Genomic DNA, 55,219 nt, shown 5'->3' on the forward strand with positions numbered 1-55,219 from the left:
TTAGTAAGAAGAAGAAGATGTCGCAGGAGGAACTAAACGAGGCTAAGAAGGCAGTTTTCATTAGCGCCATGTATGAGGACATTACTCCTGTCAACTCGCCACCGCGTCCGTCAACAGAGTATGATCCAATCAGTGAAGATGAAGATTGGCCGTCCATTGGATCCGAGTTAGAAAATGAGCTTTTGAACTCAACAAATAACGCCGAAGTAAATGCGTTTTTAGAAGACATTTTAAATGGCAGTGAGGATGTGCATTCAAACCTCAACGAATCTAGAGACTCGGAAAAGAGCGTTGCGGAATCGATGCCAAATTCAACCACAGTGACGGAAACCATAATTCTAACCAGAAGTCTCTGTCGAGACTGTAGCTCTACTGGTTTATACTTGAAACAAAGGAAGAGAAAAGTAGCATTTGGGACTTGAGACTTTAAAACAGCAATAAATAGAAAAATGATCCTTGCTACTCATCAAAATCAAAAACCAATGCACAGAATTATGTATCTTAGTATAGTCTACTTGTGTGCCAAGTTATATGGAAATCGGACTAAAACTGTAGGAGGAGTAGTATTTTGAAAGAATTTCACAGAAATATATATTTTAAGTAACCATGGCAACACCGTTCATCGAAATCAAAAACTGATGCACAGAATTATGTATCTTAGTGTAGTCTACTTTTGTGCCAAGTTATATTGAAATCAGACTAAAATTGTAGGAGGAGTAGCATTTTGATAGAATTTCACAAAAATTTATATTTTTAGTAACCATGGCAACACCGTTCATCAAAATCAAAAACCAATGCACAGAATTATGTATCTTAGTATAGTCTACTTGTGTGCCAAGTTATATGGAAATCGGACTAAAACTGTAGGAGGAGTAGTATTTTGAAAGAATTTCACAGAAATATATATTTTAAGTAACCATAGCAACACCGTTCATCGAAATAAGAAACCGATGCACAGAATTATGTATCTTAGTATAGTCTACTTGTGTGCCAAGTTTATTATATTGAAATCAGACCAAATTTGTAGGAGAAGTAGCATTTTGAAAGCATTTCAGAGAAATTTCTATTTTTTAATAACCAGGGCAACACCGTTCATCGAAATCAAAAACTGATGCACAGAATTATGTATCCTCATGTAGTCTACTTGTGTGCCAAGTAATATTGAATTCAGACCAAAACTGTAGGAGGAGTAGCATTTTGATAGAATTTCTAAGAAAATTCTATTTTTAGTAACCATGGCAACACCGTTCAACGAAATCAAAAACCGATGCACAGAATTATGTATCCTAATGTAGTCTACTTGTGTGCCAGGTTATATTGAAATCGAACCAAAACTGTAGGAGGAGTAGCATTTTGAAAGAATTTCACAAAAATTTCTATTTTTAGTAACCATGGCAACACCGTTCATCGAAATCATAAACTGATGCACAGAATTATGTATCTTAGTGTAGTCTACTTGTGTGCCAAGTTATATTGAAATCAGACCAAAACTGTAGGAGGAGTAGCATTTTGAAAAATTGTTTACAGACAGACAGACAGACAGACGGACAGACAGACGGACGGACGACGGACGCATTACTATCGCATAAGCTCTTCTGGTCTCTGACCAGTAGAGCTAAAAATGACCAAGAAAACCACCTATCATAGTGACGGTAACTCGGAAATTGTTCGTGATACCGAAATCTCACATTCAGAAACTGTGAATCCTGATGAAGTGGACCTTGTGAGATTTGCGACTGACATTTTAAATGAAGTGCCAGAACACTTTCGTAATCAAAATGTGAGAATTGTCGAATTAAAGGATTAAATCTATTGTTACTGACTTCAATGTGAACTTATGCCTTACTGTGAATGTGTAATATGAATTTTATTGTCAATTATGTCTCTATTGTTGGTTTACATTATTCACAGATGTACAATCGGATTTGTTTTTATTAATGCTTTTTGTTTATTGATATTATTGTACATGTATTTGAAAATCTTTTATTACTTTTATTTGATTTATTATGTCAAGTTGAAGTACATGTAATGCTGATTTTATTGTTATCTATCATGTATGTTTTTCAGTTTCAATTTTTTCAGTGTTTCGCTTAGCTTTGTTTTTTTAGTTAGTTTTTTTTTATTATTTTTTTTTTTATTTGAACGGAGTCAAATATTAAGTGGGGGAGAGTTGTAGAGAATTTATATTAGTTGATTGTCAGATTTCGGATTGTTAGCTACTTATTATTAATCTCCCATTTAGCTGTATCACCTTATCTATTAGTAGGCATAGTCAGTTTATTGCCCTTTAATTACAGTGATAATTAGTTAATCACGGGTGGTCCTTGTATAATTTTATGTATTGCCTCCCCACTTAGAGGAGGCAGAATTTTCACTCCCCACATTGTGGAGGCTCAGTTTACTATATAAACTAGATACGATCTCGTTGCGAGCAACGAGTGGTCTTCCGTCCGTTTTAGGAAAAGAAACCCACGTAAAATCGAGCTGAAAAGAGATTCAAAATTTTGGTCACAAGGAGGATTGAAACCATGTCGCCAACGCGAATGCGCATTTTTTTTTACTTTTATATCCCCAACGCGCTAACCATTAAGCTATTGGGAATACTGCTCTAAATAGACTTGTGTATACCACGGTACTTTTGCAACAGTTCACCTGTCTAAGAATTATAAAAAGCATTCATAATTTCGCGCCAAACGCCAGGAGTAAATATTTGCGCCTTTTCTTTGGACTGATCTATTAGATAGGTATGATAGCATCAATTAAATTTTAAAAATAAAACATTCTTAGCGCCTTTATTTTATTTTGACGTTAAGAAAGTATATGTAACACATTATACACATTACATATCGTATCTAGCCCAGTTACACTAAAGCAGTGAAACGGAAATTAAGTTTTAAGATTGACACTCAATTGCAACGTACTACTGTAACGTGTCGGATCTGAGCGGTCAGTAAGTCCGTGCTCGAATTACCGAGTTTTACTGGGGATATGATTGAATGCAATATATACAGATAATAATATGACACCTGCCTGGTGTCTTTAAATCAAATGACCTAAGTGCTTTGTATAATTATATATCTTCAGTTAATACCGGCACCTGCCTGGTGCCATATGATAATTGCCTCACTATACTCGTACAACTGACTATATAAGTCAACATCATTCTATCTGCCTGGTGCCCCTTGATTTAGCCTTTAACATCTGCCTGGTGTATAACTGCTTACCAAGTTGCCTATATAACTTTAGCCAAGTGGCTACAATATACTTACACAGTATGATTTAACTTTGTAAGAGCTTCTCTGTCCTAATGACAGACCTATAGCTAATGCCACACAGCTACATTTTAACTAGTCACTGACTACGGCAACTTTGCACAATCCTATTTGATCGATAAACCAATTGGTTTCTGTGCCAAAGTGAAGACACAAGCCAGTTGGCTGTACTGCCCTCTTGTACTTCAACTTAATCAATGATCATTAGTTATCAGATATCATATTGATAAAATAAAACAGACTGTCTTTCTTTTGGCAACACTATTATTATTTTCTAACAGAACATCATTTATCAATAATACTTGTATAATTCTTTAGTCAATTGACCAATTAATTACAATATTTACATTGATTATCTATTATAATATAAACAAGTAACGGGAGGTAACTCCTCCAACCATTTCACTACTACGTGAGAGTCAAAGTAGTTTTTTACATTTCATGTATCCTTATGTCAGAATGGTTTAATCAAACGCTCAGCTGCCTCCATAAACCCCTACTCGCAAAATGGCGGATTTGACAGAGACAGCCGCCATTTTGGACCCGCTTCAGATTTTTGAATGCAAATATCTAGACTTAAGATTTATCAACATTCAAACAAATTAAATAGTAAGCATTATGAGGATGGCTTCTATTACCATACTAAATAAAAATGAAAAATACTGAAAAACAAAAAAGTTAGAAAATACGATTTTTTTCAGTTTGCAATTCGTAACGACCGGAAGTACTGACGACGCACGAAAAGGCGATTCTGCAACCCACAAAGTCATGATCTATCATCTCCAATAAGTCTCCAGTTCATATCCTTAGCCATTTTCGATAAAAGTGCGCGACAAAATCGCATTTTAAAATCAGGAAATTGTCCATAACTTGGCACCAGAAGCGAATTTTCCAAATTACTCTTCGGATGTAACAACTTCATATAATGACGCATATTTTGTGAAAGTTTCATGAAAAACCACTGAATAGTTTTCGAGAAATCGCCTGCACAAAATTTTGTCAAAAAAAATAATAATAATAAGAATAATAAGAAACAGTAGAATCACTATAAGGTCTTCCGTGAAGACGGAAGACCTTAATGAGCGCATTTGATCATTTAATTTAGGAGGAGATGCAGTAGATGAAGTAGATGAAGTTTAGATGCTGTAGTTTGTGTTTAGAGAGTTGAAGAAAAATTATTCTATAGGGATAGTTGAAGTTAGTGATGCTATAGGATTTTGATAGAATTGATTCAGAAAGGATTTAAACTGGATTACGGGATTTTAGGATTTTATATACTGTATTTTCATTTGGATTATTTTACTATTATTTCTACTGTGAAATGTGGACTATGTGTGTGTGTAAATATTGTGTGTAGACATGTAAATAAATTAGTGAACTTTAATACGGACTTATCATTCAGCACAGAACTGAGGAAAGTTGGAACTTAAAGAGAAAAACCGCTCGGACAATAAATATGTACATAGACACTCGGCAGTATAAGCCGACTTCCCTGCAGCTCGGCCTGCGCTACATTAGACAACTGATCTGAAAATATCAGGTACACTTATATAGTGTATACTAGTATTATAATAAACGTCTACTTGTACAAAATTAAGAGAGAAAATATTTCAAAGACTTTTCGTATAGACAAAAATATTATGGTTACAAAGCTGGAGATAAAAGATATAGACAGGGTAACTATAAAGTTTATTTGCATGGGTTTAATGGCCATACAACATGTATAACTATTGTTAATAACACCCCCTAATTTTTATCTATTTTAATTTAAACGTACTCTAGCCCCACACAGATAGAGATAGATATGTCAGGTATTTAAATCTGGTGACCTGGTATCCAGGTAAATATTTAGAATGAAGACAAGGAAGTAAATTGTGATGTACGGGATTAAAAGGGAAGCCATGTTGGATTTAGAGGTGAGACAAGATTATATTTTGTAAATTTAGTATGCTGCAAAACATTTCCAGATATCATCATTGATCTCAAGTCTAGTACACGTATAATACATTAGATAAATTGCATGAGAGGGCCACTTTAGATCATATTAACTACATGAACTGCTTTGACTGTTATCTAACATTTTTTCCTGATTTTTTTTTCAAACATAAGAAAAGTTTACATGCCATTTTAAAACTACAAATAGATCCTTCCTGTTATTTCTAAACCGACACTGTCCTACAATTTCTCTAACAGAACATAACTCATATTTTATTTATTTAAAATTGCTAACATTTCTGTAGTCAGTGACCGATGCCTCCATTTACTTTATACAGGGTCATCTAACCATTTGACAAACCACCAGTGATGGACCCCCTGGACAGAGCTCAAGTACTCCTCCTCTGTGACGTGTGTCAAAGAGCTGCATTACATAGTCATTGTGAACTTTGTCAGATTAAGGGGGATGTACAAGCCATATTGGATCTAGTCTGGTGTAAAATAAGAAATACCAAGAATGCGCTTAATACTCTACTAAACTAGCCCAAAGTTACTCAAAGTGCTAATGCACTAATTACCTACTGTTAGAGACCAAAATCAGTTAATAATTAAGTTTATTTTGTTTTAATTAGGAGGAAATTAATCATGTTAGAACTGCGCAGCTACAGCATTCACGAGATGAAAAATGCATTGAATATAGTGTTAGTTTGTTTCATTGATAATATGGCTACAACCATTTGTTTCGCTTTTTTCTTGTCATTATCCATAATTCTTGAAAATTTGATTTTTCATATGGGTGTCTTCCTGAGGCCATGTGTTTATTTCGTCCGCCATTCCTCTGTCACACAGAGTTCGAATAGCATTGATTTTAAAATAAATGCGATCATAATAACATCAAGACAAGAAATAACTAAGTAATAATCATTAGGTTATATTACTTACTACTTTTATTTGTTGCATTGCATCGTCTGATTAATGAAAAAAAAGCGATTTTAACCCCACTCCAGCAAATCGGGAAAAACTGTTCTGTTTACAGCTCGAGTTTCCTCGATAATATCATTCCACTGAGCACGTGGTTGGCATGTGCATATATCTGCTGTGGATAGATGCGTTTATTACCATGATTGTATTTAATTTTTCATGGAACAAGTCTTGATGATTTGTTGGTTTCTTTAAAACTCAAGAAAAAAGATAAAACATGTCCTAAACATATGTGATTACGGTGGGTCTTTTTCCTGTGGCGATAGAAGTTATTTTCAAATGGGGCACTGCAAGGAGGATGCTTAGCATTTAATTTGAAAATGTTAAACAATATGCGGTGCATGAAAAACAAATTGTAATTACACGTCTTACATTCGAAAAGTTGGTACATGTGTCTATTTTGTTTAGCAGTTAGAAAGAAAAATTAGGCAGTTATAGGATTTCCTTCAGGCACCTCACATAAATAGCTAGATTGTTTGCAACGAACCACACATTGTATGGAGTAACGTTTGGACATAAAAACGCATCATGTCTCATTATGTTGACAACATTGTTAGCTCTCGCTCATAGAACATACGAAGCTTGATAAAATATATTGAGTTGTTTGTTTGAAATTTAGAAGCAAGCACAATGTTTGCAAAGAAAAGTCCATTGCATAAGCTATGTCTATCAGGCAAAAAAATGAGAGGCTAACCCCCCCCCCCCCAAAAAAAAATCCTTTGTTTGTTTTTCAAAATAGTGCCAAAGATTCAAAAATTTTGCATTACTAAGTATGTGATGGAACATGTACTAGCCTTATAAGACAATTTGTTATAAAATATTTGGTTGCCCTCTCTCCCGATCTATTCAAGTCCTAGAAATGGCCCGACTCATTTTTTTTTACATCCCATTACATGTTTTTTTTTCTTCCGTCAACGAATATGTTTAAAATTTTAGGAATTTTTTTCTCACCTATAAATACGGACCCAATAATTTTTCCCTGAGTTGGAAGGACCACCAAACGTCATTTTAAAGATGGTATAAAATATTTATTAATGTTGATTTTTTTTCTTTACTCTGTAAAATTGTAATTTTGACAAAAAGGGCAAATAGAAAAAGTTTTTTTATTCATTAAATCTCCTAACCCACTCTGAATGATTTAATTCCTTTTCAAATGTTGCTCCGCTAAAATCAAAATTGTAAATGTTTATTTGACAGAGTATACGAGGGTAAATCAAAAAGTAAACGATACATCTTAGGTATTTGATAGTTATATTATTGTTGAAATATTCAAGTATTTTTCAAAGTGTAAATTGGAGGTCTTTGATAGCATATTGCTTAATTAAAAACACATCCCTTTTCAAACTTGCTAATATATCACTGGGCAATATAACAAGTATCATATTTAACCATCTGCTTTCCTTCACTAAAACGATCTATCCAATAATAGATTGAATTTGTAGGAAGTTATTTGTCTTAATAAACTATGAACAAATTCTTATATGCTACTTCAAAGGCATTTTTAAGATATACCATAAATATTTTAGTCGTTTCTTAAACGAGTTCCACTGAGGCAACCATTTTTCGTCACAAGTACCTGCATAATGACGTCATTATGAGCAAAACTTTATTCAGCATATGCTATTTTATAGAATTTGTGTTTGGCTATGTGTGCACCAAATTTGTTTCTTAAATCTGAATTGTGGTTTTGTAGATATAGAGATAGTTCGCGAACTTTTTGATCACCCCTTGTACTAGTAGGTACTAAATCAAGGTCATTCATATCGATTTTATGTGTTTAATTTCTTTGTGTTTCATTGGTGATAATTAAAATTTTGATATATATTATAAGTTACATGTATGTGTGGCAAACTTACAAACTTTTAATTCTTAACTTTGATGTTGCTCATTTTTCCTTACCTGGAATCAAAGAGTTTAAGATTTTTTCTTTGATATCAATAAGTACATTATTTAACAACTGTTCGATAATAATACTAAATAAGATACTTCGAGCCATACTATAACACATTTCCTCTTTTAAAAGTGTTCATACTATTTGAAATATTTTGCAACTGTAATTCTCTTGTACATTTAAAGATTGTTATGTCCCTCCATATTAAGAAGAGTTCTGGAAAACAAAAATTTTGTGCTAAAAATAGACCACGTGCTGCTATCCATGAACTACTTTCATGGTTCTTTACACTCTTTTTGAAGACAACGATACCTTGTTTTGAACTTGAAATTATCATTTAAAAGTGCAAAATTTAGACATTTTCTCAACAAATGGTTGTAGAGAGAACATTGATGCACAGTTTGCATATTTTTTTGGATTTTTTAAGGCTCTGCTGAATTCTGTAGCTGCGCAGTTCTAAGGAGCATATCAAAAGCATTTTTCTGCAAACGTATAGATTATATATGCACAACGTGCATTCAGTTATGAATATTTATTGTATTTTTATCATAAGGACTTAAAATTTGATCAAAATATCATGTATTTTAGCCATTTGAAGAAATGTTTACATTTTGTTCTCACAGCACTAAAGGTGGCCGTACATCCCCCTTAACCTGTGCAATGGCCTGTGTAGGGGAGCATCTCTCTGATTCATCTAAAAGACACAAAGTTGTACCATACAAACACAGAAAATCTACTCCTAACGTTAACTACCCAAAATGTCCAAACCACACCCAGAAACATTGTGAAGTTTATTGTGAGAAATGTGACATTCCTGTCTGTTCTACCTGCATCTCCTCTGATAAACATAATGCGCATAAGTTAACAGATATCTTAAAGAATCCCAGCTTTATTAAAGAAATTTTAAACAACGACTTGACAGAACTAGAAAAAGTAATATATCCTACCTATGAAGAAATTGTATCAGATTTAAAATCTGAAAAACCTAACTTGGAAAAACATTATGAGAAACTGACAACAGCTGTCACCAAACAAGGAGAAGACTGGCACAGAGAAATTAACATCATTGTCAACAAACAGAAATCTGAAATTGATGAGATGAAAACTAAACACCTGGCTGCTCTAAATAAACAGGAAAAAGAAATCAAACAGATTATTTCTGAAGTAAAACAGTGCATAGTTGATCTGAAGAAAATACTGGACCCCAATGATATATCCATAGCATCTACATACGTATCCAAGAATGCTGAATTCAGAAGTTTACCTCCTAAAATCAATGTTTCATTACCAAGGTTCTCTCCTCATCAGATCAACACAGAACAGCTCCATCAAACGTTTGGTTCTCTGTCGCCATTATCCATTACAACAGAAGAACATGGCTACACAATGAAGACACCAGAAGCTGTATCCTGTCCTCCAGTCAAATCACTGCTTGCTGAACAAGAGCTCATCACCACCATATACACTGGGTATAACCTATACAGTGTCACCTGTCTCAGTGATGAAGAAATCTGGACACTTGGGTATGACAAAATCATGAAACTTTACAACCTCAAGGGCAAACTACTGAAGTCAATCCAAACCAAGTCTGGGAAAATACCACGTGACATAGCAGTGACAAGGAGTGGAGATCTAGTTTATACTGACTGTGATACAAGAACTGTAAACATAGTGAAAAGTGACCAGATACAGGAAGTGATCAGACTACAGGGGTGGAAACCTTACAACATCTGTAGTACCTCCTCTGGTGACCTCCTGGTTACAATGATCAGTGATGATTATGAACAATCAAAAGTTAAAATTGTCCGTTACTCTGGTTCCACAGAGAAACAAACCATTCAGTTTGATAGTGAAGGTAAACCTCTGTATTCATATGGTTACCCTAAACACATCAGTGAGAACAGGAACCTGGATATCTGTGTGGCTGACTATGAAGCCCGTGCAGTAGTGGTGGTTAATCAGGCAGGAAATCTCCGATTTAGATACACTGGTCATCCCTATACTACCAAGAGATCATTCTTTCCATACGGCATCACAACAGACAGCCAGAGTCAGATCCTGATATCAGACTATACTAACCACTGTATCCACATCCTATATCAGGATGGACAGTTCCTCCGTTACATTGAAAACTGTGATCTAAACTATCCATGGGGTTTATGTGTAGACACCAGAGACAACCTCTTTGTGGCTGAGTATTACAGTTGTCAAGTGAAGAAAATCAAATACATGTAAATAAAACTTTTTTAATTATGACAACTGTGTGATAGGGTTTTTTCCAATAACCAAAATCCTAAGAATTTACTGTTTGATTCAGGTCCACTTTCTAGTGCTCATGTGTATTTGAGAGGGAGGGTGAGAGGGTGTGTGTGTGTGAAAATATCTAAAAAATAATCATATTACATGTAATGCAGGGAAATATGAATAAAAGTTAATTAATAATAATTGACCGTATCATTTTTCTATCCATGCAAGTTTGGAATAACTGCTTAATAATATAATATTGACGCTGGAACTCTTTGAATTCTTCGTATATTGGCGAGCTTGAAAAAACAATTTTTTTTCAAATTGACCCTCAATCATGCATTGCACAGAGAAGGGTTTAAATTCTGTTGTACTGTGATACAGAGTGATATGCCCTATGATCTTTACTTCTGAATTAAAACTTCATCATTTTATTCTATTCATCCAACCGTCTAAACTTGCCAAGATAAATTAATTAAACACCTTAATCACGTTTTTCATGGACTCATTGGGTGCCAGATGATAGGTTTGACAGGTCTGGACGATTTCTAAATAAGGAAGTCAAGAACGATACCCGTGAATTGCTAATAATATACAGAATAAACAAGGCGCTTATCCTTCTGATTAATCAGATAACAGCATTTAGACAAACCCATGGGAGAATAAATAAAACACGTGGTTTTTAAGTTTTTTGCTCAAAAAGATTTTTTAGAACAAAATTTTTGTAAACTTTATGCGCATTTGGGAATAATATAATATTTATGACAATTCTACCGTGAACAAACACGACTTGAAAGCTTGGAATATGTTTTAAGTGGGATAAAAAAAAATCTGGCTGGAGGAGTTTATTAGCAATCCCAAAAGTTTACTTACGTTAAAAAAATGATATAAATATGGTAAATTTTCAGTTTTTAGAGCCTGACATAAAAATATTATCAAAAAGATAACAGTCTTTATTATTTTTGATTGTTTCTTACAGAATACTAGTAGTCCATACAGTTTCTGATATGCGAGGTAAGATATTGGGATAAATCCCATTCATATTTAACCTAATTACAGGATTCTCTTTTCTCCATGCACGTTAAACGCCTTTCCTTAATATGCCCATTTAAAGTCTGCATAGCTAAGTATTCGGCACTCATGAAACCCATGATAATGCAAAACTATGTGTATACTCCATACGATAAACAGATAAACACTTGATTGAGTTGATCTAGTATACACATGGAATTTAAGCATTATCGATGAAAATTGGACGGCTAAGCAAAATTATATTTACCATCATATAATATATTCTGGTAGACGTTATAATTGAACTTGATAAAAACTTGCTGGTGCGATCTATACCTCTGTAAACGATTACATTCTGTCTTGCATAATTTTTTTTTCTTTACCGAGATAAAAATGTCAAGGTTGTTCACGGTAAAAATGTGAGGAATATCTTATTCTTCAAAAGTTTTTATCTTACTTCTACAGATTTTTTTGTTAAAAAAATCTTTTTGAGGAAAAAAAAAACAAAAGCACGTGTTATCTTTTTGTTCTTTTAAAATATGTTTTTGGGTGTGTAAAAATTCTGTTGTCTGATTGGACAGAAAAATAAATATCCGGTACGTGTACTTGTATAGCAACTTCCGGTTATTAGGTCTTTCCATCTTTCTGTGGAAATACCTATTGATTTCCTTCTGTTTCATCTTTTCCTTATTAGGTCTTTCCATCTTTCTGTGGAAAGACCTATTGATTTCCTTCTGTTTCTTCTTTTCATTATTAGGTCTTTCGACCTTTCTGTGGATAGACCTATTGATTTCCTTCTGTTTCTTTTTTTTCTTTTTAGGTCTTCCCACCTTTCTGTGGAAAGACCTCTTGAAATGCTTCTGTTTCTTTTTATTTTATTTCTCCCCTTAGCTTTTGAGACCGTAAGACTTATCGAAAAACTTTTTAGTTCATGATACTGGATATATAAATTTATTCCGAAAAACGACCCCGTATATTTTAACTTCGACCCCTTACACAGTTATTGGCCCTTTCACCATTAAGCTTGTTATCGCTACTCCTCAGAAACCGTAAACGTCAGAGATACGAAACCTTCAACATTGTCTTGAACTAATTTAGGAGACTTTTCAATCTATTCATTGCGAAAGTTTTCTTTGACCCTTTCAATGAGTAATTGCCCCTGAAAGTTTATAAATTTTACAAAAAATTAAAAATTTTCAAAACGAAAAGTCGTAGAGACATGAAACCAACTGCATAACATTTAATGACCTTTTGCCTTCAAATTCATTTCAAGGTCAAAGGTCAAGGTCATTCCAAATATGAGAAATAAATTTCCCTTAATAGGTCTCATGTCCTTAAACATATACTTTCTATCTTATGTCTTTAATGTGTACTTTTGAAGCTCTTTAGAAGATATAATTCTTGGCCCCTAAGACTGAACCTTTAAAAAGTTGTTGCCCCTTGTGCTAAAAACTCTTGTTATCGCTACTCCTCTGAAACTGTTAAATGTAAAGGTATGAAACCTTCACGAATGGCTTTGCCTAATTATGGGGACTCTTCAATCTATTCATTGCGAAAGTATTTGGTGACCCCTTCAATGAGTTATTGCCCCTGAAACTTTTTGAATATTACAAATAATTAAAAATTTTCAAAACGTCAAGTCGAAGAGACATGGGACCAACTGCATAAGATTCATTGACCCTTAATCTTCAAATCATGTAAAGGTCAAAGTCATTCCAAAAATGAAAGAATTAGCTCTTTTTATATCTCTTTTGTCTTTCATCATATACTTAATGTCTATGCATCATTATTATGTACTCTTAAAACTGTTTCAAAGATTTCACTCTTGTCCCCTAATATAAACCCTTTTAAAAGTTATTGTCCCTTGTGTGAAAAACCTTGCTATCGCTACTTCTCCAAAACCGTAGACTGTAGAGACACCAAACCTTTACTAATATCTTAAGGGTCTTTAGGTCTTACTTCACTGTATACATGTAAGTGCAAATGTATCTGATGACCCCTTTTATGAGTAATTGCCCTTTAAGTTCTTTGTACTTACTATAAATCCTTTTAACTTGAAAAGTATAAGGCATAGAAGCATGGGGCAACTGCATTGTTACCTTTGACATTTGACCTTGGATATTTTTTCAAGGTCAAAAGTCAAGGTCATTCATTTTTTTTTTTTAATTTTAATTTTTTCTCGTTCAAGAGAGTTCTGGTTTCTCTTTCATGGAATTTAATTTTTAGGAGTCATGTATAAAACAAATTAAAAATTCAAATAAGGTGGAAAGACCTCTTATTGTTCTATGAACAATAAGTCTCGTAGTTAGGTCTTTCCACCTTTCTGTGGAAAGACCTCTTGAAATGCTTATGTTTATTATTATTTTTCAGTTATGGCCTTTTGAACCAAAGAACTTATCAAAAAACTTTATAGTTCATGATACTAGACATCAAAAGTTATTTCGAAAAACTACCCAACGAGTATGACGTATAACCACCTTCAGAGTTCTTGCCCTTTGTATGAAAAACCTTGTTATCGCTACTCCTCCGAAACCCTTAACCATAGAGATGCGAAACCTTCACTAATTTCTTTGACTTACTGAGTACATGTGACATTGATCTTGGGAATGAATTCGTTGACCCCTTCATTGAGTTATTGCCCCTGAAACTTTATACATTTTATAAAAAAATTTAAAAAATTAAAATGAAAAGTCGTAGAGACTTGGGACCAACTGCATAAGATTCACTGACCTTTGACCTTCAAATTCATATCAAGTTCAAAGGTCAAGGTCATTCCAAATATGAGGAATAAATTTCTTTTAATAGTTCTTATGTCCTTAAACATATACTGTCTATCTTCTGTCTTTAATATGTACTCTTAAAACTCTTTCGAAGACTTCATTCTTGTCCCCTCAGATTGAACCTTTCAAAAGTTATTGCCCCTTGTGATAAAAACCTTGTTATCGCTACTCCTCCGAAACCGTAGACCATAGAGACACCAAACCTTCACTGATGTCTTAAGGGTCTGTAGGCCTTACTTCACTGTATAAGAGCGAAAAGATTTGATGACCCCTTATATGAGTTATTGCCCTTTAACTTCTTTGTACTTATTATTAAACCTTATAACTTGAAAACTATAAGTTGTAGAAGCATGGGGTCAATTGCATTGTTACCCTTGAAATTTGACCTTGAATATTTTTTTAAGGTCAAATGTCAAGGTCATTCTCCATTTTTTTTAAATTTTCATTTTTTCTATCTTTTAAGACAATTTTGGTTTCTTTTTCATGGTATATAATTTTAAGGAATCAGATATAAAACAAATTTGAAATTCAAAGAAAGTGGAAAGACCTCTTATTGTTCTGTGAACAATAAGTCTCCTAGTTAGGTCTTTCCACCTTTCTGTGGAAAGACCTATTGAAATTCTTCTGTTTATTATTATTCTTTTTTATTTTTAGGTCTTCTCACCTTTCTGTGGAAAGACCTATTGATTTCCTTCTGTTTCTTCTTTTCCTTATTTTTTATAATTTTTCCGCCGTGTGATTTTTTGTTTCAAGATTTAACGAAAAGATTTCTATTTCATAAGAATGTACTTTGTAAAAGATTTTCGCAGTTGACCCTGCGTAAATGAACTTGGACCCCTTTCAGAGTTATTACCCCTTTCGCAAAAAGGTTTGTTAACGCTACTCCTCCGAAACTGAAATCATAGAGAAATTAAACCTTCAATATCTGACCTTGACCCCAAAAATGAATGATATATATTCATTACCTTTACCTAGATTCAGCTTCAAGTTTTAAACTCAAGTTCATAATTTTTTTATGACCTTGACCTTTGACCTTTGACCTTGATAAATGACGTTGACCTTTGACCCCCCATTGACCAAAAGGTATCAATCAAGCTTAAGGTCGTTGAGGTATTTGCAACTCTTACTCTTACAAATGGTTATTTCCCCCCCCCCCCTTTCTTAAAAAAAAAAAAAGCAGCATAGAGAAAATGTCTACAAGTCAAAAGTCATGATATATCGACATAAGATTCGGAGTAAAAGCAAGAAGAGACCTTAAAGAAAGTGTCCTGAGAGTTTTAAGGTGAGTCTCTAAAATACAATGAAATTCTAGTGAAAATCGGCAAAATCTGCATTTTTTTTTTCTGTCTGAAATTTAGTTATTGCTGAGCATAAAAATTGATTAAAGCCCGTATTGACTATTTCTGCAATTGTTGTTAATATCATTCGATTCTCCTGCTCTATTACGACATTTTAATGCCAAGTATTCTTGCGTTCTTTATAAATTTATAAAAATTTCCTAACCTCGTAGAAAAAGTTTTCCGAATGTAAAGTCCAATTTTATTGCTACTAGCTGCTCCGTGACGTCCTCCAACGTCATGGTTTTTTGCTTTTTTAAGGTTTCGTCAAAGGTCAACATGTCCAAAAATTATTTTTTACCATAGCCCCAAAACTATGTAAGGTATAAAGTTAAAACTTTGACAGTTTATAAAATTTTGAATGATTAACAGATAGAAAATATCCCTTGATTAAAAAAACATACTTGGAATAATATTAATTGAGAAAAATTCTTCTTAAAATGCATATATTTTCAAAGAAATACACCTCATGAATTCCATGCTCTTTGTCCAAATGTTAAGACGTGAAAGTGAAAGTACACTGCAAATGGCGGATTCTAAAGGGGTCTTGTCTTTATACGTGTCATGCTTTCAATAACAGCCTTTCAGAGACCATTCACGTCCAACTTGCCCTTCAATGATAAACATATATTATTTCGCAATGTTGGTTTTTACAACAAGGACGGAATTAAGTTGGTGCATTTTTTTTAAATATGCACATTTTCTGCTACAATTTTTCTCAAAAAATATATTTTTAAAAATATTTGTTATCAAGTAATACTTTCTATCTATTAATCAGTGATATATTTTAAAAACTGTAAACGTTTTGACTTTATACCACACATAGTTTTGGAGCAATTGTAAAAATTATTTTTTAGACAAGTTGACCTTTGACGGAACCTTAAATAAAGTCCATATATGTGTTTAGAAGCTGATACATGTATCTTTTAAATGGAACGAGATATTACATAACCTGATTTCACTTTAATTAATACAGCAATACATTATTTCAACATGTAAATTTTATTTCGTTTCAGCTCAATTTATTTGAGGTATAGCTGTAAATACTATTAAGTGAAAATTAGAAAATTACTCAATTTTGACGGTGCTCCGTGACCCAATTTTTGCTGTTCTAAATCCTTGGTAATTTCAATAAATAAGAGAATACATTCCAATTTTTTACTCAAACTATTTGAATCTATTGTTGAAATATTTGTACCAAATTTAGATATAATATGACGTTAAATATAAAAGGACAAAAGTCTACGAACTTTTTGAATGACCCTCGTATGTAATTTATTTAAGAATCTTAATTGACCAAGATAAATTAACCAATTTTAATATTTCCATGTTTCTTCATGGATTCATTAAGATTCATAGGGCCCAAGATAACAAGGTTTGTTAACCCAAAACAAAAATGAGAAATCTGATTCAGGAAACTTTATTGTGGATGTTTTCATTTTAATTCACATACATAATACAATTGGTCAAAAATGATTTCAACAGATATTATAATGCATCAAGTTCCATGGGATATCAGCTCAATAAGTCCACTGTCAGTAGAACGCACTAAATATTAATAGGTCATATCAAATTTTATAGACAACACATTGATTATTTCAGTATATGTAGCCACAGATATCTTTTTTAAAAACTTATCAGCTTGATCCCCGTGTTGAGCCTCAATAGTCTTCTTACTCTCCTTACGAGGGCCTCCACAAAGCTGTAGTGGGTCCTGGACTTATATTATACCTAAACAAACAATGGTTTATATAAATCCAAAGACATCTTCATAGGTGATGAATTGGGTAAGCATTAATTCACAATGATCGTTTTACTTTACTTCAAACATCAGTGCATTAGCCAATCAAAATGTGTTTTACAACAATCTCATTGGAATTTAATTCCTATACATACGTATATATCCTTCTGTAAAACTTTGATCGTCTATTTTATCGTCTATTGAACTTTAGGGTTCATGATTTGAACAAACTTCAATTTACACCACCTGATTAATGCTTTAATTTCACACAAATATGACCAATCACTGCTTTGCTGTTCTTAAAAAGCATTTTTAAAGAATTTCCTAAAAATCATTGTAAAACTTTGATTGTCCATTCATGATTGTGGCCCCACTCCCCCCCCCCCCCCCCCCAGGGTTTCATGATTTGAAGGAACTTGAATCTACATGTACTAACTGACAATGATTCCAATCATATGAGTTTAATCTTTCATGGCCCAGTGGTTCGATCTTGAGAACGATTTTTTTAAATAATGCCAAAAATTTTTCACTAATTTGTAATTATCTCCCCTTGAAAGAGGGTGTGGCCCTTCATTTGAGCAAACTTGAATCTTCTTTACCCAAGGATGCTTATAATGGCAAGATTGATTGAATTTGCCTGTGGTTTTTGAAAAGAAGATGAAAATGAGGAAACATATATGTACATACTTTGAACATTTTTTAACAAAACTTTAGAAAAACAATACTATCATAAAAATGACATAATGAACAAAATCTGCTTCCACAAATACATAAACATAATGGTATGTACCTCTTGAGTTAGCGCGAGTCAGTTAACCGCTGTAGTTAGAGCAAGTTCTCGTAGAGCTGGGAGACTTGAACTGGGCTGTCTGTCTCGTTGAATTCCGTGGAAAACTTCTCCGTGAGATAAGATAAACTGCATCAACTATATAACAGCATTGAATGGTGAACAATACTGTAACATGTTTGTGGGGGTCTGATATTCCTGGATTCCATAGGTCACTCTTACCCATAGAATAGAATTTTTTAAATGTATCAATTACTCGATTCTAATCTATTTCTAAGTATGCTATGAAATTATGTCTACAAGAACGTGTAAATTGATACTGATACCCATAAGTCAAAGCATGACAAATTCTACTTGATATGCAGACTTTCTACGGAACTATCTAAATAAATTATAGCTTTGAGTCCATGAGGGGATCTGCATTAAAAAAATATAGCTGTACAAACTAATCACCTGATTGCCACAGTCCTGGTTTTCTATGCCCTGTAAGGTCAGCATGGCCATGCAGACAGAATTTGAGGGCGGCAAAGAGAAGTTGACGATAACGGGCCATGGGGCTGGGCAGGAAGTCCTCCTCTGTATCTACACCGGCTTCATCTCTGTAAAACGTACAATACGTTCAATAATCAATGCAAGTATGAATTCTTTGGGCAATGCTTACAAAACTTTTAATCCTCATTCAGTATATATACAAACCTCAAAACTGTAAATCCTTAACTGCTATTAATAATTTTGTACCTTTTCATATATACTTTGGTACGTTTGATTTCTATAGACATTCACAAGACCCTGACACGTACACCCACCTGTCCAAAGTTAGGTCGAAGGTCAAAGAAGACACATCCAGCCAGTCTCTGCATGACTCCACACTGTAACAAGGTGTGGGCCCCCACAGCTGACTCTGCCACCCGAGTCAACAAACTGAAACACAGTCACTTTGTTTTGATATTTCAGAGCCCTTAAATTTCATATCAATATTGAAAATCATTGGATTACTGCTTAATCAAAAATTTTGATTGAGTTACAGATAAAAGTTTTATTATATGCAATATGACAAATGTGGGGGTAAAATAAGATAGTAATGGAAGACCTACAAGTTTGGACAGATAGATGTACAGCACTCCTCCTTACCCGTCCTACGTATATCATGTCCATCACATGCGTTGCGACACACCATATTGTCCATAAAGTTGTCGCCGTACAACAGAATGGTCGCCACATTTTCCCATCTCAGCTGTTCATACTCAGAGTGGGCGTCGGCCAAAATCCTCTTCCCAACCCCATCACCTCCTGCCTCTGTCAGAAAAAGGAAACATCATTATCAGCCTTTGTCATATAGTGTGGCAAATTAGTGGTTTTCAGTAAATAAATAATTTATAAAGAATATTTATCTCAAATTGATTTATAGTTCTCATAATGCCATCATTGCACTTTTCACTTTGCATGTTTAATGCTTATTCTGACTGGCTGACCTTGTCGACCTTTGACATTACATGTAACGTACCGTATATTCTCGCCTATAAGTCAGTCCGCCTTGTATTTAATAAGCTTGTATTTCAGATGAACTGTTCTCATAAAATACCATTCTTTTTATAGCTTGCCTATAAGTCGGACACAGAGTTTTGGACCAGAGATTGACTCCCAAAAAACCGACCTATAGGCGAGTATATACGGTAGTTTTATTGGCCAGCTGTTTTGGTGGTAAGTTTTCTATTGTTCAATGTGATGTGCGGGGGCACTTCCTTCTTGCAGGGACAGCCAACGATACCGGCTGTGAGAAGAGTCTGTCTCGACCCTTACATATTCAACAATATACATTATTTTGTGTTTTACAAGATTTCTATTCGATAGTATACAGACCACATTCAGTTCAGTATACATGTAATATTTGAACAACTTGTTACCAGCTTCTTGTAGCAGTCAACCTAATTCCATAAACTGGTACGCTATAGGAATTATTACTTGTTTTTTACATTTTTGATATACTTTGATAAATTATTCAAAATTTGCTACATTTCTATCTAAACAGGATTTGGTAATTCTGTAAATCATAAGAGTTATTTCCCTTTTTACACATTCATGAATTTGGAACATCTATAATCTGTTAAATCTATTTATATAAATCCGTGTCGATGTATGAGGACTGTATTAAACATAATATATTGTTTGATGTCATTTACTTATTGTATTTTATTTCTTATAGGGCTGATATTTTCACTTTATTGATTGTTTATATGTGGAACAAGATTCTGGCAATAAAGAATCCATACCCCAATACACTGTGTTCATCATTCATCAATATGACACGGTCACAATAGTCGTTTATGTTTTTATTTCATATAATATCTCACTTGAAGAGCATGACTGTATTCTATAAATTACATACAATTTTATGTTGATCTATGTATGCCGCAAAGTAAAAGCAAAATCTGTGGAGTTTTGTTGATACATGTATTCAGGCTTTGACATCTTACTTTGAATTAGGCTATATTCTTAAACAGAACACATGACATCTACTTAGACATACCAGTATCTATGTGAGACAGTGAATTGGGTTTCTGACGGCAGGGCCCCATATAGATTGGCTCTTACCCTCTGCTGGCCACCACCTTAACAGAATTAGATATTGATTAAAATTTCTTAGTTTTGTACAAAGTTGTTTGAAATTATAGTTTTATAAACACCCACTTGAAAAATTTCTTTTCAGCGAAAAAGTATGTACATGTAAACTTCAGATATTTCAATATATTCTTTCTTGAGAGCAGAATGTGATCTATCGATATCACTCCTCTAAGCACCAGTTGAAGGGAGGAAGCAAATTGGGTTCATGACCCTGACACTTGACCCCATGACCCTGTTTGACCTTGACCTGCTGTGGAGTCCAGCATGGTGAGGAAGTGTGAGGTTTACTCGTCGGTGTCAGAATCCTGACAGAAACACTGACGTAGATTTGTCATCAGAGTCAGAATGATCTCAGCCACAGGGGCAGTTAACTCTGTCAACGCTTCATCCTCTGTCACCTAAAAATAATGAATAGCTTTTTAATTATCAATACTGAATGCAGTATCTTGCAAAGAAATATCACAACTTTTTCTTTCCCTAAAATCAAACATTATTGAGTTGGTAAACAAGACATACAGATGTTGTTCTACCTTTCTCTGTAGTTCCTGTAGCAGCTCAAACAGTACAGTCTGTCTGTCCTCAGCGGTCAGTAAGTCCTCAGGACACACATTCAGCAGAACCTCCGTCACCTGACGCCATGCCTCCAGAGCCTGCTGTTTGGTGGACAGTTCCTGTTATGTAGGACCATGTGATACAGAATATTCTCCACTTCCTAAAAAATTTATAAAATTTTTATGTTTTGCTGAAATGTTGACATCCTTGGGGGCAGGTCAAAGAAATTAAGACAACATGAAAAAGACAGACATCATAGAGAAAAGTGAAATCAATGGTATAAGATTGAGCTGGAAAGAGAGACTGTGTAGCTTTACATCACCTGACACAAAGAGGATTAAGTAAGGAAGGATTTTAAATGCTTAATGATTTGGATATCGATCTTACCTCTAAAACTCGCGGTCTCTGAATCACCATGATATTGATCTCACCTCTAAAACTCGCAGTCTCTGAATCACCATGATATTGATCTCACCTCTAAAACTCACGGTCTTTGAGTCACCATGATATTGATCTCACCTCTAAAACTCGCGGTCTCTGAGTCACCATGATATTGATCTCACCTCTAAAACTCGAGGTCTCTGAGTCACCATGATATTGATCTCACCTCTAAAACTCGCAGTCTCTGAGTCACCATGATATTGATCTCACCTCTAAAACTCGCGGTTTCTGAGTCACCATGATATTGATCTCACCTCTCTAAAACTCGCGGTCTCTGAGTCACCATGATATTGATCTCACCTCTAAAACTCAAGGTCTCTGAGTCACCATGATATTGATCTCACCTCTAAAACTCGCAGTCTCTGAGTCACCCTGATATTGCCTTGGTAGTTGTTAAGTTCGTTCATCAGTAGGCAGTGAAGTCGTTTGACATCACAATACAAAATGTCCTGTTCAGTCCGAGTTTCTACACTTTTGATGGCTTGTTCAATCATCGACAATTCAAAAATCTCCAACTTCATTGTAGGAGGGTAACGCTGTGAAAAGTCAACTTCGTCCAGAAGTCCTAGTAACTTCCTGCGCACTTGGTGGCTTGAAAAAGGAAAATAAAGTCTGAACAAGTGTTAATGAGCAAAAGAAGAGCAGTGCGATAATTTTTTATGTTTTTCTTTGCTTACTTCTGAACGGCCTGGCTTTACCTCAGTGTGTGTGGCCTTTGACGGTTCAGTGCAGTCAGTCGCAGTTCAATGGCAATCAGCTTCAGCAACCATGACTGAGAAATCATTACAGGGCGTTCTATAAAGACAATTAAATATTAAATAATAAACAAATTTTGACTAATTTCTCTATTAAAAACATTTTTGTCACAAAATACAAAAATTCTTATTTAAATTTGAACTCACTATATAAAACTGCTGAGTGATAGGTAATTAATGCTGGAGCTGCCTGAACAGGAAGTCCCTGGTTGTGCGTAAATATCGTAAAGTGGGCGTCGACGTCTCCTTGTTGGCAGCCAATAGGTAGATGAGTTTGTACGCCAGCTCAGACAGTCGTGGAGTGTCCCTCAAGCAGGTGGGGCCTGAGTGTGTCCCCACCCCCCTCTCTAACAGGGACAGGACCGCATGTAGACAGGTCTTAGGGGACCCAAGGATACCTGGTTTTAGAAATTCAAATTAAATTTGTGAATGTGCAAAATTTTCATCCAGGTAGATCTAAGAATCTTTTGCATCTTGAGGTAAAATTTTGACAAAACTTCTTTTTTTAGCTCACCTGGATCCTGGAGCAGAGTTCTGCTTACAGACTTCCTAATGTCAAAGCCCAGCAGCAGGTGTGCCAAGTTTGGTGAAGGTTGGTCTAGAGATCTCAGTAGGACCTGAAGTAGGTACTGTCTGGTGGAATTACGGATGTGGCCAATCTCATGGGAATCATCTGTAACAATAAAGCTAATCAGTGTTAAAGTGACATTATAATGGTGGAGTTACGGACTTGGCCAATCTCACGGGAATCATCTGTTACAATAAAGATAATCAGTGTTAAAGTGACATTATAATGGTGGAGTTACGGACGTGGCCAATCTTACGGGAATCATCTGTTACAATAAAGCTAATCAGTGTTAAAGTGACATTATAATGGTGGAGTTACGGACGTGGCCAATCTCACAGGAATCATCTGTTACAATAAAGCTAATCAGTGTTAAAGTGACATTATAATGGTGGAGTTACGGACGTGGCCAATCTCACGGGAATCATCTGTTACAATAAAGCTAATCAGTAATAAAGTGACATTATAATGGTGGAGTTACGGACGTGGCCAATCTCACGGGAATCATCTGTTACAATAAAGCTAATCAGTAATAAAGTGACATTATAATGGTGGAGTTACAGACGTGGCCAATCTCACGGGAATCATCTGTTACAATAAAGCTAATCAGTAATAAAGTGACATTATAATGGTGGAGTTACGGACGTGGCCAATCTCACAGGAATCATCTGTTACAATAAAGCTAATCAGTAATAAAGTGACATTATAATGGTGGAGTTACGGACGTGGCCAATCTCACGGGAATCATCTGTTACAATAAAGCTAATCAGTAATAAAGTGACATTATAATGGTGGAGTTACGGACGTGGCCAATCTCACGGGAATCATCTGTTACAATAAAGTTAATCAGTAATAAAGTTACATTATAATGGCATTCTTTGAACTTCTCAGAAATTTAAAACATTATATTTGCGTTAATGTTTACAGAAATATCTGAGAGAGAAATTCTTTTAGCATCAACTATGTGTACAGTGTATATGCAGGAATATTTCTGTTTACATCTTTTTCACACTATCACTCCTGAAAACAATTTGATTTGATTTTCACAAAGATACAGTTCTGCTTATGAGATAATGTTATTTCAAATTTGCCCAAGTTAGAAAAAGGGAGGGGAGGGGGGGGGATTACCTGTAAATACTGTATGTGGAAATTTTAGCAAGACGCAAATTTGGCAATTTGTTCTTAAGAACTGGTATTTTATTTTTAGCGAGATGTAATTTTAGCAATTTAAAAATGTTGATTAAAGAACCTATTACAAATAATACGCAATAAATTTTTAGCGATATGTAATTTTAGCGATCTCAGCAGCCTCGCTAATAAAGCCAAAATTAAATCTTCGCTAAAATTTCTACTTATACGGGAAACAGTATTGTTTAAACAAAATGGAAAATGAAAACTATATGAGATCAATCCACACTGTTGCGATTCCTAGTTCCTATCTTCCTCAGGTTTATAAGGTGAATGCCCCCTTCCTTAACATCTCAATGTTGAAAACATTTTTATCATCTTTCTCTGAACAATACACCCCCAACCTTCTCTGTGAGACCCTAGCTTCTCCACTTCTGTACTGAGTCCCTAGATACTGTCTTCCTCTGGTATATCAGATCATTCTCACCCCAGTTTCACTTCTCTATGGGACCCTAGTTACCCTCTTCCTCTGGTAAGTGGATTCTCTCTCTCTCTCTCTCTCTCTCTCTCTCTCTCTGGACACTACTGAGTACATACCTTCTCCCTCTGGTAAGTGAATTCTCTCTCTCTCTTTCTTTCTCTCTCTCTCTCTCTCCACACTACTGAGTACATACCTTCTCCCTCTGGTAAGTGAATTCTCTCTTTCTCTCTTTCTCTCTCTCTCCACAATACTGAGTACCTACCCTCTCCCTCTGGTAAGTGGATTCTCTCTCTCTCTTTCTCTCTCTCTCTCCACACTACTGAGTACATACCCTCTTCCTCTGGTAAGTGGATTCTCTCTCTCTTTCTCTCTCTCCACACTACTGAGTACATACCTTCTCCCTCTGGTAAGTGAATTCTCTCTCTCTCTTTCTTTCTTTCTCTCTCTCTCTCCACACTACTGAGTAAATACCCTCTTCCTCTGGTAAGTGGATTCTCTCTTTCTTTCTCTCTCTCCACACTACTTAGTACATACCTTCTCCCTCTGGTAGGTGGATTATCTCTCTCTCTCTCTTTCTCTCTTTCTTTCTTTCTCTCTCCACACTACTGAGTACATACCCTTCTCTCTCTCTCTCTCTCTCCACACAATTTTAACATACCCTCCTCCTCAGGTAAGTGAATTGTCCTCTCCACCATTTGTTCTGGTTCCTCCACTTCCAGACATTCCACAAATCCGTGGAGCAGCTCCAGATGAGAGGTCTAGAATAATGAATTTTATGTGATACAACGATGTAAACCAAGAATTACACATGGCATAAGATTTCTAAAGAACCCTAATAACAATCTAGCGTATCCATTTATCTTATTCTGGAACTAGACACAGTGTATTATGTAACCTCCTTTTTAGTGTCAACCACACTGGAAATAATTCTCAGTTCAAGGAAAACTTGGTGTCTTAATCAAATTACTGTATAGGGGATTAATTTCACGGGTTGTAATTTTCACGTTTTTCTCTCATCTGACACGATTGCGGTTTCTTGAATTCGCAGACTTGGGTATGTAATAAAAATTATTTCCCTTGTCTCCATTTAATCCATACCATAGCTACATGTAAACGACATTAATCAGCGTTATGTCTTTATTTTCCAAACAACAGGGTAGGTTATTATAAAATTGTTAGATTTTTATAAATGATTGATAAACACAAATGCAGTTATTATTAGTCCCTAAACGTCAAATGACTTTTCTATATGCTATTAATACGATGAGTGCATGTGCACCCAAAATCTTCAATACAACACTGCAAAAAACCACTGGACGGAAAGAAATGTGTTTATGTAGTTTTACGAAATAATATCCTTCCTAATCGTCAGTAAGTACTACATGAACTAATATGCATGAGAATGCAGGTAACAAATACACATGGTAACATTAGTTACACACGAATAATCAAAACCCATGGTCCACGTGTTTTGATTGATGAAACATTTGGCGTTGGCTATTAAACCAGCTTTTGAACAAACACAAATTATTATCTGCAGATTTGAATTGAAGTAAAGCGTGATAATTAAAATAATTTAATGACTGTACTACTCGTAATTACTGAAATGACCATGTACTACACCTATATAAATTTATCGTAGTCTGTTCTCAAATTTCCAAATAAAACATGGAGATTATTGAAAATTTATTCACTGTTTCTTGAATTCACGGATTTGTTAACACCGTGGATATAGCGAATATTAACACTGCGAGTTATTTTCCCCCTATACAGTATACTGTTACCTGATTTAATGTGAACAGATTGACGAGGGCCACTTGGATGGGAGCTACACACACGCGATACGGGATCTTCATGGCTGACTGGGCATGCTCAGGAAGAGGAATGCTGAACTGTATAAACCTACAAGATATAAAACAACAATTGTGACCATGATCACACAATATAGGATGATAAAGAACTTTATTCGGTAATAATCAATATTTGCCCCCCAAATCAAACTTGGATGGAGATATATTTAATTAAAGTTCTTAAACAGGGGAATATATGCTGACTTTAAAGCACTGAGTATATTCATAAGTATTGACGCAATATTGCGTAATGACGTCGTAAACATGACGTAAATTTAAGTTTTTTATGAATTTTACAGAAAAATGTACATATTTCGTCGATATTTTGAGTAAAAGTCACTGAGCGTATGTGTGTTCAGGATCGATATTTTGATATAAGGTGTAGAATGACAATATCAATGAAATATGTCAATATTGTTCCTGAACAAACTTGCGCTCTATAAATTTTAAAGCTTAAATTGTTGAAATTTTGTCCATTTTGTCCTCTTTCTGAAAAAAAATATAAAAATCAGGCTAGTTTATGATGGCATAAAAACAAAAATTGTGAATACACTGCTTTGACACTATAATATTTTTTCTTAATTTATATTTCTCATACAATTTATTGAATTCAGCACATTTCAGGAAGTTTTCAAAATTTGACTTTTGTGGGGGCAAATATGTGCAATATACCGCATATAGTTCTTAATGTTTCTTACAGCTTTCCATTTTTTATAAGACTTGAATGACTAACTTTCATATTATTCAAATAAATTAAACATTTTGCTTATTATTTTTGTTACTTTTATTGACCTACTTTGTGACATTAACAAGGTGGTCGGCTTTCCCGCTGCGTGGATTAATACTCAGGAGAAGACGATCCATGGCTGACACCATGGCGGAGGCTCCCGTCTCACGACACGCGTCCAGGAACGTCCCCGACTTCTCCAGACTGGTCTCTATCAGCTGAAAACACAGCAGACTGGCCGACTCCAATGACTCCTGTCCTGTACAGATTAACCAATCAAATTAACTCTCTTAGCATCAGTCAATACAATCAACCAACCAATTAACTCTCCTACTCTCCTAGCATTGGCTAGTAATATTAACCAATCAAATTACCTCATATAGGATCCGGGCCACAATTAAAGGGTGAAGGTCAAATGGCTAAAACATAGCACATGTAGGAAATTCATATGCCTCCCTTTCAATGATAAAAATAAAAATAGCTCACATGTTTTAGATACTTTTGGGGTATAGAATAAAAGTAGAGTGTCTAAAGTTTACAATGATATGCAGCAAGGTGCATTTCAAGCAAAAATTATGCCTAGAAATATGAATTGAAAAGAGCATTCATTTGGTTTGTTTACACTTTTTTTGCCAAGCGAGAGCTATCCCGAGGTCATGACGTCCCTCAGGAGCTTACATAGGATTCTCAGACAGTCACTGGCCACCTCCCACTGTAAATAAAGCTTTACATTTACTTGAAAGAAATCAATCCAGCAGTTGTATACAAGGGATTCTTAAACAGTCACTTGCATTGACTTAATTACCTTTGGCAATAAATCACACAATGACCACATTTTCAATTAATATCAATGCAAATGACAGACACAATTTTAAAACCAGAAGTCTTTGTCGAGACTGTAGCTCTACTGGTTTGTACTTATAACAAAGGATATAACAAAAGGCATTTCTATTTTTAGTAACAATGGCAACATGCACTGTTCATCGAAATAAAAAACCGATGCTCTATTTTTTGTATGTAAGTGTAGTCTACTTGTTTGCCAAGTTATATTAAAATCAGACCAAACCTGTAGGAGGATTAGCGTTTTGAAAAATTGTTTACAGACAGACGGACAGCTAGACGGACACCATACTATCGCATAAGCTCTTCTGGTCTGTGACCAGTAGAGCTAATAAAAAATTTATTGTTTCAATCTCTATCTACCTTTTTTGTCTGTGTATTGTTCTTTTTTAGCTGTAATTTTTTTTTACTTGATGGTAGTACAGTGTATGTATTTATCAACAAGATTGAAAAAATCATTTTAAAAAATCTTATATCCAACCTTTTCTGATGGATTCTTTTAACTGCTGGCGTAAAAATCTCAAACATTCTTGACAAACTCTAGGTAGGGTTGAAATCCTGGGGCCCTGAAACTGGCCCCGAGTCCCGGGGGACAGGAATGTCAGTGAGGGAGTCCAGTAAGGACAGGAAAGCTCGCGTCATGGGAAATTCCTCCCCTCGGGTCTCCACCTCCTCCAGCTCCACCTACAGGGAAAAAACAGACATTAAAGGTAGATAACTCTTACAAGCATGTGAGTTACAATATGTAATTACATGTGTATTGGTGTCTAGATAAATTTCTACATGTACAGCAAGATTTAGTTCTGTTCTCCTCAGGGTGTAAGAGAATAAAAAGAACAAAGTTTAACCTGAGAAAACAAATTAACATTTACCTGGATTCCACTTTGAGAGGAACTGCTGCTCTGGACTGTGGTCAAAATCTTTAAAACAAAGTAAGCAAAGAACGGAGGCGTACAGGGCGAGTACAATCCCACCCTCTGAGAGAAGACATTTTAATTTTCAATTTTAAAAGTTATACTTTTCAAAATTATATTCTTTATATATTCTTTTACGTGTTTTATTCTGTATTTCATTGTTTTAATATTTTATTGATAATTTATTTTTCACTCAATACATTCAATTGATTTCATGCCCTAAAGTAGAGTAGGGGGTGATTAGATGTTACATTTGGGATACCTCTGGATCCTTTGGACAGTTTTTTGATATGTGAAATTAAACAAAAAAGAAAAAGCTTCATGTATGATTCGAAATCTCTCCATAGCGCAGGGTTTGGTCCACAACAGTCACTTTAACCACTACGCTACAAAGTATATGCATTATCCATCTCTGTCTGTGTGATTTAAATGAACAGATTTGTTGAAGCGTACATTTTTTCAGAAATTTTTGATTTTCATATAGAATATGGGTTCAGATTCCATTTTTTGGACAAATGAAATAGATTTTACATTTAAGTTTCCGTAATTTAAGCGTTAACAAAGAATGGAGACTTGACCCATTCATGTTCAAAATTCATTTTTTTATAGCTCTAGTAAGCCCATTTTCCACTAAATTTGAATAACTGTCAACTTTGAAATAAAGATTATAAAATAAGTTGTTCAGTAAAATAAAATGATAAAATGTTTTGAAGATCAACATTACTGAGAACATATGATTTTAGAAAAATATAATTTTTCTGTGAATTTTGAAAATTGAGAAACATTTTGTCTGAGACCCGTAATCATCATGCCTTCATAACAAGCTGCAATGAATTCTGGGTTCATCAAAATATAAACCCATTTTTCAATGTTTACATGTATCTGTAATTGTACCTTGACTTATGGTGAGAATGATCATAGACATTTATGCCTGCTGATCCAATTCAATGGATAAAATATATTTTAAACTAAATTAAAACTCTTGGCTATTATAGTAATTAATTTCTTCATCTGATGATTGACAAATATACTCACATATTCTGACACCACACGACACAGTTTCAGGATGCCGACCAGCCACTCCAGTTCCTGTGGGGTGATTCCCCGGGGTAGGGGACCTTGGATTCCAATGTGAGACATGTCAGCACAGTTAGGAACCTCCCAACGTAAACTGGCATAGTACACAAGAAAACTTTTTGAGATATCAGTGGTGATTATACTGAAAGAAAAAAGGAAAAGGGACTTTTAATTACTTTGACATATCCAAGGTATTCAAGATACAAAACATCTGTTGTATAAGGAAAAGATTCATATGGTAAATTAAGAAAGCTCAGTGCTTGCTGGAATCAATCACACTCTGAAACTTTAAAATTGTCTTTTTACATCTGTGACTGCAGGACAGACTGTTAGTGACAACACTAGTAACAGTACATAAAGACATCTGCCACAAAACTTCTTTAGATATGCTATTTCACTGAAGCTATCAGAAATTCTTACCTGATCCCATTCCATTGACATTGAGAAGGTCAAAGCAGTAGAGGGCAGACTGTGGGTTACTGCTCAGACCAATCAACATCTGGATGTAGGGTACGTAGAGGGAGGGGGCAGGAGGTCCCCAACCAGACTGACAAACTCATACAGTGACACCTGTAATATAAAACAGACCAATCAACATCTGGATGTAGGGTACGTAGAGGGAGGGGGGCAGGAGGTCCCCCGTTAGACGGACAAACTCAAACAGTGACACCTGTCATATAAAACAGACCAATTAACATCTGGATGTAGGGTACGTAGAGGGAGGGGGGCAGGAGGTCCCCCGTTAGACGGACAAACTCAAACAGTGACACCTGTAATATAAAAAAGACCAATCAACATCTGGATGTAGGGTACGTAGAGGGAGGGGGGCAGGAGGTCCCCTGTTAGACGGACAAACTTTACAGCGATACCTGTAATATAAAATTACACCTGTAATGTAAAATCATACAGTCTATACAATGATATCTGTAATATAAATCATACACCATATGTACATTCCTTACTCATCATGTAAACCAAAATCACTGTCTTTTCATAAACTTAACAGCTATATTTTGTTTTGTAGATGTCATTCTATATCTACGTACCTGTCTCCATGAGTGGTCTAACAATGTACATTGTTTCATGAGGTGTGTAGTTATCCTGTGTATTATCTATGATTATTACATTGTACAATATGTTGCTATATCTACCTGTCTTTGTGTATGATATGATGCTATATCTACCTGTCTCTGTATGATATGATACTATATCTATGATACTATATCTACCTGTCTCTGTGTACGATATGATACTATATCTACCTGTCTCTGTGTACGATATGATACTATATCTACCTGTCTCTGTGTACAATATGATACTATATCTACCTGTCTCTGTGTAAAATATGACACTATATCTACCTGTCTTTGTGTACGATATGATACTATATCTACCTGTCTTTGTGTACAATATGATGTAATATCTACATGTCTCTGTGTATGATATGATACTATATCTACCTGTCTCTGTGTACGATATGATACTATATCTACCTGTCTTTGTGTACGATATGATACTATATCTACCTGTCTCTGTGTACAATATGATATAATATCTACCTGTCTCTGTGTACAATATGATATAATATCTACCTGTCTCTGTGTATGATATGATATTATATCTACCTGTCTCTGTGTATGATATATATGATACTTTATCTACCTGTCTCTGTGTATGACATGATACTATACGTAACTATAGCTATCTCTGTCTCTGTGGGGGTCTAACATTGTACATTGTTTCGTGAGGTCTGTAGTTATCCTGGGGACACCAGTACTCTACAGACAGCCTCAGACCCAGGGGGTCAGTCCTGTATAAATCTCCTATCTGAAAATACAAGCAGTGTTTGATAGTAAGATTTTATGATATTTGAGGAATGAAGTTTCTTTTATGTTATACAATCATGTAACATAACTTGGGGCAGTTTACGCTTTATTAACCGTTAGAATTTTTCCTCCAAAAAAAACCCTCTTATTTGAATGTATATAGAAAAATTTTAGATATGATATTTTTCCCAATTTCTACCAAATGTCGCTATTTTTCCCAAATGGAAAGGCCCAGTCTCAGTAGATACTAGAAGCCATGTCTGGGTGATGTGAAAGTTATCTCTCTTGTCAGAGGGTCAGTAAACCTTAATCATGTTGATATAAGCTGGAAACACTAGCGACAATTATGTACCAGTCTCAGTAGGTACTGGAAGCCGTGACTGGGTGATGTGGGAGTTATCTCTCTTGTCAAACGGTCAGTAAACCTTAATTATGTTGATATAAGCAGGAAACACTAGCGACAATTACGTACCAGTCTCAGCAGGTACTGGAAGCCATGATTGGGTGGTGTGGGAGGTTCTAGGGAACTCAGGGACGCTGCGATTCTCATCGCTTCATCTCCTCTTGTACAAAGCTCTTTCACCTGTAAATCATACACAATAAAGTTTCTTGCAAAAACTTTTAAATTATGCATATTTTTGTCACTTTCTAAAAGTTTTCTTTCTTATTTATCACACAAGGAATATTTTTTTCAAAATATTATGCACTTTTATCAATATTTTAACAAGAAGCCCAGGGGCCACAGCGCTCACCTGAGCACATCTGGCTCGAATTTACCCCCCCCCCTTCCAGGCATTCATCATTGAACAAACTAGAATCTACATTACCTGAGGATGATTCCATATAAATATCACTAATCATAGCTTTGAAGCACTTGAAAAGAAGATTTTAAAAGGTTTCCCTATATAAAACTTGGGTTGGCCATTTTGGCCCGACCCTAGCCCCAGGCGTCATTTTTTGAACAAACTTGAATCTACACTACCTGAGGGTGATTCCACATGAGTTCCATCTTTCCTGGCCCAGTATTTCTCGAGAAGAAGATTTTTTAAAGATTTTTCCTATATATTCCTATGTAAAACTTGGGTCGGCCATTTTGGCCCCACCCTTGCCCCAGGCGTCATTTTTTGAACAAACTTGAATCTACACTACCTGAGGGTGATTCCACATGAGTTCCATCTTTCCTGGCCCAGTATTTCTCGAGAAGAAGATTTTTTAAAGATTTTTCCTATATATTCCTATGTAAAACTTGGTCGGCCATTTTGGCCCCACCCTTGCCCCGGGGGTCATGATTTGTACAAACTTGAATCTACACTACCTGAGGATGATTCCACATGATTTTTATCTTTCCTGGACCAGTGGATCTGGAGAAGAAGATTTTTAAAGATTTTTCCTACATATTCCTATTTAAAACTTGGGTCGGGCATTTTGGCCCCACCCTTGCCCCAGGCGTCATTTTTTGAACAAACTTGAATCTACACTACCTGAGGGTGATTCCACATGAGTTTCATCTTTACTGGCCCAGTGTTTCTCGAGAAGAAGATTTTTTAAAGATTTTTCCTATATATTCCTATGTAAAACTTGGGTCTGCTATTTTGGCCCCACCCTTGCCCCGGGGGTCATGATTTGAACAAACTTGAATTTACACTACCTGAGGATGATTGATCCACATAAGTTTCATCTTTCCTGGCCCAGAGGTTCTGGAGAAGAAGATTTTTTAAAAATGCCATTAATTTTTAACAAATTCATGATTATCTTCCCTTGGAAAAGGGTGTGGCCCTTTATTTGAACAAACTTGAATCCCCTTCACCCAAGGATACTTTGTGGCAAGTTTGGTTGAAATTGGCCCAGTGGTTCTTGAGAAGAAGATGAAAATGTGAAAAGTTTACGAACCCGACGCCAACGACGACAGACGACGGACAAATTTTGATCAGAAAAGCTCACTTGAGCCTTCGGCTCAGGTGAGCTAATAATAACCTTTCTGAAATGTTGAATAGTGGTGTTCCAATCATTGATCATAATCGAAAATCAGTCGATTGCTGACATAATCCAAGCAATTGATTGCATTTTTAAAATTCTGATTAATCAGTTTATTATTTTATTTTACAAGCATATTAATAATTTTTAACCCTAATTTTCCATCCACAGCATTGCTTTTGACTTATTTGTGTAACGTAATAGCTCTTGTATTTCTACCCAGATAAAAAAGCATGTTTCTGGGCATAGACGTACTTTTGGTTCCATAAACTGAACAAAGGATCAGCTGGATCAACACAGAAAGTCGTCATTTACCCATTCTTACCATTTACTAGTTTAAATTGATATACTTTTTACATGTCCGATTATAATCGATAATTAGTTACTTAGAATAACCCAATCATCGATTTTGAAAATTTTACAGATTCCCATCACTAATGTTGAATATTTTCTTTTCAGATAAAGTTATAGCCATGCAAAATTGGCACCTTTTTTCACAGTGATCAAATGCATTAACAATTTGTTTAGGTATCACATAAGTACCTTCAATGGCATGTGAAAAATGAAGTCTGTAACCAGCCCATGGACTTTCTTTAGATAATATTCCTACAAGACAAAAAAACTCAAATGTTATGCTGGTTTATCATAATATAAATAATAGTCCCTACCCTAGCTGTTAATAGTGTTATTAAGAATCCATTCTGAAGAGTTAAAATAATGATTTGTCAAACAAATTCTTGTTTGCATTGCTAAAATCAAAATTAACTAAATTAAATTTTGATGTTAACTTGAATTGTTATACCTTTAGAATTTGTTCCTATAAAATTCTATACAGAAAAAAGTCTAACATTTTTAATGTTTTGCTGAGCAAGCATAAAAAAAGAACGATGTTGGACCGATGAGTGAGATGTTGGACCGCTCGGACAGATGTTGGACCGCTTACGTCACAGAATGGGCGGAGCTTAATCTCATTTTCATACTTTAGTTTTAAACAGTAGCAGATCTAATGTTACATTACGGAATATAGTACAAAATACATGTATGTAAACATTTACATGTATGTAAAAAAAATATAATATAAAATGAAAGGTATAACAAAACATTTATTGACAGAGTTCTCGGGCAAAATGCGTTTTGTGGGACCCTCAAACCAAACTGTCTGCCTTCGGCCTAACAGCCTCAGGCAGACAGTCTTGAGTCCGACAAAACGCATGTTGCCCTCGAACTCAGTCAATAAATGTATATTGTTATACCTTTAGAAATTTGTTCCTATACAATTCTATACGAAAAAAAGTCTAACATTTTTAATGTTTTGCTGAGCGGGCATAAAAAAATCGATGTTGGACCGCTGAGTGAGATGTTGGCCCGCTCGGAGAGATGTTGGACCGCTTACGTCACAGAGTGGGCGGAGCTTAATCTTATTTTCATTCGCTGGTGTTAAACAGTGATAGATCTGGTGTTACATCACAGAATAAAGTACAAAATACATGTAAATAAAAATAAATAAATAAAATGAAATGAAAGGTATAACAAAACATTTATTGACAGAGTTCTCGGGCAAAATGCGTTTTGTCGAACCCTCGAACCAAACTGTCTGCCTTCAGCCTAACGGCCTCAGGCAGACAGTTTGGTTCTTGGGTCCGACAAAACGCATGTTGCCCTCGAACTCAGTCAATAAATGTATAATATGCACCAAAAGACCTAGCCTGTTTCCCTGGCCTTCCCATAATGCTGCGCATCGTTTGCGCAGCATTATGGGAAGGCCAGGGAAACAGGCTACAAAAGACCAACCTCTTTATGGAAATCATGTACGGCTGCAATGGCCATGCAGTTACAGGAAGTGGATCATGTTTAAGCTTCCAATGCAGGGCTTCGTTAATGACATTTACCTGAATCATCTTCTTCAGAAATTCCATTCCCTGCTAGAAATATAAATCAAGTTCATGGAAATCAAGAGTGAATAATCTTACAGCTATCAATCAAGGCCCAAAATGAGATTCCAGTTTATTTTCTGCTTAAAGCATCATAATTATCTTGTCTGGCCATATTAAATTTATTCACAATCTATCATCATTGACTTACATGCACCGACATATCTCATCAACTCTAAGATTGATACCATAAAGAATTTACGTATTTAATATTATACTGTTCCTGGGGAGCATTGGGGTTCCCTCTTTAGATATGAGGATTAGATATTTTACCTGTGGGGGTCTGGTACTGGTTGAGTTGTCTGAGGGTCACCCCCCAGGCCAGCAGCACCACGCTCTTCAGTCCAGGGTTGGTCCAGACTCGCGTAGACATGAGATATTCCTGGTGTATGTCAGGTAAGTAGGTCATGCAGGACCTAAGTAAATGTCAAAGGTCATCAACTTTAACCTTTCCCAAGTGAAAATTTTTTCAAACAAATCACTTACAAATTGCCTACAAATTGCTCTAAAATCACTTAATAGTGATTTGTCTCAGTGATTTGTAAGCAATTCATTTAACAAATCATGCACAAATCATTTTCTACCAAAATGATGACTATGATTTGCTTACAATTTGTTATGAAGGGGTGATTTGCTTGTGATTTCTTTCCCATTTCAGACAATTTCCAAGTGATTTGTTAAACTTCGGAAATTTCTACAGTGATTTCTTCATGATTTGTTGAACTTAGCCGTACTTTTTCAGTGATTTGAAAATGATTTGTTGAACTTAGTCTTTCTTCGAAGTGATTTGAAGATGATTTGTTAACTTAGTCTTTCTTCTGGATGATTTGCAAATGATTTGTTAAACTCATGGTCCTTCTGCAGAGTGATTTGAGAATGATTTGCTTCATAACTTCCGCCTGGCTTGCTGATTGGTCGGTATTAGAAACTCAACCGCCAATTTTCATTACTCAGATTTGAATTGAAATGAAAGGAGCTAGATTGTGCTGTTCTAGATTCATACCTCTCTCCTTTTGTTGAAACTTATGTTTTTCCATAACCATGCCTACAGAATATGTAGGTTTAAGGTATGTATAACTGTATTATGATATCATTTCCTCCTTAGATCCAGTTAATATTCCATACAATTACATGCAATTTATTATTCCTCTACCAACAACAAAGTTGGTGGCAATTAATGTTGAAAACAAAATCTATGTAGAGCTATAAGCTTCAGCAAAGTACTGGCTTCCGTTTTTCAAAGTGTCTAGACAAATATTTATTTCAGATAATAAAGTATTTACCAACTTCTAAAAGTCAACAATTTATGCTTATATCATATTCTTGGTTTGGAGCCAAGTACATGTGTGTATATCTAAAATACATGATGTCATCTTAATGAGGACAGGTCTTAGTAAAAAATTATATTTTAAAATACTCTTGCCAAAAGTTTTTTGTTAAATATACAACAAATGTGCATGTGTTTCAAATATTTGAGGGATGGTTACACATGAGCATCATGCATACAAGTGTGTATCCGCCTGGAGTGATTTGGAAGTGATTTGTTAAACTGAAGTGATTTGTTTGAAATTTCTTTGAAATGATTTGTTTGCAATTTGTTTGAAGTGATTTGGTTGCGATTTCAGGGTGATTTGCTTACAATTTATTAGGAGTGATTTGTTAGCTCATTTGCATGGGAATTTGCATCACTTACAAATCATCTTCAAATCACTGATTCATTAGTAATTTGTTAAAGTGATTTGTTTGAGGATTTTTTTCACTTGGGTTCTTTTCATTCTTATTAGAACAACTCTTGCTAATTCAGAGCACAGAAATTTATGTTTATAAAATTAAAATTTTCACAATTAATATTCTTCAAGTTAATGGATATTACATATAACATTCCTTACAACTCACATGCTTTGTGAAATATATGAAGAGTAAATTGTTAAATTACTAACCTCTTCCATCTTCATGTTCCAACAGACTGACATCAAAACAGTACAAGAGGGCCATTAACAGACACAGACTCACGGGGTCCAGGGTGCCATCAGCACTCAAAGAGTTGTCTGCCCTTAGGTGCTGAATCAGCCTCAAGGTGTCGGCTTTCTCCAGGGGCTGTTGTGTGACCAGACAGAAGAAGCTGCTACTTCTAAGTCAGCTAATATGATCTGGATCTCCCTGTACATTAGTCAGACACCTGGAAAGCATGGAAAGACTGCATACAGATTGGCAGTGGTCGTGAAAGAATTAATTAAGTCAATGACTCATAACACTGTGATCTCTGCTAGCATTAAATTAACATTTCAAAGTGGATGAAGTTATTTCTGTTCCAGGGTATACAGAGAGATTAGGACAAACCTGTTTCTTGTGTTTTGGTGGACCAATGGCCCTGTCTCTTTGCAGTCTGTCCATTTCTTTTGTTAGGTCCATATTGTTCTATTGATCTGCAAAAAAATATATAATATTACTGTATGCGCTTCCTGATGACTTAGAATAACTCACATTCAATGATCTGACATGTTGATATCATATGGGACATCTTTAATGATAGCTGAAAAAAGAACTATCACCTGCAAACGTGGAAATTATGGATGTTATTCAAATCTATGATGATTGGTTAATATCAATCGTACTATATAAAAACGCCATTCGAGAAATCTGGGCCTAAATCAGAAATTGGCTCGTTTTAGTTTCTAGCTTCTGGATATCATTTGATAGGACGAGTTATTCCTCTTTACACATTACCGTAAAACAAAAAGCAACATTTAGTGAGCTCATTACTCACAGAACCTCTAGTTTTTTTTGTTTTTTTTTTTAATATTTTAGAACTTTTCTTGAAACTGGGTTGGAAAGCAGACAATCTATCAGCAGACATATTATTAATTACAGGGACGTAGCAACAGGGGGTGGGGGTTGCCCCCCCCCCCCACTTTTTCCCCCAACATTTCTTTTACTATAGTAAATGTTCATTGAAAGCATGGTTGCCCCCCCCCCCCACACACACACACACACACACTTTTACCAAAGTATAGTATTATCAAGAATTGTAGGGAAAAAATTGGAAGTGATAGTAAGTTGGCTTTGAAAAAGTTGGCCACTACTTTCAAGGGCTGAAAGCTGAACCATAGCCTTTCAATGTTGAAACCATTGTTTAAAATGACTCAAAGATCTATAAGATAAAAAGTTTGCGTGGCATTCCACCTTAACTAAGTAGTAACTGAATGTATGTGAAACCCAAATGAATTAGCTTACTGTTTCCTATATTTATTATTAAAAAAATCGTTAAACATATTACCTCAATTTATAAATAACTTGCTTTTATGCATAAATATGCAGAAACTATAGAATCAAATAATTACTCATTTGAAGCAATCATTTATTAACATGAATAATGCAATGGCAATCAAGACCAACGCCTATCGATTTTTTTTACAGTATTTATTTTGTTTACAGTGTATCATCATGTATGCGAATAAAATATAAGGACAACAAAACTAAAATTTGAGGGGGGGGGGGGGGATTCAACTTCTTTTACTGTTACATGTTCATATTGAACATGCATGCATTCTAAGAATAGACTATTGTGGAAACGTTACAATATTTTTAATAGTAAAACTTAATTTGAAAAAAAGAAAATATCCCTACATTGCAAAGGACTTTCTCATATTTTAAAATATTTATTGTAACAAGAAATGAGATTTTTTAGGCTTCAAAAGGATTTAAGAGAAATAAATGATTAGACCTAGACCTTGATAGAATTTATTCTCTTGTACATGCATGTGACACAAAAGTGGCTTTTTGAATTAATGTTATTTACATTTTTTTTCAATTCTGGTTTGAAGAGTTTTAATCAGCTGCAGAACTGTAGCTCTACGAAAAAAAAATATTCTGACAGTCCCAGTATACTCGGGTGTCCACATCAAAAGTATAGCTGCAGATCTGTAGCGTTATGGTTTTATAAATACGCATTTGTATTTGACCATAACGCTACAGATCCCGTGTCTAGAATTTAGGAGTTGAAAGGTAGCTAGTTGATTGACCGATGCTGGAAAAAGGAGAAATTCTCCCCAAAAGAGCGCAAAAAATATTGCACCGTAAATTGCACTTTTTTGCACTACCGGATCTGTACATAGCGTTATGGTCAAAGACAAATATATAAAACCCTAACGCACAGGCACCTAAATGGTTACTTATTTTTCTTGTAAGAAAAAAAATATACATGCACATACCTAATAAACCTAATAAATAGTAGGTATGTGTATATTTTTTTATTACAAGAAAAATAAGTAACGTCAGGTACCTGTGCCCTAACGCTACAGATCTGCAGCTACATCAAAAGTACCCTGGCTACGCCCCCGTATTTCTTGGGTCAATTTCTTCTTTAAGAAGCATTTTAAGAATATCCAATCCTCAGCCAGAAGGATAACTCCAAAAATTTAAAATTAATTTGAAATGCATAAAAATGATGCTTGAAAGTGAATTTTTTATGCAACAGTTTTCAGATTTAAGGTCTTTGGAAGTCTTATTAAAGATCTAATAAAAGTTGACATTTGTACCCTAACAAAGGAGAAAGAATTAATACAGTTTTAGAGAAATTAGATTTTTCTTGAATCCAGCCTTAGATACCAATTCTTATTAGCATGAAATGAAATGATCGAGAAGTAATGTGTGGTGTCTTGCAATGATATAGCCGCAGATCTGTGCGCATAAATATACTTTTATTTAATGGGTGGCACAGTAGCTATATCCGGTCTATCAATATATATTTTTCCGGATAGCTACAGATCTGAAGCTAGCAATGATAGTAAAAACCTTTTATACTATGTATTATAGAATATAATTGAGTTGCGTCAAGCGAAAAGGGACCTTCGTGACAAAATTTTCGAAAATCGTTTTTTCACCGATTCTGAAAGAGCTAGTTTTTCTGAATATTTTGATAACAAAGTTTTTATTGTATACCTTCTCAATTCTAATTAAAACTAAAAATGAAAACAAAGCAATTTTAAAAAAGATAACGCTGTAAAACGTTGAATAACGTCACATAACGTTTTTGATATTTGGAACAGTATTGTTTCTAAAGACACGTTTGTATTAGTTATAAATTATTTTTTCTACATGTATTTAAGTTTTTTAATGCCCCCCCCCCCCCCCCCCCCCCCCAAAAAAAATAGCAGCTATATGATCGTATTCATTGTAAAATAGCGATAAGGCTGTTGGAAAAAAAAAACTGAAAATTTTTTCTCTGTATGTATTTGTGAGCCAATATTGAAGTAATGAAGTAAGTTTTACATTTTCAATTAATATTATCAACGGCATCATTTCATCTTTTTTCTATAACCATGTTTACAAAACTTAACCAAACAAGATCTTACTCTGAAGTTATCTTGAAGGCATTCGTAACACCACAGATGTTTTCCAAGGGAGAAATAACGTTCATAGAAATGACCGAGTATTTACGATTGCTTGCAAGGGAGTATAATGAAAAATTAAGTTCATATCGCATGTATAGTAAAGTCGTAAGGATAAATCCTGGTCAAAGTATTGTTTTTTCCCTTTCGCCATAATCAACAAACTTACCTCCACAAAGAAACCCTTACCTAGTACCTACATGTACATGTATTTCAGACACGTAGCATCGTTTTTGAAAAGGGGGTGGGGGCAACAAAAATTTTTATTTTACTTACCTGAAGAAGTTGACAAGCAAAAAAAAAAAAAAAAAAAAAAAAAAAAAACGAAACTTTAAAGTTGCCCAAACTCGAAAATCCTATTTCGTGGGGGGGGGGGGGGGGGGGGGGGGGGGGGGGGGGTTGGGTTGTGGCCAACTTTTTCAAAGCCAACTTACTATCACTTCCAATTTTTCCTTACAATCCTTGCTATTACTATACTATGGTTATAAGTGGGGGGGGGGGGCAACCATCCTATCAAAGAAAAATTACAAAAGAAAAGATAATGTTGGGGAAAAAAGTGGGGGGGCCAGGCCCCCCCCCCCCCCCCCCCGGATACTACGTCCCTGTATTTTTTGGAAATTACATGGTTGTACTTCCCGGAACAATTGTTTTTTAGGAGGGGTGTGCAGCTTTCAGACATTGTTATTTTTCCACTTATCAATTATATTACACTTCTTTCAAAATCGATGTCCTTTTATTTCATTTCAATTGGAAATTATATCAAAATGTGGAAAATTCCCCAAATCAAGTTAGATTAAACGTTTTTTGTTTACCCCCCCCCCCTCCCTCAAACGATGTTACTTGCCTATATGACAGTGATTTGAGATGCTGAAATCAAATAAAATATACCGGTACACATTGTATCAATAATTATGACTTAACTATATGGGGAAAGGGGGGGGGGGAAGGTTAGGCCTTCTTCAAAAATCAAATATGAGCCCGGCACGTTGTACTTGCCATGGAACAAAGACACATTACTTCGCTTGCAATTGTTTAAAATTTGTTAAAGTTAAATATTGTACAATTTTGTAAAGAGAAAATCTTGTATTTTATTCTCATGTTAAAAATATTAAAAAATTGAATTTGTTCAGCACAAAAATATACCGATAAAATTTCTAAGTTTTGTAGATATTTAGGCTTGATGAAAACAGTCGTACAACCGTGACAATAAAAGTCAGACATTAAATTCATACTTTCAGAGTATACTAAAATCGTTAATACATGTATATAATTAACACATGTATGAGCTTTTCTTCTATACCACCCATTTGCGGGATAACTACGTTGATTCATGCAATATTTTATTGACCAAGTCAGTGGTATCGGATGACATTGATTCTAACTGTGCAATCTAAACATTTGATAGTTTTCAACTGTTACTTACATGTACATGTAAATAATCACTTTTATTATATGATTGAATAATTTCCATCTCTCTGATTGGCTGAGATCCAACTATGTTAGAAAAATATTACGTTGTATTGACCTGCACGTGACGTTCCAGGTCAATACAAGGATTTATTTCCTCTACATTGATCTAAAAATAGATTGGGAAATTCCAAATTGATACAAATTGTTTTAGAAAGCTATTTAAACGACTATGATTTTTATATTCATGTGAACAAAACATAAATATATATTTTAGGTGTGGGTGGTAAGAGGGGATGCAGGGAACCCCCCCCCCCCCCCCATTCCAACACTTTTACTGAACAACAATTTTTGTTTTACTTTTTGGCAGTCAGTTTTCCCTGATAATACTGCTTTCTTTCAAAATAAATCCTATAAAAAAGACTGACATTGTATATTTCATTCATGGCTGCTAAAATTGATTTTTTTAAAAAATTCAAATTGATACGACTGGTAGGGTTAATTAACATTTTAATTCTGCTACTCTCTTGTATTTGGCTAGGTGAATATTGTACTCCTCAGATGGCTAAATCATTGTATTGACCTCAAAAACCAGCAATAATTATATAGAATTCATATTCAGCTGTATCAAAGATAGAACAAGGCAATATATGTTCAAATGGTGTAAGACGCATTGGTCTCATTCCCTGAAAATCCAAATCATGTATTATACGTATGTGAGTCATTATCAAAAATCGCCAAAATTTTGGTCACAAGCCGATAAAAAAGTATATGAAGTAAAAATTATATAAATTTTCATATCACTATTTATAATACATTGTTCTGTAGTTGGCAGAATATTAATTTTATAGCTGTGTGATATATTTAAAGAGAAAATGCATTGATAATAGCTCAAATTAGCACATTTTGCTCCTTTCCATTGAATTAACAAGTGTTTTATGGCATATGTTGTTAATTTTCTTTTAATTTTTTCCTCGTATGCCTTAAACTATTCATAATAAATGCCATAAAAACACTAAAATTGTCTTAAATAAGCTCAACTTGTAAATATGAAGACTAAAAGGTGTGTCCCACGAGTTTTTGTCTCTCCTGTTACGCCAATGAAAATCAAGAAAATAGAAATATTCAGAATCAACTTTTCTGGGTTTCATACTTACCATTAGCCTTGGTTACATTTCCATGTTACAAAGTTGTTAATGTAATTTTTCTAAATTTGATAAGTTGGAATAAAATGTCCAAAATATAACTACGATTTACACAGTAGAAAAAAAATGACGTCCGTACTGTTACATTGAAATAAAGCTTAAACAATGGAGTGAAACAATTTTAACTTCTTTTACAAAATAACTTAAACATTTTGCTTCAAACCTACTGCATCATCAGCTTGCATGGTAAGCAATAAGGAAAAAAAAATGACCAAATATAGAGCAATTGTCTACCCTGTTATATGTCCATCCTGTTACGTGTTAATTTGTAACAGTAAAGACAATTTTTGTAACAGGAAAGACTAACATTAAATAAAATGTGGATTCTAGACCTATCTCATCATTAACCAAGAAATTTATTGCATGAGTTTTATTAAAAGTGAAGTAAGTAACACAAATACACATTGAGTAAGGATTCATTGTTTGTAATTGTTAATTGAAACATAAGAAGTGATTTTGTAACAGGAAAGACATATCATATTGTAACAGTACGGACAAATTTTGTTTAAATCAGAAAAAAATGTGGACTTTTATTAATTTGTCAGATTTAATGTTATATTCATTTTATTACTTTATAGTAATTATTTTATTTTTTATTCTTTTTTCAACTATGAAAAGATAATTTTTGATATTAAAGGACTTCTAAATATGATTCTGTAACAGGAAAGACAGGCATTGCTATAAAAGAACTTTTTTCTTATTAACACAGTATAATATAAAACCAATATACGATTTTTAATTTATTAATTCAGTTTAACAGGAAGGACACAATAAATTATGGTTCTTAGCTGTAGGCAGTATATATTTTTCCATCTCTAAAAAAAGTTTCACTCAGGTTAAGGGATTTGTTACTGCCCTGTTTAGGTTGGAATTTAGGCCCAATTCCTGAGGGTCATTCGTCTCGTGAGGTTAAACCCAGGGTCATGAAACCCAAACCATGGTATAATTTACAATACGTACACCACAAACAGTCAAAATTGTATGGTTTTTCTATTATTACTGACCATGACTTTGCTACATGTAATGAGAAGATCTTTAAAGATTTTTCATAATTATTTGTACCCCCAATATAACTCTAAATTAACCAATAGATGCCAAACCCTACACAAGTGATCATGATTTGAAAAAGTATAAATGCCTTTATTTATATTTGACTGATCGATTGATTGATTGATTATATTACTGTTTAACGTCCTTATCAATGGTTTGCTGTTCCTGAAAAGAGATTTGTTGATACGTGTCTCAACTTACGCCAGTAATATTTTGCCGGATCATTCATAATGCCACACCCTACCCTAGGGGTTCAGGATTTGAACAAACTTTAATCTACACTATGTCATGAAGCTTTATATTTAAATTTTATCTTTTCTGGTCTTTTTTAAATGACCTGGCAAAGAATTTCATTCTTTCTTAATTATTTATTGGAAGAGGGTGTGACCCTTCATTTGAACAATTTAAATTTCCTTTTCATTAGATATTCTGTGCTAAATATAGTTAAGATGACCAAGATAAAAAAAAATGAGAAGTTTAAGAAAACAGTTACAATTAAGTTAACACCAAAAAACAAAACACAAATCTCAATCAGAAAAGCTCATCTGAGCATTTGGCTCAAATACGTTAAGCTATACTAAACATCATGAGTGTTTCTTTTTTTTCTTTTTGTTTGTTTGTTTGTTTGTTTTTGTTTTGTTTTGTTGAAAATTGCCATGTGATTTAATTTCCCAATCAGTGATAAAATGAAATTAAATTCCTAATTTTGATGACCTACATAGAACCCATTTCCAAATTGCAGTGGAAAATTCTCAAGTTAATCAAACAACTTGCCAGAAACATACACTCTTTTGAACTACCAGGTAATATTTTATGTTTCTATATTTAGAAAAACAATGAAAAAAGAAAGTTTTCTTCTAAAGAAAGGTAAAAAAAATTATACAGGCAAAAGGAGGATGGCTCTCTAAATCCATGTTTTTCTTTTAAATGGAAGTTAAATATTTTTTTCAGACTCTAGTGTCTTTCAGTGTCCTTCCTTTACGTTGTACACGCCAATATTTGCATAGGCAAGCAATTTTCTTAATGTGAATCCTATTTTGTTTTACATTTTACTTGTAATTTAGCAATAATTCTATGTTATTATCTAATTAACATGTAACATTGTTTTGTACTATTACAATACTGTGTATTTTGGAAAAGAAAGTCTCTCCTGTAACAATCATACATATTCATTATTTTCATACTCTATTTGTTCCTATCTTAACTTTAACGTAAAGTTTAATTATTATATGGGAACACCAGCGTAAATTTTCAGGATTAATTAAATTACGTGTTTAACAAAATAAAAGAATTTGATGTAGACACACAGAAATTTCTCTCCTGTTGCATGTTCTGTTCTTTCCTGTTACACTTTTTAACTGAGAAACCAAAAAACCTTTCAAAGTCATATTTTTTCTGGAATTGCTTTAGTTACTCTATATCCTTATATTATATTAACAGATTTCAGACTGAAACTTATTCAATATTTACTTTCCAATCGTTTCTAAACTAGAATTTAGGATTCTGTTACAGGAGAGACATTTCTATTGCAAAGTACTGTCTTTCCTGTTACGGGCCTGTCTTTCCTGTTACATGCACTATAATTATGAAAATATGTGGTTTATATGTAATTGTAACAAGATTGGATCTACATGCATGCATAAAATGCCATTTCTTATCAAATGTGTGAATGTGGTTTTTTATACTAACTTTTACGACTGTAAAATGGTGAAAATATTGACCAAAATGATGTTCAGATTTGAAAATTTTCTCTAAAATAATTGAAAAAATTATTTTGCTCCTGTTTCATTGAAAAATTATAACTGATTTTTTATTTGCCATGCTTTCACAAACTAGGCTTAACTAATTTTATAATTATTTTTCCACCTCTTAATAGTAAAACTTGTATTATTGTGTCTGTAACAGGAAGGACAAAATTTTAGGTGAACCAGTATTTTGATTTCTTCTTACTCTGAAATCAAATAATTTCCAGGTGGGAGTTTAGTGTTTTTGTGTTCTTCAGATATGTGTTTTATAGTAACGATAAAAAATCAAAGTACTGAAAGTACTGAAAAGCGGTTAGCATGCTTTCATCTAATATGTACCGAAAAAGTGCATAAAATGATGATATTTAAATATGCATATCTTTGTCCAATGTCATCAGAGAAGAAAAACCCAGACATTCCGTTTTTGTAATACTTTACTCAATAGTAAAACCAATAACATTCCAAACTGATGTCACAGATGGATGCAATCTAATTAAAATTAGATGTTCCGAATCCGCTACTGCTTCTCAAACATCTAACAACATCCTATTTGGGGTCATGTAAGAGTGAATCTTCGATTAGGCAAAGAAAATGGTTCCTCCGAAATCCTGGCTAATAGTTCAGATGGGTTTCTTGTTTTCACCACCCAACCAAAACACCCGAGGAGTTTTGTAGTAAAAAGATATGCATTGTAAAAGTTGTGTTATGTATGACGTGTGGGGTATCTTGTATAGTTTGTGCTCTTTCGTTTGCATTATTCACGTTTAGATGCCAGACTGCAGAAGATACATGAAATGTATTCCAAAATTACTTTAATTCAACGTAAGACAGTATCAATAATGATATGTAGCCGTGGAATTAATTTGAGAACTGTTTACCGAGGCTTGAATCTACATGGCCAAAGTGTTTGTGTTTACTTGTACATGTATTCATAATTGAAAGGTCGCTCTGATGTGACCCCGAATGGGATGTTAGATGTTTCAGAAGCGGTAGCGGATTTGGAACATTTAAATAAATTTTAATAAGATTGAAATGCATGTTTCAAAATTTAAACATGAGATTTCTTCAGTTTGAAAGACAGGAAGTGCATTTTTAAAAATTCTCTCTTGATGGCATCCAATTGTTCTCTGGATAAAAAAAAATTATGTTGATGTTGAAAATTTCATTGTCTTTTATTCTCTATTGAATCTGAAATTAGGTAATTGTAAAGCCTACTATAACAAACAACTAAAAAAATGACAAGTTAAATTCTTTAGATTAATGGATTTTGAGTAGTGTAGATCTACAGCTGGCTAGTCAGAGAAAAAAGGATGGCTGAGGAGAGACTTTGTAAATGAATTGATATCAGAGAGATTCAGTTGTGTAGGCTCATCGTGGCAATATAATTAACCTGTCAACGAGGGATGCTTACTTTTTCTAGGCAACGGATCCCACCTCTTGAACTTTCAGGAGTCAGCTTTTCTTCTAAAATCGATCATTCTGTATTTTGATACAGATACTGAATACTTCCTTTAGTAATATTATAAACTTCTACTTCTACGGGAAGACTGGCGAGTAAACAAGATTATCAAGCTTTATGAAATATATTTTATTGACTTTTCAAACAAGTAAATGTTCGAATAAAGTAAATGGTATATGAGAATCATTTGAAAGAAGTCTTGCACAATATAAGGCACAATATCTAGATAAGGACATATAAGGTGTTTTTATCATATACTCTTCATGCAATATTGTTCTCAAATAAAACATGAAAAAGAAAGTTATGTAATCAATCAATACTAGTATTTAAAAATTCAAATGTACATTAAAAATCAGTGTAACTTAAGAAGTTATCAGTGTCACTTTCTTCAATATGTCGGTTAAACAATATACACTGATTTCTTTTCTATCAATGTGCCTCTAAACACCTGTATTTTAATTTTATTCTTCTCAAACGTTTAAAACAATAATCGACAAATTGGACAAATTCAAATTTTAAAAGTATTTTCACAGCTAATAATACGTTCCCTAGGAATTGATCAAATTTTCAAAACTTATAAATAAGAATTAAGTATATATTTTAAATTTTTGCTAGTTGCCAAAATTTTTCATACCTCATTCTTCTGTGAAAATAATATCGGTCGATTTTTAGATGAGGATCACAATGCTGATTAAAATTAATATATATTTCTCCATTTTTTTTTCAAAATTGATTTTACTACTTTAAGTGCTCCATTATTTTTTACAAAACTAATAGTAAGTAATCCCTTATGATCGATTGTTATAAATTATCAAAGACGGAGTAGAGAATTTATCCCTGGGAGCAGAGCTTTTATAATCTGTTTATTAGACAGAGAAGAAAAGAGAAGAAAAACAAACGTTTCATAGTGGAGGTAACCCTATTGTTTCCATAAAACGTTACAAAAAGTGTAAAACTTACAGATGCGTTCGGTGTTTTTATAAAAGCGCTTTTCAGGTATTAACTTAATAAATGGTGTTTCTTAATACTTTGGCAAGGAAAATCAAACTCGATCGAGAGATTTGCTGATGTTTTTGCAGTCTGTAATAACCTCCAACCTGCTGTATAATAAACTTTCAAAAATAAACTAACAGTTGCCAGAAATCGCGATCGCGCGATACACATGTAATAAGGACCAAATTCTCAGTTCTTAAAAGTAAGTGTTGTAAGTATTGTCAATGCTTTGGTAAATATACTAATAAGAATTCGATATAATTAAGGTCTTCCGTTTCCAACGGAAGACCTTCTACTGATTCTGAAGATTAAGATTATTCTTATTATTCTTTTTTTTGTTTTCTTCCTAGACGCCAACTTTGAGGCCTCATATCTCACTCATTTCTCAATGGATTTTGCTCAAATTTTCAGACATTATAGACGGTAATAAACTCTTTCAGAATACTGTCTAAAATTTCAAAAATTCACTTCCGGTTTTGAGTTATTTCCCTTTAAACGAAAAATTATAGGCTTTCATTTCCAGACAAAGGCTCAGAGACCACTAGAGCTGGAGCAAAAATTTTACTGGTTTTAGATAACAGAAGGATTGAAGTTGTGCACATCGGTTTTTGTTTTTTGATTTCTGTATTCAAAATGGCACTATATAGGGGTCAAAAAATAGAACGCCTAAAAGAGCGAAAATTTTCACATATTTTCCTTTTTATCTTGAAAACTAAAAATATTTTGTTAAGACATGTTGAACAAAAGTTGTGCATAATTGCAAAGGCTTTCATATAATACTATTCAAAAGGGGCTGGCCCCTATGATTAAGGATTTAGGGAGCTTGAAAGTTTTTGCTTTATAACTCAAAACTGGTAAATATTTCGATCTGGATTATACGAACAAAATTGTTCTTTAACACCTTTTTGATCTGATGAGAATGTTTATTTGTTCGAATATACCGGGGATATTGCGTAACACGAAGTAGAAAGCAGGCCAGGTAAACAGATAGCGTTTTTCAATCGGAAAGAAAATCAGACCTCTTCGTGTGTATAATTTACACAAACTTCCTATCAATAATATACCCTATGGTATTTAATGTTAAATTTCTACTAAAAGGTCTTTATACATGCTTTACGGTTCATTATCAAATTATTTATATAACAATTAGTTTTTCTTTTTTATGTATTATTAATTAGTTTTATAGTGAACACGTCTTCATCGGAATATATTAAATCTATCTTTCTACGTTAAATATAATTATAAGTAATTTTAAGCTTTATTAATCGAATAATTCACAATCATTTAGTTGATCTCCACGTTCGCCAGCCTAGATGTTTGTAACAGTTGCGTAATCAAACGCGCCAATCCCACGCTCCGATCGGGGTCACTTGTGTACCAGCCACCTGTTGTCGTAAACAAAGCAAGTGTCTGTGATCGTGTTTAAAATCCATTGTGTACAAAGACCTATCAATTAATAGAAAATTGTGTTTTTAATTAATCGAATCAATAAGAATACGTCGCCGATCTTACATTAAATCGCAATTCCTAACACTGGTGCATAAAATCATTTTGAATTTTGATAACTTTGTTTGGCCTGTTCACGCAAAATTATTTCTCTATTCCGTGTTAATGTATTTTATCAAAATTGTAATTGAAAAGGGGCTTCGGCAAATAATTATAATTAGTGAAGGAAGTCTTGAGATAGGTAATGTACTATATGTACGTTTTATTTTTACCATCACTCTTTTGTTTCTCCATTATTTTTTTAACGTGCGTGATCACAGAGAGCCGCAGGCATGTCCAATGTTAAAAACATCGTGTACTACAACAGTGGAAATTGGCTTTGAAATCATGTCGCCTTTTTCATATTACTGAATGACGGGTATTTTTTTTTAGGTTTATAAATCCGTACAATTTAAACGCGTAAAATTTAACATAATTTATAAATCGGCTCGTATAATTTTTTACACGGTATGTGTAAAAGTAATGCTTATTGCTACTAAGCTCACTCCATGGAGGCTATATAATTAGTATACTGTTAGTATTTTGAACACTTTTAAGCCAATCATCAATTGGGATCATACAGGTAAATCTCAATTAACTTGTATATAAATTAAACAAACATTATCAATTAATTTATAAGTTAGACCTACATGGTTACTGTTTTTTAGTTTTTTTTTAGAGACGCATAACTTCTGATAATGACTTAATAATTACAGCTCTTCCAATTAAATGTATACCCGTGTTTTCAATCTTGGACATTTTCTTCTGCTTCATATGCTTTGAATAAAACTTCGACCTCTTAATACGCTGTACTTAATTAAATACTTTCACTTCAATTATGTTAGTTTGAGTTGTCTCTCTTTGTTTTCGGTAAATATACCAGACATGCACGTGTGCCTAGCTATGTTTATAAAAAAAAACATGAATCAAAGAAGGGCACATTGCTCATGTATATAAAGGTTATTTTTAAAAAAAATTATACCATGCGCGGATCTAGAGGGGGGTCGGGGGGTGGGGGGTCAGGCCCCCCAACCCTTGGAATTTACCAGGTTAAAAATGTATATACTTAAACAAGGAAAAAATTACCATGGACCCCCTTGGAAAACGCAGACCCCCCCCCTGGACTATATGTGTAAAATGGGTATGAAAAGTTAAAGATTTGAGGCAAAAGAAGAAAAGAAGTCACTACCCCCCCCCCCTTACGAAATAGGTTTTTATCGTTAGGGGGAGTGTTACTTTACGTTTTTTTTTTTTTTTAATTTTTTTTTTGCTTGTCAAGAAATTTCCGGGATATGATTTTTTTTTGACTGAGGTGGACCCCCCCTGGAAAAAATTTCTGGATCTGCGCCTGTATACAATTCATTATGTAATTTGTTTGCATTGTTTATATTGTTAAATCAAATAAACATGTGTTTAATAACTCTCTCACTCTCTCTTTCTCTCTCTCTCTTACAAGTTACATAGGGTTTTTGGACACGTTATTTGTACACGTAAATGCATTCAATGTGATCTGGAATTTTACGTCTGATGTTTTGAATTTTTACGGACATATTCAATTCGTAAAAGATCACCGTATAAAAATTTAAATCACCTTTTTTGACCCAAATTCGTAAAAATATACAGCAGTAAAAATTACCCATTATATGGTATTTTATTTCACTCTATCTCATAGTTTGTTTTAATCAATCGTATTTGCTTTTTACACTTTATTAATTTCAAGTTTTATGCCTGATGAAATCAGGTGCTTTGATCCTTTTCATGCCAGCACCTACCCCGACACAAAACCTTGATTTATCCGGTCTCATCCATAGGATCGGTCTCCACGCATCATATCACAAGTCTCCAAATTTCAAATAAAACATTCTCATTGAAACTTTGATGCTTCCACATGAAAATGGGTACCTGTAAAGTGCGAAACGAAATAGAAACGAAACGAAACGAAACGAACTGAAACGAAACGAAATCTGCCGAAACGAAACGAAATCTACCGAAACGAAACGAAACCTACCGAAACGAAATGTGTAACGAACAGTGCGACATTTAACTCCGGACACGACATTTGTCCGGAGTTTCGCCAACCACTTTTCAAAAGATATGTGGAAATTATTTATGACATCTGATGGGATTTTTTAAAACTTAACACATGAACCAAAATTTACACCTGACTATCTTGTGTATCCTTTCTACGTACATACATTCCTATCTTTATCGAGGTAATTTTCGAGGAAGAAAGGAGTGGTTTTCAATAAAGAGGCTTGACCATAGACGTCTTTTATGATTTAACTGACAAGTAAAAAGTCTCGAGATTCGAACGATGTCATTTTTAAGTAGGTAAATTATTCAGTAAGATATTAACAAATATGACATAGGTGTCGGAAGCGGCGGGGAGGGGGGGGGGTTAGCCTCCATCCCCACTTTCTTGCAAAGATATATATTACATAGGCATTGAAAACTGGGTTTACCTTTTTGTTGGTTAAGCCCCCCCCCTCCACCTTTCAATTTCCTTCTGACGCCTATGTAGGAACTTGAAGAGAAACAATTGCCTGTGGTGCTTGAACTATATAAATTTCATATGAAGTAAAAATAGACCATATACACATTCTGAAAGTTTTGTTTCGTTTCGTTTCGGCAGGTTTCGTTTTGATTTCGTTTCGTTTCGTCTTGATTTCGTTTCGTTTCGGTAGGTTGCGTTTCGTTTCGGTAGATTTCGTTTCTTTTCGGCAGATTTCGTTTCGTTTCAGTTCGTTTCGTTTCGTTTCGTTTCTATTTCGTTTCGCACTTTACAGGTACCCCATGAAAATGGCCGGGCATTTATTGTTTGTCATGTACGTCTTCCATTTTCCGTCTGTCCCTCTTCCCCGCTTTGCGTTTACCTCAGTTTAAAGCTAAATTTCAAAGAAACTATTCAATTTTTTTTTATTAAACGTCCTATGCTGATAAACATTGATGAGAGCTTTTTTCCTGCATCAACATATTTTAACTTTGACCTTTCCTTTGAACTTAATATCACCTTTTATGAATTCTGTCTAAAGAGACCATTCAAGATAGTATCATCAAACTTCATGTGCCGATATGTACTGATATGTGCTGATACATACTGTAGGCTAGCTACACGTTTGTAACTGCATCAACATTTTGTTTTACCTTTCCTTTGACCTTAACCTAACTTTTCTCAGGTTAGTGTTTAACTCAGAAACATACCATTCAAGACTATAAGTATTCTTTTACTTCTTTTTTACTTTGACCTCTTTTTTTTTTTACTTTGACCTCTCCTTTCACCTTGATCTTACCTTACCTCATTCATTGAGTATTAAGCTCAGTTTTGAAGAAAGCATTTATATTTTTACTCAACTTCATATGCTGATACACTGTACACACTTATGAGAGCTATCCAAACCTTAGTGTATAACAGATGCTCTAACTACTGTGCCAAACGGGCGACCTTCAGTTTTGAAGAATCCATTCAAGACATTTTTATCAAACTTTAGTATACTGATACAGTTTGATCTTGCACTTTCCTGTGACCTTGACCTCACTTGCCTTTAATTTGCAATTTGCATAGTATTAAAGAAACCATTTGAGATATTTTATTGTAAGCTTATGCCTATATGCATTATCTGAACGGAATTTCCATTTTTAAGATTTCAATTTTTAAGAAACTATTCAAGATATTCTCAACAAACGTCATACATTCGTATTTCTAAATAAATCATCATGTAAATCATAGTTTTGAACCTAATAAATTCTTTCGATTCGATATATGCTCAATAAAAATTTGACTGAACATATCCAGTCTTTTGGACGAGTCATTGTTACTGACAGAGAAACTTTAAATTCTCAACCGTATTTGTACCAGTGAAACATTGCTCATATAATGCAGGGTGGGGCATGACCTTGTATCAAGTTCTAGATCACTTAAGATAAGATGTTTTGGTTGGATATGAACTAAAAGAATATCTAAAAAAAAACATACGTGAACTTTTCCACTCGGTAACACGCAGAGTATGTATTTTTATAACAGAGTTTGTCTTTGCTTGTTGCAAGGTCATTTAGAAAGTTCAAGGTCATGCACATAACATTCTTTTACAGTCTTTTTCCTGGCGAAACATTGTAAATTGCTTCCTCAACAAACCTTTGGCTTACTTTAATAATTTTAGAATGGTTTGACCTAGACTCAAGGTTACGTCTTCCCTTCCGTAGCTCCAACGGAAGACCTATTCGTTGCTTTGCAACGAGCTCGGCTCTAGTCGTTATAATAGCCACTCTTCATACACAGCATATACTTCGTTAGTACGAAGTGATATACATGTAGTAGGGGCTGGCTTTAGTCAGACTTCACAGCATATTGTCAATCTCTAACCAGGGGGCGTATTACGCCGACAGTATACAAATCATTTGCTGAAGTTACCGTTGTCGATAGGTAGGTCCTTGTGGAAGTTTCCGGTTTTGGTTGCAGAAGGATAAGGTTACGAGCGATAAAGCGATGCCGATAGGTAGCGCCTTATGGAGGTTTCCGGTTGCCGACACATGCCATATAGCGGCTAGCGAAGCTAACCGCTTAAAAATTAATTCTAAATGCAAGAAATTTGTTGATTTTTCCAATTTTTTTTCTGCGGTGTTTGATAATGACTCATGTACACTATATGTTCTTCTTGGCGATTACATAAATGATGATCAGATATTCGATAAAATCTTCTAACTAGGTCAGCGCGTGTGTAAAGATCACGCGTGGATCCAAAAATTCACAGAAAAACAATATCAAATTTAAAACATTCATACATGTAGTAGTAATCACATTAATGATATGGATTGATGTTGAAAAC

General features: G+C 34.3%; 2 protein-coding genes, 1 long non-coding RNA gene and 1 pseudogene across 3 annotated transcripts; 2 read left to right on the forward strand and 2 right to left on the reverse strand.

The window, feature by feature from the left end:
- Positions 1-17: 17 nt before the first annotated feature.
- On the forward strand, positions 18-1,807 carry LOC134236507 (uncharacterized). Its single transcript, XM_062718685.1, has 2 exons — positions 18-348; positions 1,614-1,807. Exons 1-2 carry the CDS (start codon positions 18-20, stop codon positions 1,805-1,807), a joined length of 525 nt encoding a protein of 174 aa, XP_062574669.1.
- Positions 1,808-8,739: 6,932 nt separating this feature from the next.
- On the forward strand, positions 8,740-10,447 carry LOC134236503 (uncharacterized). Its single transcript, XM_062718684.1, has one exon. The coding sequence runs from the start codon at positions 8,740-8,742 to the stop codon at positions 10,312-10,314; it is 1,575 nt and encodes a 524-aa protein (XP_062574668.1). The 3' UTR covers positions 10,315-10,447.
- Positions 10,448-17,987: 7,540 nt separating this feature from the next.
- Positions 17,988-36,040, reverse strand: LOC134236505 (nuclear pore complex protein Nup205-like; annotated as a pseudogene).
- Positions 27,763-28,862, reverse strand: LOC134236506 (uncharacterized). The gene is made up of 3 exons (XR_009985624.1): positions 28,813-28,862; positions 28,422-28,624; positions 27,763-27,812 (listed from the first exon to the last, which is right to left on the reverse strand). It is a non-coding gene; the product is annotated as an uncharacterized LOC134236506 (long non-coding RNA).
- Positions 36,041-55,219: the final 19,179 nt, after the last annotated feature.

Source organism: Saccostrea cucullata, unplaced genomic scaffold (genome assembly GCF_032062105.1).
Source record: "Saccostrea cucullata isolate Sc308-1 unplaced genomic scaffold, CSIRO_AGI_Scuc_v1 ctg11587, whole genome shotgun sequence".
NCBI lineage: Eukaryota > Metazoa > Mollusca > Bivalvia > Ostreida > Ostreidae > Saccostrea > Saccostrea cuccullata.

Bases quoted from the DNA above. Each gene is read 5' to 3' on its own strand.
- LOC134236503 (XM_062718684.1), top strand. From the start codon at position 8,740: ATGGCCTGTGTAGGGGAGCATCTCTCTGATTCATCTAAAAGACACAAA.
- LOC134236507 (XM_062718685.1), top strand. From the start codon at position 18: ATGTCGCAGGAGGAACTAAACGAGGCTAAGAAGGCAGTTTTCATTAGC. The intron at 349-1,613 runs GTCTCTGTCGAG...TCTGACCAGTAG, and splicing joins AACCATAATTCTAACCAGAA to AGCTAAAAATGACCAAGAAA.